The following is a 72,089-nucleotide window of genomic DNA, read 5'->3' on the forward strand; positions in this document are numbered from 1 at the left end:
GGATGTTTGGGGCAGAGAAGTGAATAGACATCCCTCCCATATGGTGACTTTTCTAGAAAAACTGAGGCTCTTGCACTTGGAGACCAAGTAGTGGGAGATTAGAAAGAAGCAGCATATGAATAGAGAACATGCAGTTATCAATAACGAACTTCGAGAGATCCTCCCACTCCTATTTGGACACTCACTCCGAGTTGACATTAGAAGTCGAATACATGCATTAGAATTACAAAGACAGGCACTACTGCTCATAAAGGAGACCACATGGAGATTGAAGAGTCGAGCTGTTTGGCTCCGAGAGGGGGACTGCAATGCAAAGTTCTTCCACAGATTCACAAATTTGAGGTGCCACACCAATTCTATATGGGAGATCTATGACACCAAACTCAAAATGATATTGGTTGGGCTACCATTAATTTTTTTCAACAAGCTTACTACCTAGAATTCTAGACAGCCACAAGGAACAACTTTGCGGGATACAACACTACCTCACCATGTTTGACGAAGATACAAATCATGGCCTATACAAATCTGTCTCTATGGAGGAAATTCATGAGGTCCTCAAATATTTCAAGGGGGATAAGAGCCCCGACAACAATGGATGGACAATCGAACTATTCATTCATTTTTTCAACCTCTTTCAGGCTGATTTGGTAAATTTGGTTGAAGAATCCCGGGTACTGAGACATGTTCATCCCCTTCCAAACTAAATGTATATTGCCTTGATCACTAAGAAGTGATCTAAAACTGAAACTATTATTTTCTATTCAAGGTATTAATTTCCATCAAATTATGTGTGCAAACTATTATTCATGTCTTACAATTGAAACAAAGTGTTTTTGGTAAATTTCTGAGTCTTATGTGTGAAGGAGGATTATTTAAATTTACTATTTATCATATAAAATCTTAAAAACACAGCAAGATAAATTCACATAATATAACATAGTAGCTAATAAGGTAGTTCACCCCTCCTGGGCTATATTTGCTAGGTCCAAGGCCCCCAAATGGGCATGTCCTTGCTCTTATTAGATGCTCAAAATGGTTATATAGTGATAAAAAAGCCTAAAAAGGAAAAATAAGTTGTGAAAATGAGTTCAGAACACAAAAATTAGTCAAGGATGACTTTTGTTTCACCTCCAATGGCTAACCATAGCCCAATACAACTCCAACACTCCCTAGGCCCTAATGGATCTCCAAGCTTCTTCACTGAATAAACCCCTGAAGATGAACCCTGTTGGCTCTAAAACCTATACCATTGGCTTTGGAATTCTCAGAATACCCAAAATAAAAAAAAATTCACTCCAAAAGGATCTCCCTAGTGAAAGTTATGACCTATAGAAGTTTTCTCCAGTTTTACCTAAAACAACTCCACTAACTTTGGCTTAACTGGAGCTAGCCTCGCTAAATTTGGCCAACACGGCTAAAATGGTGGATTCCACCAAGATGACCACCAACTGACCATAACTTCTGGTGGTAATGGTGCAAGTGAACACGTAACTGACCTTAACCGCCGAGTTTGGAGTTTATCCACTGCTTTAGCCTGTGGTTTTCGAGCTCTGGTCATATGGTTAGGGGCTGGCCCCTTTTCCACCCCAAGCTAACCTTAATCAAACTTTAAATATGACATGTGACCTTAGATGGTTAAGGACCGTCATGTAGGTGGGCCGGTCGGGCTTATGGGCTGGTAGCGTGAAGACCCACGATCGAATCCTGCAGAGTCACAAAATTTTTTGCACCATAAACATTGTAGACTTGGGGCCACGTGGCGGCCTCCGGGCAGGCCACGTGGTGTCCATTCATTGGTTAGTAGGGGATATCCTCTGGAATATTCCAAGGAATTTTCCTAGAATATTCCAAGGAATATTCTTGGGATATTCTTTTTTAAATATTTTTTTATTCAAGGTCAACCCAAGTCAAACTGATTTTTTTGAAGGAAATTGTAAACTTCAAACTTGAATAACTTTCACATACAGTGTCAGATTTGAGTGTTTTTCATGGCTCCATGATCGTTTCAACGAGGCTTATGCTATAGTTCTGTTTTCAACCAATTCTAAGCAATTCAAAATTTGAGCATTTTTTCCACTTAGGACATGATCACCTAATCACACCTCCAAAATGGAAAGCTTTTGGACCCCAAAAGCCTTCAATTACCTATAAAAAAGGTGAGGGTACAGCTCCCTCACCCTTTCCACCTCCATCCACTTTTCCTTAATCAATTTGCTACCTTTAATACCAACCCAAACATAATCAACATTTTCCCTTCTTGAAGTGCATGTCCTTCTGTCAAGGATATCACCGTCTTTCAGCTCATTCAAAAATTCTGGTGACAAATCATCTATGGATGGCAGCTGAATGTCACTTTCATGATCAACAATTAAAGGAGGTTCATACAAACGTAAATTTTCCACATTCACAATGGAATACATTTGCTTATATGAAGGAAAATCTAGTTGAAAAGAATTATTTCCAACTTGTCTAAGGATCTTGAATGGACCATAACGAATAGGCTTCAACTTTTTACCTTCTCCTTGCATTATTTCCTTACTAATGTGCAACCATACTCATCTCCTTCTTGAAATTTATGATCAAATCTATATTTATCATGTCTCTCCTTGTACTTGTCTTGACTATTTTCAAGTTGTTCTTGAACTTGTTGATGTATGAGCTGAATTCTTTCAATGAACATGCGAGCTTTGTCAATGTCACTATGCCCATCAATGGCAACATCCTTCTCAAGAATGAAATCTAATGGTGACTTAGGCAAATACCCAAAACATGCTTCAAAAGGTGAAGTATTTGTAGAAGAGTGCTTGGCCTAGTTGTAAGCATGTTGAATGTAATGCAAGTTCTCATCCCAAAGCTTGGGATGCTTGCTGCAATAACCTCTCAAAAGATGTACAATGGTTCTATTCACTACCTCTATTTGGCCAACTGTTTGTTGATGGATAGCAATACTCTTCTTCAACTTGGTGTCCATCATCTTCCATAGATTGGACCAAAAATTCCCAACAAACCTGGAATCCCTATCACTAACAATAGAAGTAGGCAAGCCATAATGAACCCATACATGTTGAAAATATAAATCAGAAATTTGTTCAGTAGTTATAGTTTTCTTACATGGCATAAGAATACACATCTTGTTGAATCTATCAACTACTACATAAAGATAATCATGTTGCTTTCTAGATAATGGTAGACCTCCTACAAAATCCATAGAAACACTTTCCCATGGTCTAGAAGGTACTGACAATGGCGTATATAATCCAAGCTTCCTATTGCTAGGCTTGCTTGTAGCACATAATGAACAACCTCTAATGAACCGTGAAACACTATCTACCATGCGAGGGCAATAACAATACCTCTATAAATGTGCCACCATTTTGCTTACCCCAAAATGTATAGCAATAAGAGAAGAATGAGCTTCTCTCATGATACTTAGTCTCTCTCTCGGTGGTCTACATAACTTGCTCATATGAAACAACAAATTATTATGCAAATGATAATCATTCTCCTCAACATGATTCCCTTCACTCAAGTTAGCATACACATCCTTAAAATCAACATCTAATGCATACTATTCTATGTAGCTCTCATGTAAAATAGAATCATTCTTAAGTAAAGTAGTAGCACTAATAATAGGCCTTGAAAGCATATCAACAACTTTATTGAAAATACCTTTCTTGTGCCTTATTACCAAGAGAAAATGTTGTAAGAAGGCCATCCATCTGAAATGTCATGACTACTGCAATTTACTTTGCGACTGCATGTGCTGTAAAGGCTAATGGTCGGTATGAACAACTGTTTCTTTACCCATCAAATAGTGTTTCCACTTTTTGACGCTTTGTACCAACGCATACAACTCCTTATCATAATCCGAATCTCGAATGGCTGTCTCAAGTCCGGTAATGCAAGAACTAGAGCTGAACTTATCTTTTCTTTCAAAGACTTGAAAGCTTTCTGTTGCTTGCCTCCCCATTGGAAAGCATGCTTCACACTTTTCACTGCATGCATAGGAGCTGCTATGGTAGAGAAGTTAGAAATAAACTTCCTCGAATACTGAGCTGCACCCAAAAAACTTCTTACCTTTGTAATGGATTTGGAAGTAGGCCAATTCACAATAGCTTCTACCTTAGAAGGATCAATTCTCAATAGCTTCTACCTTAGAAGGATCAATTTTCAAGTACTTTCTTAACATGCATGACATGCTCTTCTCTAGTCTTTCTGAAAATTAAGATGTCATCTAAGTAGACAATAACGAAATCATCAAGAAAAAGATGTAAGACATCATCCCTTACCCACATGAAAGTTGCAGGTGCATTGCATAAACCAAATGGCATAACAAGCCACTCAAAGAGTCCTTGTTTGGTTTTAAAAACTGTCTTCCAAATGTTACTTTCTTCAATTCTAACTTGATGATAACCACTACATAAGTCTAACTTAGTGAAATATTTAGCATCTTCCAGCTGATCTAACAAATCATCTATCCTCGGGAGTGCGTAACGATTCTTTACTGTTATTTTGTTCAATGCCTTGAAATCCACACACATGCTCCAAGTTCCATCTTTCTTTGAAATCAACACTATCGGTGACCCACATGGCGAAGTGCTTGGTCTTATGAAGCATTTTTCCAACAAGTCTTTAATTTACTTCTTTATTTCAGCATTCTCCATGATAGACATGAGGTACATGCCTATGATAGGAAGAGGACAATCTAGATGTAAATGGATTTCATGTTGAATCTCCCTTTTAGGAGGAAAAACTGTTCGTTCCTAAAACATCTCATGATGTGCATCAACTACATCATATAAATCTAATTTAGGCTTGGAATAAAAATTTTCAAATGACTCATGATTCACATCAACTTTAGGCTTGATCATAAGAAGTACAAAACTTTTACTTGAATTAACTAGCCTTTTTACCTGTCCTGCATTTACCATCGCTATATTTGCCTTCTTGCGATGTGCCCTGACAATGTACTCCTTGCCATATTTGAAAAGATGATATTTATTTTCATGGCAATGGAAGATTGCTTTCCTGTCAAATAAGTAAGGACTTCCCAAAACAATTCCTGATATATCAAGCGGTACTACATCAAGTTCAATTGTGTCAATAAAGTGTGCAATAATTGCAAAGTGCAATATGCACTTTCTTGAGACCAGTAAGTTTGCATCCTTGCATATCCGCCCAAGTGGATAAGGCTTTGGATGTGGAATGGTCTCAAGTTTAAGCTGTTTTACCAAGTCTTCTGATATGAGATTTTCTTGTGACCCACTGTCAAATAGTGTGTCAATTTTTGTATGTTTTGAGACTACCCTCACATGGAACAATTCAATTCTTTATTCCTCATTAGGAGCTTGTACATGACAGTTTGAAGTACTAGTACTTGCTTTAGTTTCAGTTTCCTTTCCCTTTATACTTTTCAAACCCATGGCTGCAATTCTTGTTTCATCACCTAAATTTTGAGGTGTAGTTGTAGTTTTCTTCTTTCCTTTGTTTTTGTTAAACTGATTTCTTTTTTCAGTTTAAAGTTTCCAACAATTTTTCTCTTCATGGCCTTCTTTTAAACAGTGTTTACATATCACTTTCTCACCCTCCTTTTTGATAGATGCATTCTTTTTTCCTTTTCCCTTGAAGGTTTTCTCTTTGTTTTTTCCCTTAAGAGGCTTGTTTCTACCCTCATCAAAAGTGTTTTTCCCTCTAGTCCCTAAATGCATAGCTTGTACACAAACTTCATCTAGACTAGTAGGATTGAACATAAGGATAGTATGTTTAAGGTAGTTGTGCAAACCACCTATATATTTCAGCAAAGTGTCTTGACTCTATAAGTCTACCCCTAATAAGAGTGCTCTTCTCCTAAACTCTTGGGTGTAGTCTTGAACATTTTGTCCCTTTAGCTGTCTAAAGTTTTGCCAGTTCCTTATATCCTTTTGTAAATAAGCAAGAGGATAAAATTGCTTCTTAATTGCGGAAATAAATTCATCCCATGTTAAAGTAATCTTACCATGTTTCTTAATTTCATCCTTGGTCTTGGCTTCCCACCAGACCAATGCTTCTCCATCCATTCTTAAAGAGGCTAATTGAATCTTAGTGTCGTCATCATGCAAGTTCTGAATCCTTAAATAAACTTCCAATCGTCTTATCCAGTTGTCAAGTTTCTCTACATTGACTTCACTGTTAAACATGGGTAATTCAAATTTAACGTCTAGCTTTAAAAATGGACTTTTTCAAGAAGATTTAGGCTTATGTGGTTGATTTACCGAGGTAGAGGATGACGATGTAGAGGAAGAGGATGATGATGGAGATGGTGGATCGCCATTTCCTCCATGTCCTCTCTTTGAATTATCATCACCTTTCTTTCCTCCTAAAGAGCCCTCTCCTTATTTCTGATGTTTAGACCCTTCTCCAACCAACCTATCATTCCTTTCCTGGTATAATATTCTTACCATCCCAGTCATGTCCAAAAAAGCTTTTCTGAATACCCATTCTTCTTCTCTTGGATCCATGTCTTCAAGAACTTCTCCTCCCCTTTCAGACATACTTGAAGCTTCTTCTAAGGTTATTGAGGGTGAATTATAAGGTGGAGATAATGGCACCCTAGCCCTCCTTGGTTGAGGATTATCTTGTGCTCTAACAAATTTTCCTTTCCCTCTTTGAAGCTTAAGCCTGGTAAGCATTAAAACTTACAAAACAATAAAAAATATCTTTGCACAAAACTAATACTTAAAACTGAGCTCTGATACCCACTGATCTAAAAATGAAACTACTTGTATTTGTTGTTCAACGTATTCATTTCCATTAAATTATATGTGCAAATTGTTATTCATGTCTTGCAATTGAAACAAAGTGTTTTTGGTAAATTTATGAGTCTTATGTGTGAAGGAGGATTATTTCAATTTACTATTTATCATATCAAATCTGAAAAACACAGCAAGATAAATTCATTTAATATAACATAGCAGCTAATAAGGCAGTTCACCCCTCCCGAGCTACATCTGCCGGGTCCAAGGCCCCAAATGGGCATGTCCTTGCTCTTATTAGATGCTCAAAATGGTTATACATTGATAACAAAAGCCTAAACAGGCAAAATACGATGTGAAAATGAGTTCAGAACATAGAAGACAATCAAGAATGACTTTTGTTTCACCTCCAATGGCTAACCATAACCCAATACAGCTCCAACACTCCCTAGGCCCTAATGGCTCTCCAAGCTTCTTCGCTGAAAAAACACCTGAATATGAGCTTTGTTGGCTCTGAAACGTATACCATTGCCTCTCGAATGCTTAGAATACCCCCCCAAAAAAAAAACTTTCCAAAAGGATCTCCTTAGTGAAAGTTATGACCTCTAGAAGTTTTCTCCAGTTTTACCTAAAAAAACTCCACTAAATTTGGCTTAACTGGAGTTAGCCGCGCTAAATTTGGCCAACACACCTAAAATGATGGACTCTGCCTAGCTGACTGCCAACTGACCGTAACTATCGGCAGTAATGGCGCATGTGAACACATAACTGACCTTAATCGTTGGGCTTGGAGTTTCTCTGCCAGTGTAGCCTGTGGTTTTCGAGCTTTGGTCATATGGTTAGGGGTTGGCCCCTTTTCCGCCCCAACCTAACCTTAATCAAACTTTAAATATGATATGCGAGCTTAGATGGTTAAGAGCCATTGTGTAGGTGGGCCAGTCAGGCTTATGGGCTGGTAGCACGAAGACCCGCGATCGAATCCTGCAGAGTCACGAAAAAATTTGCACCATAAACTTTGTAGACTTGGGGCCATGTGGCGGCCTCTGGGCAAGCCACATGGCGTCCATCCATTGGTCAGCAGGGGATATTCTGCGGAATATTCTAAGGAATATTTTGTGCAATATTCCCAGAATATTCTGAGGAGTATTCTTGGAATATTATTTTTTTAATATTTTTTATTCAAGGTCAACCCAAGTAATACTGATTTTTTTGAAGGAAATTGTAAACTTCAAACTTGAATAACTTTCACATACGGTGTCGAATTTGAGTTTTGTTCATGGCTACAGGATCGTTTCGATGAGGCCTATCCCATCATTCTGTTTTCAACCAATTCTGAGCAATTCAAAATTTGAGCATTTTTTGCACTTAGGACATGATCACCTGATCAAGAAGCCCATTTCTCATTCCTTCTCTAACTTCTACCCCATTTCTCTTTGTAATCTTGTTTATAAAATTTTCTCAAAGACCATTGCTAATCATTTGAGGCTCACTCTCTCCTCGTTCATCACCCCACAATAATTCAGTTTTTTGAAAAATCGACAAATACATGATGTCATTGCAATAGCACAGGAATGTCTACATTATATTCATTCTAAGAATCTTAATGCTACAATTATGAAAGTGGACCTTAAAAAAGCATTTGACTATCTGGATTGGGGTCATTTTGGTCTGGTCCTTCACAAAGTGGGTATTCAGTCCTCTGCTGCTAAGTGGATCATGGCTTGCGTATCAAATGTGCAATATGCAGTAATTATAAATGGATACTCGACGACATTCTTTAAGGCTGGGAGGGGACTCCGACAAGGTTGTTCACTTTCTCCCCTCCTCTTTATTCTGGCATTGGATGGTTTGAGTCTCCATATAACAAATGCAACTATTGATGGACATTTCCAACCACTCCACATCGGCAAGAACATACGGATCTCCCACAGCTTCTTCGTCGACCACATGCTCATCATGGGGATGCTCAACAGGTTTTCTTGGCTACATCTCTTTCACATTTTCATTCAATTCGGAAATTCTACTAGCCTTATGATGAATCAAAGTAAATCGGCTATTATACATGCTCATGGTAATAGGGATATTACTGATTATATTGCTAATCTCTTTAGGATTGCTTCTGAGAACATGTTTGGTGGGTTAAAATATCTTGGGTTTCACATTAAGGCATGTAAATATAGAGTTTTGGACTAGCAGTGGTTTGTTGACTGATTTTATAAGAAAATATTGGGTTGGGAATTCAAAATTCTTTCTATGGGCAGCTGCTTCACTCTTACTCGGGCTGTGATTACCCAGATGGGTGTGTACTGGGCACACTTATTCTATCTGCCTATCTCCATCATCAAGAAGTTAAACAAGATTATTGCCCACTTCATCTGGTCTCGCATGTGGAAGAGGCAAAAATTTCACCTCACTAAACTTGAACATATCTCCATGTTGAAGTAGCTCAATGGTTGGGGTATCCTGCGCTTAAAAAATTTTGGGCATGCCCTCCTACTTAAATCATTATGGTGCGGGATATTTGGAGTTGGCATCTGGAGTCAAATTATAAACCATAAATACCTGAAGGACATGGATTTTAAGATCTGGTTGCGCAGGGGGCGCATTGGCTGTAACTCTGGTTCGGCAGTATGGTGCAATTTTAAGAAGATAAATCATCTATTTATATCTATGCTTACATGGAGACTGGGCATGGGTCATCACATTACTATTGGACAGGACAATATCTGGGGACTTGAGGATATCGACACTCTCCCGGACCCTCTCATACACAACATAAATGATTTGGGCATTTTCTTTTGGCAACAAGTCATTATGACTTGGCATAACAATTGCCCCATCTAGAAGCAATCCACGGAGCTGGGACTACATGGACAGACCGCCGAGGAATGAGAATCGATTCGTATGCAAGTCCAGCTGACTCGGATCTGCAGAGACTCGGCTAGAGACTCGATCACATGGCGAGGCAAGATGAAGGTGAATAACATTATGGTGGTAGATGCATATCAAAGACTATGTTGTTTAGAAGCCAATCAAACTGAGGTATGCCGATTTTCAAAATTTTGGAGTTCTCACATTCCTACAAAAAAATCTCTTTTTATCTGGTTAGTTTGGAGGAACAAAAACTTGACATGGGAAAACCTACAAAAAAGAAGCTGGTCTGGACCTGGGTTTTGCATCTTATGTAGAAATGTGGAAGAGGATAATTGGCATATGTTCATCAACTGTCCCGAGGTTTCAAAAATCTGGAATATCCTGGATGTCTCATTTGGACTACAACGCTCACTGTTCTCTGACATTCCCGACTGCCTGGAATGGTGGAGTAAACAGCATAGAACAAGGTGCTTCATACCTCCTATTTTCCTTTGGGAGATCTGGAGGTGGAGGAACAACATAATTCTCAATGAATTCCGAGAAAGTTGGGCATCGGTGATGGAAAGAATTAGAAGCATAACTTCGGCTGATTTACATGTTGGCACATCCACTAAAATGTCCACAAAATCCAAATCTTGCTCAAAGATCATCTAACCTGCGGGGTTTTTTGATGCCGCATCACAACGCAGTATTTGTGGATGCAGATTCATAATCCTATACTCACCAGTGTTGACATATCATGTACACTGCGGGGGTAGGTAATGGCACCAAGACAAAAGTCGAGGCCATGGTGTTATGGGCACTCCTTTGGTTCATACATTTTCTGGATATTCCTTCTGTTCACATCTATGGTGTCTCAAAGGTCATCATAGACTATGTCGGAGGCAAGGCTATCATCTGCAAATACTCCCTACAAGGATGTCTACATCAGATCACTACACTCTGGAGTTCACTCCAACACTCCTCCATACAACATATCAGTAGGGATTTCAATACAGAGGCGGATAGTCTCTCAAAAAAAGGCATCATGGAAAAACTGGATGGACTCCACATAGAGATAAAGATGGATGAGACTTGGTTGGAGGCCGAGATTCTACCTTTACCAGGATAACTTCTAGATCAGACATTCTCCTTTCTTTTGATGACAAACTGATCTTCACTGTACTTTATGTTTTGTTCTAAAAGTAATGAAAAATACAAATGCGATACATATTGTCTATCATCTGCTAAACATACTATACTTAATTATTAAGATATATCTCACATCCCATAATTAGTATAGAATAGATTTTGTTTCTTGGATTGGATATAAAGATATTTTTGATGCATGATGCAGATTTACTCAAATATATATCTTTGTACTGCTACTGTTTAAGATACAATGCCATAAAAAATATGTAACTTACACATACGAAGATATCTTTTTTCATCTTAAAAAAAGAACTTTTATTGTGATTAGAATCCTCTACATTCACAATAAAATTGTATTTGTAAAACCACTATTCAAATGACCATTCGACCCGAAGCATTTATATAAAAGATGTGATTTAGAATTTCCCGTGCATTTGTAAAGCCACTATTGAAATGACCCTTTGACTTTCGAAGCTTTTATATAAAAGATGTGATTTAGAGTGTGACATAATACAAAATTAAATTATCTTTTTGACATCCGCTAACGAATTGGGTGGTAGAACAACCGAAAAACTGGCTGTTGTATTAATTGTGGCTTTCAGCTCATCTCATTTGTACTTGAAGTATGCCCTCATTCCTCCGGATCGATTTGTCCCGGGGAAGGAGAGTCCGCTCGACTGGTCTGTCCTTGCATGTGCAACTAATGATGTTGTGAGCGAAAGGATTCCTCGGCGAAACGACGCAACAAAAATGGCAGAAGGGATCGGAGATAAAATGAGAGGTAGATTAATTACGGTTGGATTTAGATCAGCGCTGTTGCTTTTGCTGATTGTAGCCCTGCTCATCTTCCTTCTCAACCGATGGGTATGATTAATTTTGATCTGAGATTTTTCACTTTATCAGAAGATTTTTCTATATGAAAATTCTATTATAACCATGAAGTGAACTTTGATCTCAACAGTCTGATCACCTATGGGAGGAACGAGCGATTGTGGACACCAATATGTTCCGGCCACTTTCGAATCAAAACGAGACAATGAACGCCCCCATCTGGCAGAGAATAGCGAAGACCCATGAATTGCTGAAGTGTTCGCCCAGCGCCATGTGTTCGCCATCGTGGCTTCAAGTTCTGAGGAACCCAAGTTATGACCATGAGGCCACCTCGTGCCCCTTTTATTTCAAGTGGATTCGCCGGGACATGAAGCCCTGGGTCAAGACTGGAATTACGTCGGATATGGTGGAAGCTGCAAAGAAATTTGCATATTTCAGGCTGACTATTGTTAATGGCAGGATGTATGTGGAATCGTATCGAAAGTCTTTTCAGACCAGAGATCTGTTTACAATATGGGGAATTGCACAGTTGCTGAAATTCTATCCCCAAATGGTTCCCGACTTGGACTTGATGTTCAATTGTGAAGACAAACCCGTTTTGAAACGAGCCCATTATAGTGATCCGGCCAAGTCTCCTCCACCACTGTTTCATTATTGCGGAACCGAAGATTCTTTTGATATTGCGTTTCCAGATTGGTCTTTCTGGGGATGGTAAGTTTGAATACCCCGCAGAGCACACTCCTAATGGGTATTCGGAAAAAAAGTTTTGGACAAGGTAGTTATTAGTTAGATGGTGTTGAATGGTATATATCCTGTATATAATAATAATAATCATTTAATTTTAAAGTCACTTTGAAATTAGATATCAAATTGGTATTTGAGATTTGTTTATTGGTCTAATTAGATATCAAATTGGTATTGGAGATGTGTTTGTTTATGAGACAACAGACTCATCTACGCAGTCATTTAATTACTAAATACTCTACTGTAACTGATTAATACTTGAGTTTATTTCCTGATACTGGAATTTAAGTAATTTCTACCTTCTTGCGAACCTGGGATGTAGAATTTGAAAGCAATTTTTACTTTCTTGCAGGGCTGAGATACGAAAACCAACCTGGGAAACATTAGTGAAGGAGATTGTGAACGGGAGCCGAGAAATAAAGTGGGAGGACAGACATCCAACGGCCTACTGGAAAGGGAATCCCACCCTGGCTGCTGTGAGGCGGGATCTTATGAAGTGCAAGAAGAAGCCCAACTGGAACGGTCGTCTTTATGCTCAGGTAGAACATCGAAGTGTCTGAATTCCCATCAGGTTTTGCATGGAATTTCAATATGTGATGTCTGTGATTATTGTATGTAGAATTGGGGTAAGGAGATGCGAGAAGGGTTTCCAGCCTCGAGATTGTCAAAGCAGTGTCATCATAGGTAATTACCTGTACTAAAATAATTAATTGAATTGGATAATTTTTTTATTTTTATTTTTAAATCAGAAGCAAGATATTTTTAATTTAAAAAAAAATGATTTTCAAATATTTTAATTTTTTAAAATCAGGGACAAGATATTTTTGATCTCTCTTTAAAAAAAAACTGATTTTTAAATTTTTTTATTTTAATTTTTAAATTAAGAAACAAAATAATTTTAACTTCTCATGAGAAAATAATTTAGAAATTCTTTCCCCTGGAAATATTTTAAATAAATCTAGTGAATCACTTAGTCCAATAAGTACCACAATATACTTTTCTCTTGCAATAACTGGAAAAACCTTCTTAATTTTACTTACTCACAACATTGACCCTAGGAAATGGAGATGAACTTATTTTTTCCAACCATTACAAAGATATAAATTCTTACTTTGAAATGTGTTATATAAATTTATATTTATGTTTATCTTTTTCATATTTTGATTTCTTAAGTTAAAGTTAATTATCTTTCTATAATATTTTGGTTTTCTTTTACATGAAAATTTGATTTTAATTTTAAATATATTATTATTAATAGTTTGTTAAGGCTTTCTTATGTAGTTACCACTTGAATTAAAAATAGTTTTGTCATTCCGGCTTGAGTTAAAAATGGTTTTGCTTAGAATTTGAAGTAATATTCCAAAATCTCCTCTTTCATCAATTACAACTAAACTTTATATAACTTTGTTTTCTCAAATACAACAATGCACTGAATAGTATATAGGGTAAAATATTATAAGTTAGCTTTAATTTTCAGATTATAAAGCATAAAATTATTGTGTATATGTTTTATTTTTCTCTATCACTTTTAAAATATATCAATGGGGAATTTCACATCCATATCAAATAATAAGAATAATTAAAACATTGAAAACAAGTTTTTAAATTTATATATTCAAAAATTTAATTATTTTGAAATCCATAATTAGCCATCTTCATCTATCTTTTTCTCAATATTATAATTCCTTTTAAACTTTTAATAAATCTCAAATATAAACTACTATCCTCCATCTATAAATAATAATATACAACATAAAATACTCTAGTCAATCCATAAACAATATTATAAAATACTATACAAAATTTTAAATTTATTATTAAATTTATAACAACACTTCTCACTTTTTATAGGAATTTCTAATTTTGATAGATTTTTTTAATTTAGTGCTTATGTAATTTAGATATAATCGCTACAAAATTATGTGACTTTTTTTTATTTAGTAAAATTTTCATTTAAACTTTTAATGAATCCTAAATATAAACTATTATCATCAATCTATAAACAATAATATAAAACATAAAATCCTCTCATCAATCCATAAACAATATTATAAAATGGCTACAAAATTATGTGACTTTTTTTTATTTAGTAAAATTTTCATTTAAACTTTTAATGAATCCTAAATATAAACTATTATCATCAATCTATAAACAATAATATAAAACATAAAATCCTCTCATCAATCCATAAACAATATTATAAAATAGTATACAATATCTTTAATTTATTATTAAATTTATATTATTTACTAACAATATTCATCACTTTTATAGGAATTTCTAATTTTCACAGATTTTGAATTTAATGCTTATGCAATTTAGATATAATGACTATTAAATTATATGGATATTTTTAATTTAGTAAATTTAATTGTTGAAAGTGTTAATTGTTGAAAGTGTTTAAAATAGAAATATATGGATATTTTTAATTTAGTAAATTTAATTGCTGAAAGTGTTTAAAATAAAAATAGAAATTTTAAAAAAGTCAACTATTTTTTTAAATGTATTTTTAATATATATTTTAATGAAATGAATTAATAAATGAATAATTAAAATATATATTTTAATGAAATAAGTTAATAAAAAAAATCAATTATTTATTTATTAATTTATTTTCAAATTTAATAATAATTATTAAAAATTATAATTTTATTGAATTATAAAATAATTATAATATTTTAATTTTATAATTTTTAATTTATTTAAACAATTAATCTAAATGTTAAAAAATATATATTAATTAAACCATTATATTACTATTATACATATATTTGAATTTATTCATACTTGTAAGTTTTAGTACCTCTAAAAAAGTATCTAAAAGCTAGATAAGTGGTAACAGAGCTAGATAAGTGTAACAGAACACCTAATTATAATCTAGATATTTTAGGGAATTGATTGTTTCTAAATATATAATAGGAAGAAGATTTTAATATATATTTTAATGAAATGAATTAATAATTAATTAATTAAAATATATATTTTAATGAAATAAATTAATAAAAAATCAACTATTTATTTCTTAATTTGTTTTGACATTTAATAATAATTATTAAAAATTATAATTTTATTGAATTATAAAATAATTATAATATTTTATTTTTGTTATTTTTAATTTATTTAAAAAATTAATTTAAATGTTAAAAAATATATATTAATTAAACCATTGTATTACTATTTTATATATATATATATCCGAATTTGTTCATATTTATAAATTTTACTAACTCAAAAAAAAAATTCTAAAAGCTAGATAAGTGGTAATAGAAATCTTAATTATATTCTAAATATTTTAGGGAGTTGAGAAGCTAGATAAGTGGTAATAGAAATCTTAATTATATTCTAAATATTTTAGGGAGTTGATTTTTTCTAAATATATAATAGGAAGAAGAAAAAAATATCTCTTTTATTTAAAGTTTGACAATAATTACTCCAAATTCATGTAATCTATATATATATATTAATTATTGCTTTTATTATAATGAATCAATGATATATTAAAATCATGTAAGCCAAAATTAAAATTAAATTTTCAAACTAACATTTCCCTCCATTCAAATTAGAATTCAAATTAGTAATAAGTTTAAAAGGAAACCAACCAAATGAGATCACACTAAAAAAAAAATCTATGAATCTGTTTTAATAAAAACAACCAAAAAAAACTCATCTCATCTTAAAATTTAAACAGGCCCAAAACCTAAATTCCATAGTATTCCAAACTACTAGTTCTTGAGAATATAGTACACCCATTATTACGAAGCAAATTACCCATTTCATGGACCTGTGTCCGTCCACGAGCAATCGTTGTGACAGTTCTGGCATTCACTTCCCTTGATATTTGGAATCTGGCCGGAATCTGCTAATCTGATTCGATATTTGGAGTCTAACCCAAATCCGCCGAACGGATGTTAACTTGGCCTAAATGTTCGGCAACCTGTAACAATTATAGTTTTGACCATTCATTTCGAAGATATTGCATTGAAAAAGAAGTTATTGGACAGATCATGGCAAATTTTAGTAATCTGATATTAAGTTCCATATTTAGAGGCTGACAAAAATCCGCTAAGCTGACATTCACATTTAATTCATCCGGTAAGAAATATACTGTTCACAACTCAATCTTCTAGATCTAGCATAGAGAGTATGTTAAGAACTATACTTTTGACAATTCAATCTTGTATATGTAGAATTTTCAAATATGGTAAATATAGTAATGTTATGGGAGAGTATAAGCTTGTAAGAGAATATATAATATAATTTTTTATTTTTTTCACATAAAGTATATAGTATTAAAGTTTTTTAATTTTTTTTGTTGTACATATTATTTAGTAGTTTTGAGGAAGTGGTTTAATGGTTAGGTGGAGAGGTTTGGTCTTTGTAGGTCATGTAGTCCAGTCTTGCATGCAGGACTATGTATGCATAAAAGATGCTCTAGGCACAATTTCTTTAACTGAAAAAATACTAGTATAAAGAGATCAAATTTCTTCAAATGCAAGCTTCTTAAGAGTAAAATATGTTGTTATTTTTTATTATTTAAATTGTATTTTTGAGTGCTAAATAGAATATATATAGGACCAAATAAACATTTTAACCGTAAAATTTTAAATTAATTAACATAGATCTTTAAATAGCTTATTTAAATCTCTTGTTGAAATATCTTTGAAAAGCACAAGATTTTTTTCTTTTTGCTTCTAATTACTTTACATTATATTAATTTTTTTAATTATAGCCAACATTATTTTTCTATTTAGAACATAATTTTTATTTTTTATTTTTATCATATGGAGGCTAGGTCTCCTTCATCCTTCATAAATAAAATAAAAGTTTGCGGAGATTTACACTTCACCAAGGGTTGTGGAGTAACTCTAAGTAAAACAGTAATTGTTGTTTTCACTCACCCACCAATATTTTCTCCATTATTTTCTTTCTTTTCCTCTGAGTTACACCCTCTCAACTCCTTGACTATGCAAAAAAAACCTTCTACATCCATATTTTTCAAAAGCATACATTTTTGACACATCAGTGCATCAATGAACAAAACATTAAGAGATAGGATGGGTGATTGTTCATATCTATCTATGTTGCGGAGTACATATTTCACTTGTGCAGTAAATATTTGATCATACTTAATTACCAACCCTACATTAAATTCACATTGGTTCTTAAATGCTTGACCTGTGTTGTGGAATGGTCTCATGTGTTCCCAAACGGGGAACTCGTACTCCTGCCCATCCTTCTCCTTGCAAACAAATCTGCAACCTGAAAAAATCCATCTGAGAAGTATGACTATTGTCAATGTGTTTAGTGCGGTGGTTGGGAGTAATTTTCCAACACTCCCCATTAATCACAACTACTGCCATTTAGAATTCCCAAACGAGATGAACAAAATTTTCATTTTCTAATCGCTTTGTGAAAATATCAGCGAGCTGTTCTTGTGACCTGTAGTGTTGCAACACAATTTCACCATTGTTAATTAACTCTCTAATAAAATGATATTTAACATCAATTTGCTTGGTCCTCTTGTGAAAAATAGAGTTCTTTGATAGTGAAATTGTGGAAGTGTTGTCACAGAAGATAGTTGTTGTTCCCTCTTGGTCATGGCATAGATCCCTCAACATATTTTTCATCCAAACTGTCTGACACGTTGTTGTTGTTGTGGTGACATATTCAACTTCTACTGTTGACAATGACAGTATTGGTTGCTTCTTGGAGGCCCATAAAATGACTCTAGAACCAAAATGAAAAATGTATCCTGATGTTCTCTTTCTTTCATTGACACTTCCTAACCAATCACTGTCAGTGTAACCAACCAGCATAAAATGGTTTGTTTCGGTGCAAAAAATACCATACTCTTTAGTCCCATTGACATACCTTAGAATCATTTTTGCTACTTGCCAATGCATCTCCTCGGGTGTCTACGTGAACCTCAACACCAAACTCACTATGTACATTATATCTAGCCTAGTGGCGGTTAAATACATCAAGTTGCCTACCATACTTTTGGATAATGTCAAATTGACATTATTGTTGAAATCTTCTTGGCTCAACTTCAACCCATGACACTTGGAGTTGGTGCGGGCTTGTTGTTCTGCATATTAAACCTCCCCAAAATGTCTGCTACATACTTTGCTTGAGAAATATAAAATTCCATTTTCTATTTGCTTCACTTCTATGCCAAAAAAATATCTTAACAGCACCAAGTCAGTTATTTCAAATTCACTTTTCATGACTTCTTTGAAGTGAGCAATGAGGAAATCGTCATTACCTGTAAAAATTAAATCATCTACATATAAGACAACAATAAGAATCTTACCTTCATTCTCTTTGATGTAGAGAGTAGGCTCTCCATCACATTTGTCGAAGCCATTTTCCAACAAGTAAGCATCTATCCTACTATGCCATGCATGCGGTGCTTGATTCAGCCCATAAATATCTTTCCTCAACCTATAAACCTTATCTTCTAGGCCTTATACCTCATAAACTAGTGGTTGTGCAACATATACTTCCTCTTTCAACACTCCATTCAAGAACATTGGTTTTACGTCCATTGATACACTTTCGATTTATGTTGTGCGATAATCAACACCATCGTACGCACTGTCTCCATCCTTGTGACTCGTGCAAATGTCTCTACATAATCTCTTCCATGTTGTTGTGTGTATCCTTTTACAGCGAGCCTCACTTTATGCCTTTCAATCCTCCCCTCAGTATTTCTCTTGGTCTTATAGGCCCACTTCACTCCAATGACTCTTTTCCTTGATGAAGGTTCACTAACTCCCATGTGTCATTCTTTTCTATTGCTTCTATTTCTTCCTCCATTGCTGCAACCCATTTTTCTTCTTTGACTGCATCTTCAAAATGGATTGGGTCATCTACATGACAAAATAATGCAAATAAGGAATTCAGACTAATGCTACTACCAACTTCATCTTGCTAATAAATTTCATTTAAATTTCAGAATTTTAGTCTTCTTATGCTTGCAGAAGATGGGTTTCACATGTCACTTAGTGTTTCTCTTGAAGTAGATGATGTTGTGGGTCTTTGTGGTGTGCTTGGAGAAGCACTTGATTGACTGTGTGATGTTGTCATATTATTTGTTGACGGTGTTACTTGATGTTTGTTTTTGTTGTGCTTGAATGGTGTTGAAGAAAGTGTAGCTAGGTTCGGTCTTCATAAATTTACTTTTGATATTTGTATTTATTCAAGAAAAGAAATATTATTTTTGTTATATTTATCAATGAGTTTCTTTCTCATTGAAATAGGTCTAGCATATGTTAAAGTGCTATAGGTGAGTCAAAGAGTCAAAAGAAAATGTTGAATACCTCAAGGGCATATTACACCATGTTTATATTTGTATAAGAGTCAAAGAATATCTCTCCAAGCAAAGTCAAAGTCCTGTCCATACAACGACATCAACAAAGAAGCAATTTCGATGCAAAAGAAGTGAAGTCAGCGTACTGTCCTCAAGTCAGCCTAAAGGAGGGACAATCCTCTGTATATATGATCTAGGTGGATATTGGTGGCCACCCACCTATTCCACTTGGACCCTCACCATTGTTTCTTTTAGTTTTTCAGTTTCCTTAATTGTAAAACAATTTACTATTTTTGGCATCTTTTTGGGTCTTAAACTTCCGAAGCTATTTTGATGCCCTAAGCGGCGTTTTTTTGGAAAAATTTGTTTGGTGATCATGCAAGTAATCACATCAGAAGTTTTAGTCCTCGGAGAGATCTTTCCAATGAGGTATCATACACGTCAAATGAAGATAATATGACCAAGTTACGACCCCGGGAAGTTGGTTTCCCAACTAACCCAAACGGGGCCCATAAACTCTTGGTGTTACATCTCCTTGGGTTAGGGTTTTGGTTCTTTAGGGTTTTCTCTTATTGCTCAATAATAAAAAGGACCTTTAGCCTCATTGTAACTCGCTACAAAGGCATGTAGTTGCCACATCTCTTCTCAGAGATAAGCTACCATCACCCGAGCTACCTTATTTCCATTATGTTTGTAAGCATATTTCAGTATTTTTCTATTAATGAAATGGTGTTTTTCTACTACATCTCTATGTTTATGAGTATATCTGTAAGTTGTTGCACTCCTGTTTAAGTTTGGACTAGTGGTATTAGAGCAGTATGCTCTTTCTCTGTTTTTCTGTGGATGTCCCCAAAGAGGTCAGGGTATAAGGAGTTAGGGCTCGATCTAGTTGAACCATTGCAGAATTAGCCTTGCAAAACCTGATGACCTCCCATGGAAGAAGAAAAGATAGATGAGGGGCCATGAGATCCTTTCAAAATGTTGCTCGAAGAAGCCCTTGAGTGATAGAGGGATGCGATGATGGATAACTTTTCCCAGGTCCTCTGACGGCTAACCACAGGTGATGCATCTTCATCCAACAACCACTCTGGAGGAACCACTCCTTTTAAGGTACAATTTAACTTCGACATTCCCATATTCGAAGGCCTCATAGATGCAGATGCCATAGATAAATGGTTAAATCTATTGGAAGGATATTTTCAGCTCATGACTTTTCCAATTTGGAAAAGATTACATTTGCACTTCTCGCAACCATCCCACACGTCAAGGATTGGTGGGGAACCTACTGTGAAAAAAAGGACGAGAGTTAACCCTCACTATTTTTAGCTATGCCCACTTGGAATTCTTTCCGAGACACCATCAAGGAACAATACTACCCTGCCGAAAGCTATGAAGATAAATATATAAAGTGGACCATGCTACAACAGGGAAGGGACCAAGATGTGTCAGAGTTCACAAATACTTTCCATACCCTTTGCACGAAGCGGGGTATCAAGGATACTAAGCAAAATTTGGTGTTCAAGTACCGTAGTTGTCTACACAAGTACATTTAGGACAAGATGGAGTTCCTAGAAATTTCCTCACTCGGCACAGTGTATCGGTACACTGTAAAGATTGAGCAAAAGTTTAAACAAAAGAAGTGGGACTTTGGATCTACGAATCTAAAGCAAGGAAAAGGCATCCCTAAACCATAGAACAAGGGACCAAGCCAAGGCAGGGCTACCCAGGACAACCTGTCGAAGTTGCAAGTAAAGAACAACACAACGAGGAAAAAGAAGGATACGGGAAAATGGTGTGAGTTCCATAAGAGCTCCACTCACAATACAAGCGAGTGTGGGGCGAAGAAGTCACTGGTAGCTGAGCTGAAGGCTTCTGAATCAGATGTAGTTTCCGACTTTGAATGAAAACTCAATAAGGGGATTGACAAAGGGGAGCAGATCATTGATGAGGAGCCCAGTGCCACCGTGGCCACCATAAAGATCCAAAAAATTGAGCCTGAAGATCCAGAGGAGGGGGAACATCTCTTCCACTCACAAATGTGGGTGAAGGGTTCTATGCTTGAGTTCATTGTTGACAATGGGAGCCAAAATAACCTGATTTTAGCAGAAGTCATGAAGTGGTTGGGCCTAAATACTAGAGCACATCCACAATTGTACACTACCTGGTGGTTTCACCAAGGACTATATCTTCACATCAGCCAGCAGTGTTGCCTTCCCTATAGCATCAAGCCCTTCATGGATGAGGTATTTGTGATGTTTCTCCTCTTGAAGTTTCTGATGTATTTTTAGGACAACGATACTCGTGGAAGCAACATGTTTTATATGAGTCTAGACCTCGCTGTGTGATTATTACTTTGGCTAATAAGTTGTACAGGATACCGGAGGTAGCCCCGCGTATCGCCATCTCTTTGATCAATGCAAATCAATGTAGTAAGATTATTTCCCAGACCAGGGAATTTGTTTTCCTTATGATTCGCCTCCAAGGCAAGAAGAAGGTTGTGGCCACGGCTTCCAGGCAGGGCTCCTCTCCATAGTAGCAATAGCTGGACAATGTCATGGAGGAGTACAAGGACATTTTCGCCTCACCCACAAGGGTACCTTTACGGTCAGGTCAAGCACTCCATCGATTTAACCTTGGGTGTGCCGCTCCCCAATGGACTGATCTATCGATGCTCTATTCTAGAGAACGATGAGATCATGAGGAAGATTCAGGAACTACTATAGAAAGGGCACATCAGGCCAAGCTCATCACCATGTTGGAGTTTGATTGAATTGGTATAGAAAAAGGACGGGTCCTGGAGGCTCTGTATTGACTATCAGGTGCTGAACAAGATCACTATCTAGAATAGGTACCCAATATCGTAGATTGATGACCTTCTGGACGAGCTCAAATTACAAGATCTGCAACAACCATTTGAAATTGAGACATATGCCTCTGACTATGTTAATGGTGCAGTTATTACTCAACATAGGCATACCGTGGCTTACCACAGTGAGACACTTTTAGACACAGTCTGAAAGTACCCCACTTATGGCAAAGAAATGTATTCCATTGTGTAGGCCTACCATCAATGGAAGCATTACATTCTGGGGAAGGAAACGATCATCCACACAAACCACCAGCCTCTATAGTTCATACAAACACAAGGGAAGTTGCAAAATAATCGTCATCAGAAATGGTCCACCTATCTGCAACAGTTCCATTTTAACATTAAGTATAATAAAGGCAACACCAATAATGTAGTTGATTGCCTCAACCGACCACTGACCACCGGTCATGGCGCTAATCACTGTGACTCCTGAGCGCACAAGACATTCGAGTGGCTGCATATTTACAAAAGTGATCCAGAATTCAGCAGCATATACTAGACACTCCTGGAAGGGAAGAAAGTTATAAATTTTCACCTTCAAGATGCACCATTATGCCACTTAGGACACATATGTGTTCCTTCAAGTGAGTGTGCCAATATGCTTTGGGAGGTGCACTATAGTCGGGTTGTTCGACATTTCAGAGTAGAGAAAACCGTGGTGGTATTACAAAAGTATTTTTATTGGCTGAAACTTCGTCAAGATGTTGTGAAGTACATTAGATCCCGCACCACCTGCGCCATTTCCAAACCAACCATCAAGAAGAAAGGCCTGTATACTCCTCTACCTACTCATAGTCGGCCTTGGGAATCTGTTTCCATGGATTACATGTTGGACCATCATTTTACTAAGCACAACAATGATTGCGTTTTTGTGGTCATCGATAGATTCTCTAAGAAGGCCATCATGGCAGCCTGCAAGAAGAGTATCACAACAGAGGCAACTGCTAACCTCTTCTTTGAGAGAGTGTGGGTACACTTTGGGATCCTAGAGTCCATTTTCTTAGATCGGGACAACAGATTCCTGAGTGCATTTTGGTCATGTCTTTGGTCAATGCTGGATACAAAACTCACTAAGTCCATGAATTTCCATCCTCAAATTGACGACCAAATAGAGGGTGTGAACAAGATGATCGTACACATTCTGTGCATGTACAACTTGAAGCATCCATGCACATGGCATGAAAGTCTCCCCTATGTCCAACGGAGATACACTAGAGCTCTCCGGAGCTCAATAGGCCACAACCCCATCTAGGTAGGGCTAAGATTTCAGCCATTATGCCCCATTGATGTGGGCATACCCTTTGTAGAGACTCGGGTAGATTCGGCTCACATGCAGTCCGAAGGTGAAAGGGCTAATAACTTCATTGAGTGCATTCAACACATTCACCAATATGTCCATGATATATTGAACAGATCAAATGCTAAGTACAGACAGCACCATGATTAGCATCGAGTTCCACACAAATTCCAAGTAGGCGACAAAGTTTGGCTACATTTGTAGAAGGAGCGGCTTACTGGACCCACCGCAAGCTTCACCCACTTCGATATGGGCCATACATTGTCATCAAGGCCATCAGGGACAATGCCTTTGAGCTAAGCATCCCACTGTTCCTTGGTCTGCATTCAGTGTTCAATGGATATCGCCTTCGACCATACTTTCCACCATTGTTGGACACATCTGACATTGCAGAACAGCTTACACCAATAGAGCTCAACCTAGACTGCATGGAACATGCCACAATTGATCAGATCATGGACACACAAATCAAGAACACTCGTCAATAGAGGATACAACTATATCAAGTTGTCAAAGTAGGCCAACTCCTTCACCAAGGAAATGGCTCACTAAGGAACAAGTTCAACAGAAGTTTCCTCATATCATGGAGGAACTCAACGCAATGGGGAACATTGCTTCTTAAGAGCAAAGGATTGATCAAGGTAGATGTTGGTGGCCACTAGCCTATTCCACTTGGACCCTCACTGTTATGAAACCAGCTCAAGAAAAGATAGAAAATATAGATCAACGCCTTAGAATTCAGCCTCTTCAAGGGGACAACCTCCTTTACATTACATAAATGAACAATTCTTAGATGATTCAAATGAAAAAACCTCTTTTCTATATAGGAGTCTAAGGAGTCACAATATAATCCAGCCGACCTAACAATAATAATATAAAGCCACAAAAATAACAATAGAGGGATTCTATGGGGCACAGAAATAACAATATGGGGGTAATAGGGGCACAACAATATAAATAAGGGGTATAACTACAATAGTAATGGGGTAATCACTAGTATTATAGGGACCCAACATGCCCCTCTCCTTCAAAAAACCGTTGTCCTCAACTCTTGAGTAGTTCTGGATACTTCTGCATAAAATTCTCATCCTCCCATGTGGAATCTTCAATGGATAAGTTCTTCCACTTGATAAGATACTTTGAAATTGATCGATTTCGTAGTGTCGAGTTCTTGTTTCTGTGACTACTTCCAGTTCCAATATAATTTTTCCTTCCTCGTCAAGTTCTGGCAATATTGTTTGAACTAGGAGCTTGTCGCCTATAACCTTCTTTAAACATGAAACACGAAAAACTAGGTGCAATCGAGAAGCTACAGGAAGCTCCAATTTGTATGCCATAGTACCAAGCTTTTGCAACACCTTGTACGGACCATAATACTTTGGTGATAATTTATTATCCTTCTTAGATTTCTTTAGGGACATTTGCTTATATGGTTGTAGCCGTAGGAATATCCAATCACCTACATCAAAACTTCTTTCACTGCGATGTTGATCTGCCTGTTGTTTCATTCTATTTTGTGCCAACAAGAGGTTATCCTTTAAGAGTTGGAGGACTTGTTGTTGATGTTCGATGTGATGTTCCACTACCTAAACCTTAGAATTTTCTCTTAAATATGATGTGATGGATGGTGGTTGATAACCATAAAGTGCCATAAATGGGGTCATTTTTGTTGCTGTATGGAAGGAAGTGTTATACCACCATTCAGCTAGAGGCAACCATTTGACCCATTGTGTCTGTTTATCAGATACAAAGCAACAAATATATCCTTCCAAACATTTGTTTACTATCTCAGTTTGCCCATCAGATTGAGGATGACAAGACGAGCTATGAGCTAACTGAGTACCAAGACAAGAAAATAATGTTGTCCAAAAATTTCCAGTGAAAATGGGATCTCTGTCACTTACAATAATCTTTGGGTTTCCATGTAGCTTTTGAATTTTTTCCATAAATGCAGTAGAAACTGTACTGGCTTTAAATGGATGTGATAATGCACAAAAGTGTGCATACTTGGTAAGTCTATCAACTACCACCATGATGACACTTTTTCCCTTAGACTTGGGTAAACCTGTGATAAAATCCATTGAAACCTCCTCCCAACGTTGGCTTAGAATGGATAAAGGTTGTAGTAAACCCGTTGTCTTAATTGTTTCAACTTTATTTTGTTGGAAAACCAAACATTCCGCCACAAACTTTTGAATATCTGATTTAAGGCCATCCAAAAAAAATTCCTTCTTAACCCTGTGGTAAGTTTTTAAAAATCCTGAGTGCCCTCCTAAGGGAGAAGTGTGCAATTCCATAAGAATCTTTTGTTTTAGCTGGGAATTCTTACAGAGGTATAAGCGATCTTTGTACCATAACGAATCATTTTTCCAGCTAAATGTATCAGACGTACTGGAATCTTGTTGTAGCTTTCGAATAAGTGCCCACACTTCTTCATCATTCTTCCATTCCTCCCTTGCTTCATTTATCCAATCTGGTTGGATAATAGAAATGGCACACAACAATGCTTCCACATCCTCATCCTTTCTTGAGAGTGCATCTGCCACCACATTTTGCTTCCCTTTTTTGTAGATGATTTCAAAGTCATAACCCAACATCTTTGTGACCCACTTTTGTTGCTCTTCAGAGGATAATCTTTGTTCTAAAAAGTATTTAAGGCTATCATGATCCGTTTTTACCTTGAAGTGTCTTCCCATTAGGTAGGGTCGCCATTTCTTAAGTGCATGGAGTATTGCCAACATTTCCTTCTCATAAATAGCTTTGCTTAAAAACTTTCCCTTGATTGGACGACTTTCAAAAGCAATGGGTCTTTCATCTTGCATTAGAACAACACCAATTCCATTTCCTGAAGCATCACATTCCACAATAAAGGTTTTTGTGAAGTCCGGTGTAGCTAAGACTGGTGCTTGGCACATTGCCTCTTTAAGATGTTCAAAGGCCTTTGTTGCTTCCGGAGTCCATGAAAATGCATCTTTCTTCAATAATGTTGTTAGAGGTGCTGCTATTCTCCCATAATTCTTAACAAACTTGCGATAATACCCTGTCAACCCAAGAAATCCTCGCAGATGCTTTATGGATGTGGGGATTTTCCATTCCTTAATGGCTTTAATTTTGCTAGGGTCTACCTTAACTCCTTCATGAGATACAATATGACCCAAATATTCCACCTCCTGGACTCCAAAGAAACATTTGGATCTTTTTGCATATAATTGTTTCTCCTCCAATAGTTGTAGCACCCTGTCAACATGTTCAACATGATCCTTCCAAGACTTGCTGTAGATTAGTATATCATCAAAAAATACTAACACAAATTTTCTAAGGAATGGTTTGAAAATTGAATTCATCAAACCTTGAAATGTTGAAGGTGCATTGGTAAGGCCAAAAGGCATGACCAAAAATTCATAATGACCCTCATGAGTTCTAAATGCTGTTTTTGGAATGTCTTCAATCTTCATTCTGATTTGATGATATCTCAAACGAAGATCCAACTTGGTGAAGTAAATTGATCCATGCAATTCATCCAGTAATTCATCAATGACAGGAATGGGGAACTTATCTTTAATAGTGAGCTTGTTGAGCTCCCTATAATCCGGACACATGCGCCATGATCCATCCTTCTTGTGCACCAATACTACTGGAGCAGAGAAAGAACTTTGACTCGGTTGAATTATACCAGCCTCTAGCATTTCTGCAACCATACGTTCAATTTCACTTTTTTGGACATAGGGATATCTGTACGGCCTGATGTTTGGAGGAACACTTCCTGGAATCAGATGAATAGCATGATCATGATCACGCATAGGTGGGAGACCTTTGGGAGTCTCAAATACCTTGGAATGATTGTCCAAGACTTTTTGGAGATCTGGAGAAATAGATGATTCTGATGTGGAAACATCTAGCGAACATAATTGTGCAATTACACCTCTTTGCTCCTTTTTTAGAAGCTTTGTCATACCATTAGAGCTGATTATCTTTCCTGGTTTCCCTGCAATACCCCTTAATTCAACTTCCTTTCCTTCCATAGAAAATTTGATGAAAAGTTCTTGAAAATTAAAAGCTATTGTACCCAAGGATTGTAGCCATTGGACTCCTAGTACAACATCAGCACCTCCCATTGGAATGGAAAGCATTGGGCTAGTCAATACATATTCTCCCATGGATAGCTTGATATTATGGCACCTTCCAGAGCAATTTATTGTTCCTCCATTTGCAATCATCACTTGACACTCTGGTGCTGGATATAGGAAGCAATTCAATTCTTTTGCTACCTTACAATGAATAAAATTGTGGGTGCTTCTTGAATCAATCAACACTATTACCTTTTTCTTCTTGATTTGTCCTTCTATCTTGATGGTTTGAGGAGTGGTAATTCCCGCCAATGCATTACAAGATATGGTCGGATTTAATTGTTCTTCATCTAGGCTTTGTTCCTGGAGTATATCCTCTTCTTTTGACCTTTCTTGCTCCTTTTCTTCTTCCTCTTCACAATCTATGTAGAATAATTTCTTCTCAGCACACTTATGACCTTTAGTGTATTTGCTATCACAACTGTAACAAAGCCCTTTTTCTCTTTTTTCTTCCAATTGTTGTGGTGTCAACCTTATAGGTTGTGGAAGACTAGGGGCAACAACACTTCCATCTTTATAGTTGTGAGTGGTATGCTTCCTGGTTGCCATAATTTTGCTTTCCATTTTTCTTGCTAACCTGAATGCCTTCTCTAATGAATCAGGTTCCCAAAGGCGAACATCATGTTGGATATTATCCTTTAAAGACCCTATGAACACATCAATCCTATGCTCCTCTGGAATATCTTTTACCCTTATGTTCAATTTTTGGAACTCCTCAATGTGCTCCATTACTGAACCCTTTTGTTTGAGACTTATCAATTGGCTAAAAAAAGTGTTGCTTTTTGTATCCTCATAATGTGCTATCAATTCTTCCGTAAAAATTTCCCAAGTGATAAATTGTTTACGAGAGAAAAGCCATTGATACCATAAAAAATGATTTGGTTCCAAATATACAGTTGCCATACGTACCTTTTGTGTGTTTTGCACATTATTGAGATCGAAGAATTGCTCCATCTGTAATATCCATGTGGCAGGATCCTTGCCATCAAACTTCCTCATATCGATTTTTGGAATATGGTGAGTCTTCGATCCAACATTAGCATCTATGGAATCATGATTAACATTTCTTTTATTCTCATCATGAGTTTCCTTTAGTACCCTTTCATCCTTAGTGCCCATTTCTTGTAGCAACTTATTCATATTTATCTTGAATTCGTCCATGTCTGTCTTCAAATCTGTCTTCAAATCTACCATGTCTCTCTTCAAATCTGTGTTCGAATGATCCATCCTAGCTTCCATGCCCTTTATCTTAGATTCCATGCCATTTACCTTAGCTTCTGTTAGCTTTTGTGAGCGTGACATTAGTTGCACTTGTTCTTGTAATTTTGATATATCATATAGCATTTCTTCCTCTTCTTCATGAGTCATGCTAGAGCTTTCAGGTTCCTTACTAGGTGTTTGCATTTTCTTTCCTCGGGGCATCAGTTACCGATAATAATGCTTTACTATGCCCTTTGAATTCCTTCAAACCAAGCTTATGCAAAAATTAAAAAGAAACTACACACATTTTTTCACTTTGTAGAAGCCTGATATTGAATCTGATGTATCTTTGTAATTTCGGATCATTCAGTTCTGAAATTTTGACCTGTAGTAGCCTTCTAAGTCCTCTTTCCAATGCCACAAGTCTGACCCAAATTGGTTTCTCCAAGGAAGAGTTATGCGAAATCTCCCACAGTGACTTGCTTATAGACTAGTTCAGTAGAGAAAACTTGTACGACGTGCCATGAGTCATTGTTTCGACCTATGGATCTGAAAAATGCATACAAGAAACTACAATCCGTCATCTTTCTGTACCTTCTTACGAAATTTCAATCCGATCCTCAGAGAGAAAGTTATGACAATTTTCCCCAGGTCACTTGTTTTGAATGTAATTCAGGAGTCTGCAAAAAGACCAACTTCCTCAGATCATATCTCCGAAAATATTGCGCGAAAAGCTCTGAAATTTAGACCCAAGGTTCAGCACGATTTCTTCTCAAATGGGTTTTTTTTTGCGACTTCTGAAATGTCACAGGAAAAAAGTTGTAGAGAAAATTCCATGATGACTTGTTTGGAGTAGCGAAACCCTAGAATCCAAAGCTCTGATACCAAATGCTATGAAACCAACTCAAGAAAAGATAGAAAAGATAGATCAACGCCTTAGAATTCAGCCTCTTCGAGGGGGCAACCTCCTTTACATTACATAAATGAACAATTCTTGGATGATTCAAATGAAAAAACCTCCTTTCTATATATAGGATTCTAAGGAGTCACAATATAATCTAGCCGACCTAACAATAATAATATAAAGCCACAAAAATAACAATAGAGGGATTCTATGGGGCACAGAAATAACAATATGGGGGTAATAGGGGCACAACAATAGAAATAAGGGGTATAACTACAATAGTAATGGGGTAATCACTAGTATTATAGGGACCCAACACTCACCATTGTTTCTTTCAGTTTTTCAGTTTCCTTAATTGTAGCACAATTTACTATTTTTCATAGCTTTTCATGTCCTAAAATTTCGGAGCCACTTTGAGGCCCTAAACGATTTTTTTTTTGGCAAAATTCCTCTAGGAATGACACATGCAATCATGTTGGTAGTTGCAGTTACCAAAGAGATCTTTCCAATGAGGTATCATATGCATCAAATGGAGATAATACGACCCTCGGAAGTTGGCTACCCAACTAACCTCAACGGGGCCCATAAACTCTTGGTGTTACATCTCCTCGAGTTAGGGTTTTGGTTGTTTAGGGTTTTCACTTATTGTTCAATAATAAAAAGGCCCTTAAGCCTTATTGTAACGTAGAGCAGAGGCATGTACCCGCCACATCTCTTCTCACAGATAAGCTACATGGCCCGAGCCATCTTATTTCCATTCTGTTTGTAAGCATAGTTCAATATTTTTTTATTAATGAAATGAAGTGTTTTTCTTCTGCATCTCTATGTTTATGAGTATATTTGTAAGTTGTTGCACTCTTGTTTAAGTTCAGATCAAAATAGAATTTTTCCACTCCTCTAATGAAAAGCATTGATACCTCTAAAGTTATCGAGCAAGAGAAGCCAAGAAAAGGTGGAAGAAGTTGAGAAAATGAGCCTCTAGTGTAGCGAAGAAACAAGAGACAAAATTGAGTGGTAAAGGGTTATTCCAAGTGTGAATTATAGTCACATATGTGAGAAAAGGAAGGGTAACTTGCGGTCATTAGAATAGCCACATCACAATTACATATATCTCTTGTTTGGGCTAGAAAATTAGGCCTACAAGGCCTCCTACTCAAGCAAAGAAGAGACACTCACAAGCAAAAGGTAAAGGAGTCAAAACATAAGTGAAACCTCCCACACTTGAAAGAAACTAGGGATGTAGTGTTGTCACAACAAGTCTGCAACTACTGATCAAGAAGAAGCTCGATTGGACAAGAGAAGGAAGGTGTCTTCATAGGAGAAGGATCTCACTAATTATCAAAGATTAGTATCTCTTCTAGAGCTCACATAAACAAGGTCTATCCCCAGTTGTCGTAGGAAGAAGGAGGACGAAGTGTCGAGGAATGAAGTGCTAGAAGAAGAAGAATGAAGTGCTGCAAAACAAAGTGTAGGAAGGAGTAAGGATTTGACTTGTGCTTGGAGGATATTCTTGTCAAGGGTCTAGGGTTTGGCATTGATCATTAATAAGGTTCAATAAGAGAAATTTATGAAATGGTTTTCCTCTCTAAGAGAGAGGTTTTACCGTGGCAGAGAGCCAACATATTGTGTTCTTGTTCTTATGTTTTTGGTAGTAGTTTCATGAAGTAAACACACATTCATTATTAAGAAGAGAAGAAGATTAATCTAACAAGATAAATTGGTAAAAGAGCTTCACAAATTGTTATCAAGTCTAGAAGAATCCTACTATATCTAATTTCCCTAGATTCTTCAACTTGGTTTCATAGCTTAGCTGACACATCAAGAAAAGGGCATCTCAAGAACGATGATCAGGAAACGACTACAAGAATACTATAAAACAAAAGGATAAGACTTTTTTATAAAGGAACCTACAAGAAGAGAAAATAAAGGGGGGACCTACATCAAGACACACCAAATCGAAAAGGAAAATCACTACAAGCCATGTCATCAATCATTCAATCAAGTCCATTTGAAGAAAGCAACTTGAAGAACATCAAGATCTAAGGAAGGCAAGCCATCAAGTCTTCAGGAAGAAAGAAATTCCACTACATCTCAAACTCTATCGAGTCAGTATATGTCCCCTTTTGATTATACATCAATGTCTTTTTGCAAGGAAATAAATAAATTGGTTGGGACCACTAACTTCCTTGCGTGGAAGAAGAGGACTAATTTACTTCTCAAGGAGAATGAACTTCTAGAACACATCAAAGGTAATATCCCTATCCCCGCTAAGGAAAAAACTCAAGACTTAGTGAAGTACAATAAGGATGAGACATGAACTCGAAGGATTCTAATAGAATCCATCAAAGACTCTCTCATTCCTTATGTCTCCAAACTTGAAAAATCAAAAGAAATCTATGACCAACTAATAATGTTATTCTCGATAAGCACAGTTGGAGAAGTGATATCTCTTCGAAATGATTTTTATAAGATGAAGATATCAAAGGAAGGAATAACTCCATATTTCATGAAGATCTATGAGATGAGGGATAAACTTCCAAAGCTGTGAGAAGCCATGTCTGATAGTTAAATGACAACTGTAGTACTCAATGCCCTACCTGAGGATTCAGGCAATTTCAAATCAAGCATATATGCCAAGAAGGAAGCTACCCCACTAAGTGAATTATGGTCCCTATGCAAGATATAAGAAGCTAGACTCAAAGCAAAAGAGGATGTGGGATTAAAGGAGCAAGCATTTGCAACCATGGCCAAGAAAAAGGGAAAATTTGGTCCACGAAGAACAAACAATAGAGATATCTCCAAAATCAAATTCCTTGGATGCCAATAATATGGAAACTACAAAAGGAATTGTCCAAAACTTAAAAAGGAAAACAAAAAAAAAAGAAAAAGGGGAGAATCTCACATGACTCAAGATGTGAAAGAAGAAGAAAAGAAGTAAAAGAAGGAAGATCCTCTCAATCTCTACTATGACTAAGTCTACTTCTTTACTTAAATTCTTCTTTCAAAGTTTTGAGTAGTATAGAAGAATGTAGGAATAGACTAAACATGCATGGCTATAAACATCTTCTAGAATGTAGAAGCATGATGTACAGAGAGTTCAAAATACTCATGTAGAAGGAGCATTTAGAAATAGAACAAAATGCACGGTTAGAAATATCTTCTAGAATATATGAGAATAGTGTACATATAGCTCAAGATATTGATCAAGAAGGAGCATATCTATTATAAGACCTAATCCATGATAAAACAATAAGTGCTCATGATTGTAAATCCTAGAAGGCCACCATCATCAAAAGAAATATACATTTGTAGGATGAGGATCTACAAGATCATATGAAAAGAATCTTCAAAAGAATGTTCATAAATAAGAGAAGATGTGACAAGAAGAATTTCATTCATGGAATACAAGGAAGAATGATGTGCAAACAAGAATGGATGAAGCAAATAAGAGCTACATCAATCAAGAAGGACCATAAAATGAAGTCAAGATGACTAAATCATAATCAAGATGAGGTATGCATGCACTAAAAGGTAAATTCATGTCAGCTTATACATTATTAAAGTCATGGGAATAGATCTAAGACATGATCAAGCACAAAAATATCTCTTTCACCAAAGACATACTCAAGAGAATGTACAAGTCAACAAGAGAAGTGCTTACATAAGGAGCATAAGGTTGTTGAATACTCTATAAAGCAAGTGAAGAAGAAAGTACTCTCCTAAGGAGTACAAGATTTCTAACTAAAAGACATGTGAAGAAGAAATGTTGAATAGTTCCAGTAATCAGGAAAAGAAGAAAGTTCTCTCATGGGGAAGTATAAGGTTATTATCTAAACAACTAAAGAAGTAGCAAATGAAGAAAGAGATCAAGCATGTGAAGAACACCATGGTCATAAGGAATCACTATCTGACAACATCCATTAAAGACATCTCCCAAAAGAAGGCATGACAACTCTAACAAAGGAAGAAAAAGATCAACAGACCCTTGACACCTATGAAGGGCTTGGAGATAATAAGGTGTAGATAGTTGATTCAACTCTACGAATATGTCATGATGAAGAGGCCATCCAACAAAATCACTATCTAATTTTGATGCAAGTCAGGATGAAGTCATGAAGGGCTACCAAATCGAAGCATGGAAACAAGAAAGTACAAATAAGCTTCTATGTGATAAGTACACTAAAACCATAGACAGATGACAAACAAGTAGCCAAATGTTGAAATAATGTGACACTCATCTAAAAGGACACTTTCCACAAAGAATTAATGACATGAAAATCCAAGAAGGAAAGTGATCGATGGTTGGTGTCCTACCAAGAAGAAGTTATAAGAAATAATTCATGACATCAAAGAAGGACATCAAGCAGTTGAAGGTCCTAAGAAGCAGAAGTTGTTGATGAATGGACAAGTCCCTAGCTAAGAGGGAGTTATAAAACGTTCCCAATTACAAAGGAACTTGGACAAGTACCTTGTCAGAGGATACTTGGGCATATCTTCCTCAATTGAGAGGAAGAAATAGACACAACATTCTTGTCTTCACTTGGGAAGAATAATGGGAGAATTGGGTAATCATATGGCATCTGATACTCTTTGAGGATGTGTAGGGCATCCAAGACAAGAGTAGGAAAGAGGACCAATATTATTTGAGGGTTGGGAACCCAAGACAAGAGTAGTCCTAGAAGGTCATACTCAGTGAACACCGAGGTGGGTATGTACCTTGAGATACAATGACTAAGGTGTCTATAATTCATTAGTCTCGCGAACATTATGCTCTGATCTTATGAGAGATAGAGTTGTTAGTCAAGGCCTTGCTATGAAAAATGTTGGTTACTATGATGCTGTAACAAATGGATTTCCAAACAAGTTTCTATTATGTGAATTCTTCAATATTGAAAAATATCCAAAGACCTTGTAATGATTTATGAATAGCTCCCTAGTTAAGAGAGAGTGTTGAAGAAAGTGTAACTAGGTTTGGTCTTCATAAATGTACTTTTGAAATTTGTATTAATTCATTCAAGAAATATTATTTTTGTTCTATTTATCAATGAGTTTCTTGCTCATTGAAATAGGTATACCACATGTTAAAGTGTTAGAGGTGAGTCAAAGAGTCAAGACAAAATGTTGAAGACCTTAAGGGCATGTTACACCATGTATATATTTGTATAAGAGTAAGAGAATACCTCTCCAAGCAAAGTCCAAGTCCTCTCCATACAATGACATCATCAAAGAAGTAATTTTGATGCAAAAGAAGTGAAGTCAGCCTACTTTCCATTGATCCATAAGAAGCTTCAATAAGAGAAATTTACGAAATTGTTTTCCTCCCTAAGAGAGAGAGGTTTTTCCCTGGCAGAGAACCAACATCTTGTGTTCTTGTTCTTATATTTTTGGTAGCAGTTTGATGAAGTAAACACACATGCATTAATAAGAAGGGGAGAAGATTAAGCTAACAAGATAAATTGATAAAAGGGATTCACAAATTGTTATCAAGTCTAGAAGAAACGTACTATATCTAGCTGCCCTACATTCTTCAACAAATAGGAGTAGAGGGAGTCACTATTGAGGAATTACTTGATGTAGTCAATTCCTCTTTGTCTTCATGTGGTATACATCTTTTCACCTTGATTGTCTTCTCTAAACTTCCATCCCATTCTTCCTCTTCTATGAACTGCACATCTATGTTGATTATGACCTTCTTGGGTGATGGATTCTAGAGCTTGTAAGCCTTGGATTCATCACTATATCCAAAAAATATGCATTTATCCCCCTTGCTATCCAACTTCTTCCTTAACTCATCCAAACACTCTCATGTGAGTGACACCATACTTTCTTCCACTCCATGCCTCTTCAGGAACTACTTTCCTGACACTTTTGGTTAGACACCTATTCATGATATATGTTGCACAAGCGACAACTTTATCCCAATAATGTTGGGTCCCTATAATACTAGTGATTACCCCATTACTATTGTAGTTATACCCCTTATTTATATTGTTGTGCCCCTATTACCCACATATTGTTATTTCTGTGCCCCATAGAATCCCTCTATTATTATTTTTGTGGCTTTATATTATTATTGTTAGGTCGGCTGGATTATATTGTGACTCCTTAGACTCCTATATATAGAAAGGAGGTTTTGTCATTTGTATCATCCAAGAATTGTTCATTTATGTAATGTAAAGGAGGTTTCCCCCTCGAAGAGGCTGAATTCTAAGGCGTTGATATTTCTTTTCTATCTTTTCTTGAGCTGGTTTCATAACATTTGGTATCAGAGCTTTGGATTCTAGGGTTTCGCTGCTCCAAACAGGTCATCATGGAATTTTCGCTATAACTTTTTTTCTGTGATGTTTCAGAAGTTGCAAAAAAAACCCATTTGAGAAGAAATCGCGCTGAAGCTTGGGTCCGAATTTCAGAGTTTTTCACGTGATATTTTCTGAGATATGATCTGAGGAAGTTGGTCTTTTTGCAGACTCCTGAATTACACGCAAAACAGGTGACCTGGGGAAAATCGTCATAACTTTCTTTCTGAGCATCGGATTGAAATTTCGTAAGAAGGTACAGAAAGAGGACGGACTGAAGTTTTCTTTTATATATTTTTTAGAGTCAAAGGTTGAAACAGTGACACGTGGCACGTCATACAAGTTCGCTCTACTGAACTAGTCTATAATCAAGTCACTGTGGGAGATTTCGCATAACTCTTCCTTGGAGAATCCAATTTGGGTCAGACTTGTGGCATTGGAAAGAGGACACAGAGGGCTACTACAGGTCACAAATTCAGAACTAGATGATCAGAAAGTACAGAGATACATCAGAGGCAATATCGAGCTCCTACAAAGTGAAAAAAGGTGTGTAGATTTTCTTTAATTTTTGCTTAAGCTTGGTTTGAAAATTTATTTTGAAGGAATTCAAAGGGCATATTAGAGAATTATTATCAGTAACTGATGCCCCGAGGAAAGAAAATGCAAACACCTAGTAAGGAACCTGAAAGCTCTAGCATGACTCATGAAGAAGAAGAAGAAATGCTACATGATATATCAAAATTACAAGAACAAGTGCAACAAGTGTCACTTGCACAAAAAGCAACAGAATCTAAAATGGATGGTTTAATGAAAGATGTAGAAGCTAAGATGGATGGTTTAAAGAAAGGTGTAGAAGCTAAGATGGATGGCATGGAAGCTAAGGTGAATGGCATGAACGCTAAAATTGATGGCATGGATGATAAGATGGATAAGTTGCTACAAGAAATGGTCACTAAGGGTGAAAGAGTACTAAAGGAAACTCATGATGAGAACAAAAGAAATGTTAATCATGATTCCATAGACTCTAATGTTGGATCGAAGACTCACCATGTTCCAAAAATCGATATGAGGAAGTTTGATGGCAAGGATCCCGCCACATGGATATTACAGATGGAGCAATTCTTCGATCTCAATAATGTGCAAAACACACAAAAGGTACGTATGGCAACTTTATATTTGGAACCAAATCAGTTTGTATGGTATCAATGGCTTTGTTCTCGTAAACAATTTATCACTTGGGCAATTTTTACGGAAGAATTGATAGCACATTATGAGGATACAAAAAGCAACACTTTTTTTAGCCAATTGATAAGTCTCAAACAAAAGGGTTCAATAATGGAGCACATTGAGGAGTTCCAAAAATTGAACATAAGGGTAAAAGATATTCCAGAGGAGCATAGGATTGATGTGTTCATAGGGTCTTTAAAGGATAATATCCAACATGATGTGCGCCTTTGGGAACCTGATTCATTAGAGAAGGCATTCAGGTTAGCAAGAAAAATGGAAAGCAAAATTATGGCAACTAGGAAGCATACCATTCACAACTATAAAGACGGAAGTGTTGTTGCCCATAGTCTTCCACAACCTACAAGGTTGACACCACAACAATTGGAAGAAAAAAGAGCAAAAGGGCTTTGTTACAATTGTGATAGCAAATACACAAAAGGTCATAAGTGTGCTGAGAAGAAATTATTCTACATAGATTGTGAAGAGGAAGAAGAAAAGGAGCAAGAAAGGTCAAAAGAAGAGGATATATTCCAGGAACAAAGCCTAGATGAAGAACAAATAAATCCGACCATATCTTGTAATGCATTGGCGGGAATTACCACTCCTCAAACCATCAAGATAGAAGGACAAATCAAGAAGAAAAAGGTAATAGTGTTGATTGATTCAGGAAGCACCCACAATTTTATTCATTGTAGGGTAGCAAAAGAATTGAATTGCTTCCTATATCCAGCACCAGAGTGTCAAGTGATGATTGCAAATGGAGGAACAATAAATTGTTCTGGAAAGTGCCATAATATCAAGCTATCCATGGGAGAATATGTATTGACTAGCCCAATGCTTTCCATTCCAATGGGAGGTGCTGATGTTGTACTAGGAGTCCAATGGCTACAATCCTTGGGTACAATAGCTTTTAATTTTCAAGAACTTTTCATGAAATTTTCTGTGGAAGGAAAGGAAGTTGAATTAAGGGGTATTGCAGGGAAACCAGGAAAGATAATCAGCTCTAATGGCATGACAAAGCTTCTAAAAAAGGAGCAAAGAGGTGTAATTGCACAATTATGTTCGCTAGATGTTTCCACATTGGAATCATCTATTTCTCCAGATCTCCAAAAAGTCCTGGACAATCATTCCAAGGTATTTGAGACTCCCAAAGGTCTCCCACCTATGCGTGATCATGATCATGCTATTCATCTGATTCCAGGAAGTGTTCCTCCAAACATCAGGCCGTACAGATATCCATATGTCCAAAAAAGTGAAATTGAACGTATGGTTGCAGAAATGCTAGAGGCTGGTATAATTCAACCGAGTCAAAGTTCTTTCTCAGCTCCAGTAGTATTGGTGCACAAGAAGGATGGATCATGGCGCATGTGTCCAGATTATAGGGAGCTCAACAAGCTCACTATTAAAGATAAGTTCCCCATTCCTGTCATTGATGAATTACTGGATGAATTGCATGGATCAATTTACTTCACCAAGTTGGATCTTCGTTCGGGATATCATCAAATCAGAATGAAGATTGAAGACATTCCGAAAACGGCATTTAGAACTCATGAGGGTCATTATGAATTTTTGGTCATGCCTTTTGGCCTTACCAATGCACCTTCAACATTTCAAGGTTTGATGAATTCAATTTTCAAACCATTCCTTAGAAAATTTGTGTTAGTATTTTTTGATGATATACTAATCTACAGCAAGTCTTGGAAGGATCATGTTGAACATGTTGACAAGGTGCTACAACTATTGGAGGAGAAACAATTATATGCAAAAAGATCCAAATGTTTCTTTGGAGTCCAGGAGGTGGAATATTTGGGTCATATTGTATCTCATGAAGGAGTTAAGGTAGACCCTAGCAAAATTAAAGCCATTAAGGAATGGAAAATCCCCACATCCATAAAGCATCTGCGAGGATTTCTTGGGTTGACAGGGTATTATCGCAAGTTTGTTAAGAATTATGGGAGAATAGCAGCACCTCTAACAACATTATTGAAGAAAGATTCATTTTCATGGACTTCGGAAGCAACAAAGGCCTTTGAACATCTTAAAGAGGCAATGTGCCAAGCACCGGTCTTAGCTACACCGGACTTCACAAAAACCTTTATTGTGGAATGTGATGCTTCAGGAAATGGAATTGGTGCTGTTCTAATGCAAGATGAAAGACCCATTGCTTTTGAAAGTCGTCCAATCAAGGGAAAGTTTTTAAGCAAAGCTATTTATGAGAAGGAAATGTTGGCAATACTCCATGCACTTAAGAAATGGCGACCCTACCTAATGGGAAGACACTTCAAGGTAAAAACGGATCATGATAGCCTTAAATACTTTTTAGAACAAAGATTATCCTCTGAAGAGCAACAAAAGTGGGTCACAAAGATGTTGGGTTATGACTTTGAAATCATCTACAAAAAAGGGAAGCAAAATGTGGTGGCAGATGCACTCTCAAGAAAGGATGAGGATATGGAAGCATTGTTGTGTGCCATTTCTATTATCCAACCAGATTGGATAAACGAAGCAAGGAGGAATGGAAGAATGACGAAGAAGTGTGGGCACTTATTCGAAAGCTACAACAAGATTCCAGTACTTCTGATACATTTAGCTGGAAAAATGATTCGTTATGGTACAAAGATCGCTTATACCTCTGTAAGAATTCCCAGCTAAAACAAAAGATTCTTATGGAATTGCACACTTCTCCCTTAGGAGGGCACTCAGGATTTTTAAAAACTTACCACAGGGTTAAGAAGGAATTTTTTTGGGATGGCCTTAAATCAGATATTCAAAAGTTTGTGGCGGAATGTTTGGTTTGCCAACAAAATAAAGTTGAAACAATTAAGACACCGGGTCTATTACAACCTTTATCCATTCCAAGCCAACGTTGGGAGGAGGTTTCAATGGATTTTATCACAGGTTTACCCAAGTCTGAGGGAAAGAGTGTCATCATGGTGGTAGTTGACAGACTTACCAAGTATGCACACTTTTGTGCATTATCACATCCATTTAAAGCCAGTACAGTTTCTACTGCATTTATGGAAACAGTTCAAAAGCTACATGGAAACCCAAAGATTATTGTAAGTGACAGAGATCCCATTTTCACTGGAAATTTTTGGACAGAATTATTTTCTTGTCTTGGTACTCAGTTAGCTCATAGCTCATCTTATCATCCTCAATCTGATGGGCAAACTGAGATAGTAAACAAATGTTTGGAAGGATATCTTCGTTGCTTTGTATCTGATAAACAAACACAATGGGTCAAATGGTTGCCTCTGGCTGAATGGTGGTATAACACTTCCTTCCATACAGCAACAAAAATGACCCCATTTATGGCACTTTATGGGTATCAACCACCATCAATCACATCATATTTAAGAGAAAATTCTAAGGTTCAGGCAGTGGAACATCACATCGAACATCAACAACAAGTCCTCCAACTCTTAAAGGATAACCTCGTGTTGGCACAAAATAGAATGAAACAACAGGCAGATCAACATCGCAGTGAAAGAAGTTTTGATGTAGGTGATTGGGTATTCCTACGGCTACAACCATATAAGCAAATGTCCCTAAAGCAAGCTAAGAAGGATAATAAATTATCACCAAAGTATTATGGTCCGTACAAGGTGTTGGAAAAGATTGGTACTATGGCATACAAATTGGAGCTTCCTGCAGCTTCTCGATTGCACCCAGTTTTCCATGTTTCATGTTTAAAGAAGGTTATAGGTGACAAGCTCCCAGTTCAAACAATATTGCCAGAACTTGACGAGGAAGGAAAAATTATATTGGAACCGGAAGCAGTCACAGAAACAAGAACTCGACAGCTACGAAATCGATCAATTTCAGAGTATCTTATCAAGTGGAAGAACTTATCCGCTGAAGATTCCACATGGGAGGATGAGAATTTTATGCAGAAGTATCCAGAACTGCTCAAGCGTTGAGGACAACACTTTTTTGAAGGAGAGGGGCATGTTGGGTCCCTATAATACTAGTGATTACCCCATTACTATTGTAGTTATACCCCTTATTTATATTGTTGTGCCCCTATTACCCACATATTGTTATTTCTGTGCCCCATAGAATCCCTCTATTATTATTTTTGTGGCTTTATATTATTATTGTTAGGTCGGCTGGATTATATTGTGACTCCTTAGACTCCTATATATAGAAAGGAGGTTTTGTCATTTGTATCATCCAAGAATTGTTCATTTATGTAATGTAAAGGAGGTTGCCCCCTCGAAGAGGCTGAATTCTAAGGCGTTGATCTTTCTTTTCTATCTTTTCTTGAGCTGGTTTCATAACAAATAATCATTTGGCAAATGTTTTGCCTTCAACATACTCCTTTCCATTTCCATAATGGTCCTATTCTTCCTTTCTGCAACATCATTTTGCTAAGGTGTATACCTTGTTGTAAATTTCTTGTGAATTCCAGGCTCCTTGTAAAAACAAAGGAATTCATTTGAGATGTATTTACCACCTTTATTAGTCCTCAAGACATTTATGTAGTGTCCACATTGCTTCGCAGCAAGAGATTTGTATTGGCGATAGAGTTCAAACACTTCACTTTTCTATTTTAGGAAGTAGACCCATGTCTTCCACAGGGGCTTCACTTAGTGAATCTCTGACATATCACGTGTGTTCAGGAATATTAAACAATACCCTTAATTTCACTATATATTGGAAAATACTTCTAAAAATAACATTATTTAACCCCCTACCAATATAAACCCAATACACCTTCCCAATTTAAAAAACCCCTACTTTCACTAGATATTGTAGGTATCCATTTTTACATTATCATTTTTTATACCTGTCAATATAAAAACCTTTTCCCCCTATATATCCCCCAATATATTATGTAATTTTTTCCTCAATATATATCCCCCAATATGAATGCACGTGGTATGGTATCTTTCCCCTAGTGAATCCGTCGTGATGTCTTCCTTGTGTAGTCATATATGAAGGCTAAGAAATAGTAACTACCACCAATTGATGGTGATTGCATTGGTCCACATAAATCTGAATGGACAATCTCCAAAGGTGCCTCTTCCTTTATTGACTTTCCTATTGGAAATGTCTTTCTATGTTGTTTTCCCAAGATGAATCCTTCACATATGTTTTCTGGTTTTTCTATGAGTGGAAATTCCTTCACCATGCCTTTCCTATGTAGCAAATTCAAACCAAAAAAAGTTGAGATGATCAAATCTCAAATGCCATGACCAATTTTCATCTTTGACCTCTACCTGAAATTTTACTTGCGTGACAACTGCAATTTTTCTTTCATCCTCTTGTGAGTTCATTGATAATTGTTCTTGTGCACCTTCTTCCTTCAAGTCTGATTTTATCTTTAGGGGAAACATACAATTGCTTCTCATCTGAAATTTTTCAATCAGTTGCCTACTTGGAGGCTTATCCAAATTTGTGCACTCATCATTTTTGAAAAAGACAGTGTATCCCATTTGCATGAGTTGTCCAATGCTTATGGGGTTGTTTTTCAAACCAGAGACAAAATAAACATCTGAAATATACTTCTTCTCCCCCTTCTTTGTTAGAATATTACTCTACCTTTTCCCATGACATAGATTTTTCTATCAGTCCCTAATGTCACTTCAAATTTCACACTTTCATCTAGATTGGAAAACATTTTTGTGTTCCCTGTCATGTGGTTGCTACAACCTGAATCTAGAAACCATACATCACTTTGTTTTTCTTATGCTACATGACAAGCTAAAATCATGCTATCATGGTTATGATTTTCCTTGTGAAATTTACACTTGGTTTGTCACTTATGTCATAGTGCTTATTTATACATTCATTTGCATAATGACCATACTTCTTACAGTAATGCCATTGAACTTGAGATTTATCATACATTTGACCTTCTGCTTGATTCTCGCTTGGGCCTTGACTTGAATTTTGATTGCTACCCCTTCCATTTGAGCTTGAAGGGTAGCCTCTTCCACCTCTGTGTGGGTTCTTCCTCTTCCTCTAGCATTTGATCTTCCTTTGTCTCTACCTTGACCAAATGAGACTTGTGTCTTGAAGGCATGCTCCAATGAGGAGCTTGTTGTTCTATTCAGTTTATCTTCAAGAGAAACCAGTGACGCATGAAGCTCATCCACTGAAAATTGTGAGAGATACTTTGTCTCTTCTATGGCCACAATAATGGTATCAAATGATTCAAATCTTGCTGGCAGGCTTCTTAAAACTTTCTCAACTATTCTCCTCTCCTCTAGTGTCTCACCATGACACCTGATTTGAGTAACGGTGCAATCACGTGTAAAAAGTGATTCTACATTCTTAGACTCTTTCATGCAACTTGTCTCAAAGTCTCTCCTTAGCATTTGTAGCTTTCATGTATTCACTTTCGTCATGCTTTGGTAGTTTGTCTAGAGGGTGTCCCATTCTTGCTTGGACTTTGTTGCTGTTGCAATCCTTGGGAAAATACTTTCATGAACTACTTGAAAGATATAGAAGAGGGTTTTTGCTTCCTTCTTGTTTTTGTCCCTCAACAAATCCATTTCTGGCATTATATGCTCCTACATTTGCTGGTTCTTGAAAACCATTCTCCACCAAATACGAAATGTCTTGAGAAGAAAATAGAGCCTTCATGGTTCTTCGTTGTTATAGCCAAGTAGTCATAATTTTTTCCATTAAACTAATGTATGTGAGGATTACTCAAACTTGTGCTTGATGCTGCCATTTCTGAGTGTATTTCACTTTTGGTATAAACACTAGTTTTTACACTAATCAAGTTCATGTTTAAAATTTTACAAGGGCACAGGAGAGGAGTCTCCCCACAACAAGCAACAAAATCACAACTTGTCAGGGGCTTAATTAACAATTAAATTTAACTCACAAAAAACAAAGTAAAACCTAGTAAAATCTTAAAGCAAGATAATAAGTCTTTGGATTATATTTCTAAGGCATGAAATACATACATATGGAGTTTGGGACTCCTTCACAAGCGAAATAAAAGTAAGTTTACTGTGATTTACACTTCACTAGGGGTTGGTGAGTAACACTCACTAAAACACAGTGGTTGTTGTTTTCGCTTGCCTACCAAAATTTTCTCCACCATTTTCTCTCTTTTCCTCCTAGTTACACCCTTTCAACTCCTCGACTATGCAAAAATACTCTTACATTCATATTTTTCAAAAACATACATGTTAACATATTAATACATGTTGACATATTAATGCATGAATGAACAAAACATTAAGATACAAGATGGACTATTGTTCATATCTATGTGAGTACATAGGAGTAAATATTTTACGATACTTAATTATCAACCCTACTATAAATTCACATTCGTTCTTAAATGATTGATGTGAGTTGTGAAATGGTGGGATGTGTTGTCTAATAGGAAAGTTTTACTCCTGTAGAACTTCTGTCCTTCAGCGTGCAAACAAATCCGCAGCCTGCAAAAATCCATCTGTTTAACCACGTGGTTGGGATTACATCTGTTTAACCATGTAGTTGGGATTAATTTTCCAAACATATTATTTTATTTTATTTTATGTTTTTGTCTTTTTAGTTTGCCCTCTTCACCTTGTCTTCGCTTAACATTACAAATTCTCACTGTCTTAGCTAAGCGTTACAAATTCTCAAAATTACACAAATATTTTGATAGCTATTTTGATGGCTTCGCTTAACATTACAAATTCTCACTGTCTTAGCTAAGCGTTACAAATTCTCAAAATTACACAAATATTTTGATAGCTATTTTGATTGCCATTTAATTTATACACTAGTTGTAGAGCTATTGCTTTACTTGACAAAAGAGCGTGACAGAGGAGAATTGCTGCATTGAATCCGTCAGACTCTCTCTATATTCAGAATTAATCTCTTACATAGTTTTGGCAGATCTTAAAGCCGCTTCAAAACCCCACTAGATTTGCAAAGCTATCGGGTAAAAGGCATTTTCAGGCACGGTTATCCTGGAAGGTTGTCTATTTGAGGATGGAGCCTTGACAGGCTTTGTCAGAAGCCCAGTATTAGTAGTAGGATTATTAGTACACAAAATCATTTGTCTATTTTGGATATGAATTGATATCTCTATTAGGCATAAAATCAAAAAGCCTATTCCATGATATATACCATATTGCTAGGTTAAGGTTACTTCATGATATATCTATTGCGAAGGTTAGAAAAACCATAAACTTTTATTAAAGTTTTGTGATTGCGATATAAATACAAAGTGGCGAAAACTAATTTGTATGTGACAGATTCAAGATATACATCGAAGGGAAAGCCTGGTCGGTTAGTCTCAAGAACATTTTGGCATGTGATTCGCCAACTCTGTTGATAACACCACAATACTATGAATTCTTTCTGAGAGGCCTCATTCCACAGCACCATTACTGGCCTATAAGAGCCGATAAAAAGTGTGACTCCATCAAGTTTGCTGTTAACTGGGGAAACAATCATCCTAACGACGTAAGTTATATACTGAATCCCTGCCATTCAAACAAGGTAATGTCTACTTCAAACAGCAAACCTAATTTTGGTTTTGTGCAGGCAAAGAACATTGGAAGGGCAGCCAGAGAATTTATTCTGAACGAATTAAACATGTCCAATGTATACAGCTACATGTTCCATGTTCTAAACGAGTATTCGAAGCTTTTGAAATACAAGCCATCTGTTCCGGAAAAGGCTGCGGAGTACTGTTCGGACACAATTGTTTGCTTTGCCAAGAATGAAGCAGAGAGAGAGTATATGAATGATTCAATGATCGCTACTCCCAGTTCTTCCCCGCCATGCAAACTGGGAGACGAAGAGCAAGATGAGAGAGATATTAAAGAATTCCTGAAAAGGAAAGCCAAGGCCATGGATGATGTTAAGCAGTTGGAAGACAAATGGGCGAGAAGCCTCCGACCCTAGTAAGCTTCCGTGTTTATTTTTTAATAACACCTTCCGCTAGAAATAGATTTCTATCAGCATTACTGATAAAGTTCTAATCGGCATTGGGTACAATCTCTAACAAATTTGTATATTAAATTAAAAAAATATATATAGTGGTCAATGAAAACGTAATTCATTAGTTTGCATAAAAGAAATAAATTAGAGGAAGTAGGTATAGACTATGCCTTAAAATGAATGTTTTTGCTTAGTTAATCCTCGTTTTTTCTATGTAAAGATATAGGATAAGGCCCAAGATTTAATGTAAAGATACAGGTTAAGGCTCAAGATTTAATGTAAAGATACAAGTTAAGGTTCAAGATTTGATGGCATCTAACAAGTGTGAAACTTTGCTCTTTTATGGATAAGTCGTGAATAATTGCAAAAGATATGTATTTTTTTGAATTACAATAATGAGATAACTTGATTAGTGAACAGTGACTTTCCATTATTAATTTCACAACTAAATTATGATATGTTTCCTTACTATTTTAAGAAAAAAAAATAAACCGAAATTAAGAAAAATAAAAACACCTCAATTAAATATAACCCAAAACATAATACTTATTAAACGTAAAGAATAATTTTTTAGTAATTAAAAATGCCTGTTGATGACAGGCATACAATATAAATAATATATAATAAAATATAATGATTCATCCAGTTATGTTATGTTGTTTTTTTTGTTTAGAGAAAATTGTCTCCATTGTTTTATGTAATGGGGAATATTGTTTAATTGTTCACTCAAAAATCTATTTTTTTTTTCTTTACAATGAGCTTTTATGAACAACTTTATAGTTAGTAGTTGGATTATTCTTATTGTTCATGTGGAGAATATTCATCTAAAAGAGGTTAAAACTTAGGATATCGTCTATAAAATGAAAAACAACAATTTCATTCTCCAAATGTGGTGGGTCATAAATAATCTATATGTTCATCATTGTACACTATCTTAATTTAGAAAGTCTTCTAATCATAACCTCTTACAAATGAGTGTCAATTAAATGATATTCAAATAAAATATGATCCTATATTTTGAATTATTGTTTTTCCAAAAAACAACTTTTCTTAAAAACTTAAAAATTACTTATGTTTAATAATAACATTCCTAGTAACCTATTAATATAAACAAATACTTAAAATTTTCATCTTAAAATTTAAATAAACTATACACTAACACTAAAATTTGGTTATTGAAATGACCCAATTTCTCTCTCAAATTTTATAAATATAGTGTGATTAGAACCCTTTACATACGCAATAACATTAAAAACAAACTATTGAAGTAACCCTTTTTACCATCTCAACATTTATTTTATATATAATGTGATTAGATCCTTTACATTCACAATAACATTGAAAACCAACTATTAAAGTAACCTTTTGACTATTTCAACTTTTATTTTATATATAATGTGATTAGAATTCTTTACCTTCTCAATAACCTTAAAAACCACTATTGAAATGACCCTTTGACTATCGCAAATTTTATATAAAAGATGTGATTTAGAGTTTCCTTTGCAACTTTTATATAAAAGATGTGATTTAGAGTTTCCTCTGCTTTAGGTGTGACATAATGAAAAATTAACTTATTTTCTTGACATCCGATCACTAATTGGGTGGTAATGTGGTAGAACAACTAAAAAATTGGCCATTGCATTCATTGTGGCATTCAAACCATCTCATTTGTACTTGAAGTATTCCCTCTTTCCTACGGATTGATTTCTCCCAGGGAAGGAGAGTCCACTCGACTGTTTTGTCCTTGCATGTGCAACTAATGATGTTGTGAGCTAAAATATTCCTCGGTGAAACAATCCACAAAAATGGTAGAAAGGATCGGATATAAAATGTGAGGCAGATCAATTACTGTTGCCTTTGCTGATTGTAGCCTTTCCCATCTTCCTTCTCAAGTGATGGGTACGATTAACTTCGATCTAAAATTTTTCACTTAATCAGAAGATTTTTTTATATGAAAATTGAACTTTTATCTAACAGTCTGATAATCTATGGGAAGAATGAGTGATGGTGGACACCAATATGTTCCAGCCACTTTCGAATCAAAATGTGACAATGAATGCCCCCATCTGGCAGAGAATAACGAACACCCATGAATTGATGAAGTGTTTTCCCAGTGCCATGTGTTCGCCATCGTGGCTTCAAGTTCTAAGGAACCCAAATTATGACCATGAGGCCTAGAACCCAAGTTATGACCATGAGGCCACCTCGTGCCCCTTTTATTTCAAGTGGATTCACCAGGACATGAAGCCCTGGGACAAGACTGGAATTACATCAGATATGGTGGAAGCTACAAAGAAATTTGCATATTTTAGGCTAACTATTGTTAATGGAAAGATGTAAGTGGAATCGTATCGAAACTCTTATCAGACCAGAGATCTATTTACAATATGGGGAATTACACAGTTGCTGAAATTCTATCCCCAAATGGTTCCCTGCTTGTTACAAATCCATTTGGGCACATCACTCCCATCTTATAGATCAGTGCTTTAGGGCCCATGAAACCCTAATTCAGTTGTTACATGCCCTAAAGAAGTCAACCATCAGAATGCCTAGCTTCCCAAGAAGTTCTATGACTAAAATCATCCAAAAATTGTCTCTAAGAGGATCAAAGCAGGTAGATACACTACCAGGGTGCACTACAGTGCAGCCTAGTACACTACCAGGGTGCACTGCGGTGCATCCCAGTACACTACCAGGGTGCACTAGGTGAATTTGAGCGAAATTTGCATAGGGGTTTGGAATATTCTTATCTGTAGGATGCCTCTAGAAGTTTCCTAAGGCTATCCACTCCTTTGGGCTCAAAATTAGATGAGGGAGGGAGTTAAGGAACATCAATCCCTTTATCCCTTCCTCCATGGAACTAAATCCTAAGTTTGGGAGGGCATTCATTATCACCATTTATGGCATAACTTCCTTCATTCACCTATAAAATGACAACTCATCTAAGTGATCAGGGGATGGAAATAATTGAATTATAGGGAGATGTTGTTATATGAGACTTGAGTTGGTTTCAAGTATTGTAATGATGTCAACATGTCTTGATTTTTACGAGGAGAGGATGGGATTGAACTGGAGGAGTGACACTGAATCAAGAAAATTGGGTTGTAACTCTTCTTTTTATTAATAAAGTGTTGAAAGCATTTTCCATATGTTTGCACTATTCATTGATGCTTTCATATGTGTATTATGTACCTGATTCCATTCTATGTTTAATCAATAGGTCATTATCATATGCTTTGATCGATTTTTGTCTTCTGTTTGTGTGCAGGTACTTTTCAAGCAGATTATGGAAAGGAGCAACAAAATTGGTCAAGGGAGATAAGGAGTAAGCAAAAGCTTCAAGTAGGCTTCGTTACTATCTTATTTAATCTATTAGTTATAGAAAAAGTAGAGAATGCTTTGCAATGTTGTTCTAGACTTAGCTATTAGTTTTGGGGTTTAAGCGTTTATTCGTAGACACGAAAACTTCCCAAAACAAATTAGAGACTCCACTGGGGATCGATTATCCATCCTAGTAGCTAATCCACCTCCTTAGACACCTTGACATACTTTACTTGTTGTAATTCAACCTTTTGCATTGAATTTTGGTCAAAATTTGAGATTAGATGACTCTTAAGTGGCCTCATAGGAATCATCACAGGCTAGCCTTAGAGATAGTGTGTTGTAATGCACCCTCCAGTTAGATATAGTGCACTGCAGCGCAGTTACTCCCTCTTTGGCCTGCGCTGATCTTCCTAGGGTCATATTCCCACCATTGGAATTAATTTTTTTTCCAAAATTCTTGTGATTGCTTGTTTACTGATTGTAAATGGATGTCATGTCTCAGAAAATAGGTTTTCATCTCCTTAGCTTGCCCTACTTAGACTAGGATTGATAAATGTTTCTTATGTATTTACTTTGTCATTTTCAATCTATAGTCGAAAGTTAGTTTTTGGTTGATTGATCTTTGTTGAAAGAAAGTGTCGTGAAATCTTCTTTTCCTTCGAAAATTGAATTGTCGTAGAGTCTTCATTCATGAAAGATCGATTGATTGAATGTGTGCATATGATTAGTATTTTCATTGAAAGTATCGTAATTCCTCATTTATTTGAAAACGAAAGTGTCATAAAGTCTTCCTTTCCTTGAAAAGAAATTGTTGCAAAATCATCATTTTTATGAAAAGAGTTTATTGATCGATTGTGCATTAGTTTTCCTTTTTGTTCATTCACATTAGGGGAAATTGAAAAGAAATACATTCATTTTGCATTATACATATTGTAGTTTGTGAATGCTTGAAAGGGATAGCTAGGGAAATTGAATTAGATGTGCTCTTTGCACTTTGTCAAAAATCACATTGCTCTATCCCTACTAGCTAAGGATTTTCATTGTTAAATTGAATGGAAAGAATGCTTATCATATTAGTTGCATTTTAGGAATTGAAAACATACATCACGTGGTGAACCTTGAAAGGCAAATTCTAAAGAAGATCAACATAAAATTTATCTGAATTTACCTAATGGAGCATTGTCACCTAACGAAAAAAATTTAAAGGTCTATTCTAGAGACGTGTTCTGGCATTGAAAAACAAAGCAACTGTTGTTAACTTGTCTGCAATACATCCCGAGTGTGATACCTCATTCTACGTACATGAGTATATCATAGCTCATCCACGTACCTTCGGGTATATAGGGTGTTGTTACAGTACGTAAAGTATATGGGAATGCTCTCACTATGTGGTTTTGCATTAGACAACGCTTATACGGATTGGGCCTCCATGTACCTTCTAGTATATATGGGATGAAAACTCTAGGTTGTTGTCCATCCTTAGGTAACCAGGACAGCCACCTTGTACACTGTGATACACTGAACACAACATTCAGGGAGATTGTCTACCCGTACTTCTTGGTTCGCTAGGAGGTATTCTGCAGTTCATAGCTGCTTGGTAAACCTTTTGCCTAGATTATCCCTCTTTTGGTTTGTTATGTTACTTTGATTAAAATAAATATAATTGACCGTGGATAACATCCTTCACGCTTGCTCCTTAGTTGATCTTAGGTTGAAACATATGGGGAGAAATCTGGTGTCCACCGATCGAGGAATTTCTTTTGATGGGAATCCTAGTCCTTTTCCTTCTTTCGGAAATATTGGTGCTCCTTTTATGGTGACATTGTCCCTTCCGAGACTTACCATTGGCTTTCACGTATGGTTTTTTTCAAACTCCTTGGTTCAAAATGTCGTGATTTCTCTACAATCGAGTACACCTCTAACTGGACAAAATCAACCTCCAGTTGATCCTAAAGTTGACCCTTTGCCTTCTTGCTCAGATGTTTTTTCCTCTCCGCCTGGTGAAAGTATTGGTACTAGTAACCAGGTGGCTAAGAAGAAGAAAAGGGAAGAAGGAGAAGAAGAAGAAGAAGAAGAAGCAAATTCAGCAGAGGGGCAACCAAGCAACCATTGCTTTGAATGCAACAACTGATGAGAAATCATTCGTCAAGCCTCACAAAGTTTGATATCCATGCAAACTTTCTGCGGGAGACCATCTTCTTTGAAATTGTCCTGATATTCCTCAGATCTTAAAAGAATGGTCTTCCCGTTCACATCATCCTGTGTCATCAACTTCTCGAGATCATGTTGGTGACACACCATCAACTAGTGGCCCTATAGTTCATGGAAAGAAGGGTAGAGTTAAGTTTTAATGTAGGTTATGTGAAGGGAAACACCCCATTCACCTTTGTCACTATCTAGATGAAGCCAAAAAGGTGTTGGATAACTATCCTGCTTCACCGCAACAACTTCCATCTAGTTATAGGAGACTCTCTCTTAATCCTTCACTAGTTGATGAATTGACTAACTCAAATCAACCGTCGGTCAAACCCACTCTCTCTGAAAGTGAATCCTATGAGTCTGTACCTGAACCATATCAACAGGTCGAGGTAACATTTGAGCTGATTTCACCTTCAGCTAATCATACCTTTCCTGAAGAGAGTGAATATGATACCACTCAGGTTCTTTTTGTTTCTTTGGATTCAAATGAGCTTGGGGGCAGTCCTCTTGTTCCATCAATATAGGAGGAAAATCATCCCACTCTCGTAACTCAAGGGGTTAATTCTCCCGTTTCTATGGTACCCCCTCCAAGTAGTCTAGTCACTTCCTTTGGTTGGAATCGATTGGTAGGATTTCACCTTCCTTCCTATGTGCCTTTCTAGATCATAGTAAAATTTTGTAATATGATTGTATCTGGCACCATTATAGATGAAGGTGCATCAGTGAGTATCCTTTCCTCAGCTGCTTGGCAAGCGCTTGGTTCGCCATCGCTTGTGCCTATTACACATAATCTTTTGGGTTTTAACAGAGGAACTAGTCAACCATTAGGGATCATCGCTGAGTTACGTATTAACTTGGGAGGAAAAATAGTTTATCTGAATGTGATGGTAGTCCCAGGCCCTCTATATTACAACTTACTACTTGGTCGTGACTATGTTTATGACATGGGAGCTATTGTTTCAACACTCTTTCGAGTGATTTGTTTCCCGCATGAATGCAGAATTATCACCATTGACCAGCTTTCATTTCCCGATCCAAATATGGATTCCAGTCAACCACCTTCCCTAAATGGTCCTTTTGTACCAATGGTATCATCCCCACCACGGGTTAATTATGCAACAACTAGTTCCATGCCCACATCAACTGACGATCAATTCAGTGATGTTGTACATAATGGAGTAGGGGCATTAGAGCCAGATCTCTCCTTCATGTCCTTTTATGAGTTGTGATCGAAGTACGAGGTTGGTTCTTTTATTGTGTCAACCTATTTAAAAAAATGAAACAGTTCCCATGAGGATAGTTCCTTGTCTTGTGTCAACCTCATTAAAAAATGAAACTAAGGAGTATGAGGATAGTTCTTTTACTCTGTCAACCTCGTCAAGAAATGAAACATGTCCATGACCATAGTTCCTTGTCTTGTGTCAAGCTCATTAAAAAAATGAAACAAGGTCCCAAGTTCCAAGTCGAGTCTTTGAGTAGATCTCATAAAATCCCAATCGAGTCTTTTACTTGATCTCGTAAATGAACCTTCATTCCATACACCTGATAGCCACGAGTAGTTTACTTAGGTGAATGTAATGAAGCTTGGGGGTCATGCACCTAATGGTAAAGTTAATTTTCCTTGTAGGTTATGTCAAGGGAATCACCCCATTCACCTTTCTCCCTATCTCGACGAAGCCAAAAAGGTGTTGGATAAATGTCCCGCTTCACCGCAACAATTTCCATCTGGTTACAGGAGACTCTCCCTTTCATGATGGTGGGGGTATGTAAACTAATCTCAAGCATAGTTCTTTGTTTCAAGGTTGTGTAAAAATGAAACTGAATCCAAGCATAGTTTTTCATTTCAAGCTTGTGTAAACATGAAACTGAATCCAAGCATAGTTTTGTATGGTTCAAGCATGTGTAAAAATGAACCCATTTCCATTTTAACCCTTGTGATTTCCATTCTCTCAGTCTTTTCTATCAACTGAGCCTTGGTTGTTTCATTCCATCACCATCATCTCTTTGGCCGATCATATGCTTTCACTTGGTTGTTTTACCTTTCTTGAGGAATAGTTGCAATGAGTGGTCTTATTAGCCAACCTCTTCACATAAATTAGCATGTTTTGAGAAGTTCCAACATCACTTGAACCAGTTGCTACCCTAGACACCAATCGTTCCTCAAAATAGAGTCCTCTTTAAGATCTTTTTAGATTCTATAAACATGAAAAGATTTCCAAGCACTTGTCATTTCCAGCTCGTTAATGGATTGGAATTGATATCTACTCAGTATAAGTTTAACCCTTTTTTTGGCTAAGATATATTAACTACGAAAAATGAATATATTGATCGAACATGATCAATAGGTTCTCTCTCGTATTGTTTTATGCTTTTTTAGACTTAAGAGACAAATCTACGAAAAAGAACTATTGGAGTTTCCTTTTCATCCATTTTCAAACTCTCTAAACATGAAAAGGACTGAGTTATATTTGTCATTAAACTCGTTAAAAACGTCAAATGGTGTCAAACTTTTCCATCTAGACAAGACCGAGTTTCACCTTCACTAGACACGTTAAAACATCAAATAGCGATGGATTCACCCGAAGGGTGGAATTATACAACAAGCATATGTTATCCTCCTCAAGCTTGATAAAAATAAAGACGTACTGGCCAGCAATGACTAGGGAAAATTGGAAAAAAGGGAAAACACTTTATGGTAGCAAGTCACTCTTGAAAATGACACTTTCACCTCATCACTGTGACTATGTGGTTTGGGTCATTCATCTTGATGGTTATCACACTGTTGGTATATCATACCATCCATTACTTTGTTTTGAGTCAATGCTACCAATTCATCTTAGTGTCATCGGCATGTTCAAGAGAAGTCATTTAGTTCAAACTTCATCCTTTGCAATATCATAAACCTTCATTTTCATGACCGCCATTCCTAAACCTTCTGTCGTCAGTTTATTTTTATCTCCGAAATCATTTACCTCGTTTTGTGTCATTGATGTGGGATACATCAAGGCCCTCCTACGGTGAGTCGCTTCTTGTCGACATAAGCACATTATCCAAGAAGTTGACTTAGAAACACCCCTTCAGTACCTTGAGGTTTGCATACATTAATGGCAGGTTTCTCGCTTCCGGTGATAGGTTGACATCAGTGGCCTTTGACCGAAAGATTTTGTATGGTGTTTGACATCAAATCATTTATTCGCACCACGCAAAATGTACTGTAGTACCTTGAGGGTCATTATCATTATCAGTGATTCCTCTCGCGTCTGTTAATGGCTTACATCATTGGTTGGTAATCATAAGATGTCTTTCCATGTTCAACTTTAGATCATCTATTCACATGGTTAGACTTGTACTTGAGCAGAAGATTGAGTGAGATTGAAGACCTCAGATCTAGTTTCATCCATCCGGTCTGCGATATTTTCAGGAGTACTAAATCAAATATACAATGGCCTTACATTCATGGTCATCTATTCATGGGTATATATCTGTAGATGACTACATTTGTACATGTAATGAAATTTTATAAGCTGAGCATGGGTATGCCTTCCCTCAGCAAGTTCATGAGAAAAAATCCAATTATCATGATATATGTATTGTAATTGATGCAGGTCACCTTCCGCTTCGAAACCTCCTCTCCACATAATAAAGAATTTCACTTGACATATATATTTTCGACTTCATGCTTTAGGGGGAAACTATTATAGATCCATTTGGGCACATCACTCCCATCTTATAGATTAGTTCTTTAGGGCCCATCAAACCCTAATTCAGTTGTTACATGCCCTAAAGAAGTCAACCATCAGTATGCCTAACTTCCCAAGAAGTTCTATGACTGAAATCATCCAAAAATTGTCTCTAAGAGGATCAGTGCAGGTAGATACAATACTAGGGTGCGCTGCAGTGTAGCCCAGTACATTACCAGGGTGCACTGTAGTGTAGCCCAGTACACTACTAGGTTGCGTTGGGTGAATTTGAGCGAAATTTGCATTGGGGTTTGGAATATTCTTATCCATAGGATGAATCTAGAAGTTTCCTAAGGCTATCCACTCCTTTGGGCTCAAAATTGGATGAGGGAGGGAGTTAAGGAACATCAATCCATTTATCCCTTCCTCTATGGAACTAAATCCTAAGTTTGGGAGGGAATTCATTATCACCATTTATGGCATAACTTCTTTCATTCACCTTGACCACTCATCTAAGTGATTAGGGGCTGGAAATCATTGAATTATAGGGAGATGTTGTTAGGATGAGACTTGAGTTGGTTTCATGTATTGTAATGATGTCAAATTGTCTTGGTTTTTATGAGGAGAGGATGGGATTAAACTGGAGGAGTGACACTGAATCAAGCAAATTGGGTTGTAACTCTTCTTTTTACTAATAAAGTGTTCAAATCATTTTCCATGTGTTTGTATTGTTCATTGATGCATTCATATGTGTATTATGTACTTGATTCCATTCTATGTTTAATCAATAGGTCATTATGTTATGCTTTGATCAGCTTTTGTCTTCTATCTATGTGCAGGTACTTTTCAAGCGAATTAAGTACGGGAAGGAGTGTCAAAATTGGTCAAGGGAGATAAGGAGTAAGCAAAAGCTTCAGGTAGGCTTCGTTACAGTCTTATTTAATATATTGGTTATAGAAAAAGTAGAGAATACTTTGCACTATTGTTCTAGACTTAGCTTCTAGTCTAGGGGTTTAAGCGTTTATCTAGTAGACACTAAAACTTCCCAAAACACTACTTTGTCTTGATGTTCAATCGTGAAGACATACCCACATTCCTACGAGCTGATTATAGAAATCCAGCCAAGCCTCTTCTGCCACTGTTTCATTATTGCGGGAGTAAGGATTCTTTTCATATTGTGTTTCCAAATTGGTCTTGTTGGGGATTGTAAGTTTGAATACCTCTTTGAGTTTTAGCAGAGTTCTAATCGGTATTTGGAAAAAAGGTTTTGGAAAAGGTCATTTTATTTATTAGTTAGACGATGTGGAATTGTATATATTTGACATATAATAATAATTATTATTATTATCCAATTTTAAGGTCACTATAATGCTAGACACCAAATTGGTGTATGAGTGTAACATACCCTTAAGTTTTTTTTAATTATTTTATTACCATGGAAAGCATCCTTATGTCATACCCTTACCTTTAAGAAAATGCTTACACCTTTGATCTCAATTAATCATTTAAGTTTTCTCTTTTGTAAGGTTTATAGGACCTCCTTTACTGATATATTCATCTCTTTTTGTCACATACCTCCTGGACCTAATTTGACAATTACCTACTAGGTTCTCATTCCTTAACCTTACTTCGATTAAAGTTAGATTCAATTGTCGTCACAAGTATAATTATTCCATCATTACATGAACAAATATTATGCATGCATCTATACTCATATTCTTCAAAATTCGACAACATCAAAGTAATGAACCATACCCCCTGGGCACAATACTACAAAATCCTTTTGTGCTTTACTAGATCCATGATGTAGTCTTTTACATTCAATTACAAGACTTACATTTCAAATCAACTCTTAAGAATAAATTACAACTTGGAGAAAATAATAAATCATGGCATGCAACCAATAAGATTCTTTGATGACTCAACACAAAAATTAATGGAATGTTATCCTGAATTTACTATAGCGAGCATGGCCATGAATCATGATCATAGTCCTACTCGCATAGTCAAAGTATTACTGACATATATTTTATGCAATATGAATAAAAGGTTAAACGAGCCTCAGTGGATGCAACTCCCATGATTCCTATTGCATAACATAGATAACCTGAGCCATAGGTTATACCATTTCAAGCCTTAAAACACAATTATTATGCATACATCATTCTCTCATGCATAAATATTCACCACCTTAAAATTAGACATATCCTATAATTTTAGAGAGGTACTAAATTTAATTGTGATTCAATTTAGATTCAATAGTTATCCCATGCATCCATATATAATAATCTCATAAATAAGGTTAGTATAGGTAATTTTTCTCAGGCATAGTGGTCGCATGCAGATTCCACCATTTGTAACCCGTGTCATATAAATCCTTGACCCAAGTATTAATAACTACCTGCTATACTCCCATGACTAAATCTAGACTTGGATGCAATAAGTGTCACATGCATAAGAATGCAATCATCCTCATAAATAAAGATAACACATACAACCATACACCTATGCTGAGCAATTCAACACCGTAAAAATTAAGGAGTAAACATAGATTACATCCCATGCAAGTGGTTCAGACAAAATAAATTGGAAAGACGGTAACTTGGAGAATCAAGCACTGCCACCTAACCTAGAACTGTCTTAGCCAAGAGTTCTTGCAATGGATCCACTGGTCCTATTGATCTCCTCAATGGGTATCTAATACCCTCTTTCATGAAATGGTTTCCATTAGCAGCCTCTCACTTTTATGGATCTTTTTTATCCATTTGCCTAGTTTTTTCCTGGAAAAGCTCGCCTTTATCTCGTGTGAGGCTTTTTCTCTCTCCCACAAGGCTTTTATGTTTTTCTTAACTTAGCATATTTCTTCAGCTAAGTAGCTTAATGGATATTTATCTCCAATCCATTAAGCTTATCTAGAATTGGATCTAGAAGTCTTACCATGAAAGAATTATCCCTTCCCATTCACCAATGGGATTTGGAAAGAATCTCATCTCTTGGTGTCTCGCTTTTCCAAGTGATTAAATTATTTTATTTATTTCATAATAAAGTATTTACTTTTCTTGTTACAGATCAGACCTAGTTTTTCTTGGCTTAGGTTGGAAAAATTTTACATAAAATGGAGGGGTGTTACATACTCCCCCCCTTAAATTTACACTATCCTCGGTGTATTACTACATCTTACAATATTATTTCCTCATTCATAGGTAATTGTCTCTAAATTTATAGGCTCCCATGGCCTTGCCATCTGATGTAGATCTTTTGATATATATCAGTTACAAAGGAGCACATCTCCTTCCATCGCTACCTATAACATTTGTTTCAATCAATTTTGTGAAAGATTTTAGATGCAGAAACTCAAATTTGTTTACCACAGTTAATATCATAACTTGATATATAGTACTGTTATTTGGGTAACTATGGGTTATGTTGCCCATTATTTAAATATGATTCTTCACGTTCCTTGTATTTTAAGAAATGCATGTTCTTCCCTTGCATTCTTCCAAAGCCTTTGTGTTCTTGCCAAACACTTGCTTCCTGCAATTTCCATACATTAGTCACAACAAGTCGACTAGAAAATTTGACTAATCACATGTATAAAATATCATATCAGGTTAGCTCAACATAACCATCAAAATCATACCCCATATGTAACCATATGTCATATGTATACTAAGGCCGAAGCAAAACCTGGATACTTATCCTTAGTTTCCCGTACTAATTCTTAGTTTCCACTTTTATCCTACCTCTATACACACACTGGATTGGTTGCCTTACCAGAAAATCACCGAGTGTCTTCATGCACACCTGCATGTAGTGTGCATTACACAAACAAAACTATACATGTCATATATTATCATGCAATAAATGTATCCATACTAGTACCATATGTATTTCTTGTACACAGTACCACTTGTACAACTTGTACATCATACCAATGTCCATAGCATCACCAGCATGATGTATGCTTAATCGACATGTCTTCAAACATGTTAGTATTATGCTAACAATTTCTTCAACTATTCATCTTACCTTTAGGAAAGTCCAATAAATCCATGTTTGGTTTGTTGATTGGGGAATAAGGAATTCTGCAACCAAAGTATAACTAAATTTTTTTATGTCAAAGTATTCAAGTGCTTTTACTTAGCTATTCCTTTCCATGTATCTTGTGGTTGCAGGAAATTCTCAACAAAGGATAACATAGATGCATAATACAACTTTAAAAAACTAATAACTTTAAGTTTTGGGATTCAATTTGTCCTATAGACAAGGTTTTAACAACAGAATATGACTTCCTCTTAAACATAAAGAATACCATGGACTATGATACTTAGTCTATCATAGATATTTGAAGTATAATAACAACTTTAACTTTCTCTTTAACTAAGAAAACGATCGTTTCGTATTTAAAAGTACTCCACACTTAACTAATCATGTCATATGACTTACTGTTTCCCTTTTCACACTTCTTCCAACATCTTGTTGTCCATGAATAATTCAGTGTAGGTCTAAACCCATTGAATAAATAGTATTAAAATACATACATTTTCCACACATGAGTTACAAATGAAAGTTACAATGTTTTCAATTCCACCCCTTCCAAGTTTTTAGCCACTATGTGTACCAGGGTGTGATCCTAAGGTATTTACATGTTAAGACCTCATTCTAACATAAGCCACCCCTAAAAACAAAGAGAATATAACTCATTTATCAATTATCAAATTTATTAAAATGAATTTCCGTGTTGTTTATGAAATACTTGTTATGTTGTCCTATTCAGAACCAGACAACACTAGTAATGCAATTAGACAGATAGACTTCTTCAAGATTTTGGATAGGAAATAGTGTTAAAATATGCATTTCATATCATACGGTTGTCCATTTACTAGATACCCAATATCTTTGGTGCACAACAATCCTTATTATTGGTGTCACTTTTGCCATAATGTTCTTAATTTAGAAACAAGTTGTCGCATGATTTGTTATCCTCTTTCTTCCTCATTTATAACATTTTATATGTTCCATTTCACTTGATGCATTCATTTACTACCAACACAAAATCACTTGATTATCATAAGTTGTATTAATGTGAAACCTTTTTGGTTTACCAAAGATTGGTTTATTAATTCGGACCAGTCGTGTTATGAATCTATTGTACAATTCCTATTAGCCATTAGGCTGCTTGGAATTTCTCTAATGCATCAAGCACCACCACATATAACCTACAAGTATACTTTATTTATATAAAGTAAGAACACACCAGTGATCATTTTTACCTTATCACTTTGTAAGATCTTCAATCATTCTACTAGAAGCATCTTTTTGAAAGGTTCTTATTCGTGACATATTGACAGAAGCCCATCTATATCTGGATGGATATGTACATTAAGGTTGTAGAGTCATGGTTGCACACTTTAATTTTAAATTTTTTATATATTAGAATTTTAGTGAGCCTGTGCTCTTAATCTTAATAATGTCTTTCTCCTATTAGCCATGAAGCACCAGGGGTTGCTTTTACACTCCCATTATGTATTTACACTAGAGGTACTTTTGGTGTCAGTCCTACTGAATTTCTTATGAAGGTCATACAATTATGAATATATGATGTCTTCCTGTATACAGTAAGTTGTATTGCATGTGGGCCTACTCTTAAAACTTTGACCCTAGTTCAGTCTAGATTTGAACTTCTTATTAGTTACAATTATTTAGGTATAATTTTACTCAAGAACCTTTAGTTCCAAACTATGCATATGTTACTGAATATAATAAACTGGTAAGGTTAAGTTCCCTTCAATAGAATTTTCCCCAACGACAAAATTACATTCCAATATGGATTGCATCATTACATATAAATGCACTAATCAAAATATTAAATTGAAAGACAATTTGTACAAATCCATAGTCTTATACAACGACATGTCCTTCATGAGCTTAACGAATTTTCATGGGAACCTTTACGAATCGATATCCTTATTTAAAACCTTTGAATTTATTTTAGGATGGAACCCACTTAATTTATCTACAATTTAAATCAATGTTGATAGTATGTCACGGACCTCTTACCTGATTATTTATATATTTTTATTTTTAATTTTTCCTCATGTTGTCCATGATCTATAGAAAGAAATCACTTGACATTTTATCTCATAAATTTTCAATATATATATATATATATATATATATATATATATATATATATATATATATATATGCATAAACTTATTCCATTAAGTTATTTCGTTGCCTAGAGTATCTTTACATGCATTAATTTACATTTTATTAAGCTATGTCCTTGCATAGAAATCATACAACTCATAATATATTCATTATTCCTCCTACAACTGGTTATATGATTTACTCCTCTTATGTGGAGACATTTAGTATTTGAATCTTCTCTTTCCTCAATTATATATATATATATTCTTACAGATACATTACATGTTATGAAAATTTAATATCTCATTAATACGATGGCTATAACATCCCACTTCTTATGCAATAACCGTACTTTGCAATTATTTCCAAATTGTTTATTTCTCTTGCTCTACTATCCATATTTATAACTCTGCAACTATAAATTTTAAATCTTGGTATAAAGTCTTTTTGCCCTCATAATAGCATTCAACAATAGCTTAAGTTTTGAAAACTTTCACACATATAATAAGTAGAATTTTAAATCTTCATATCATTCGATAGTAAGCACAATAAATAGTAACCAATTGAGGTTTGACATTTTCTATTTATTCAAATTAATCAACATGTTAATTTGTGGTTATATTTTTGTATTACTCTTTACTCCATCACAATTCATCTAGAGCACATGATATGCTTAACAAGTTGAAGGTTGATTGAACCTTCAAACAAAGTCAATTCGATTTGCAATTGGAATAAAATTATAGGAAAATAGTATTTTGAGTTTTGATGGTTAAGAATAGCCTCATTATGTAAGAAAAATTTCTTTGGTTGTCTAATGAAGATTTTTTTTATAAAACACCATCCATATGTAATAGATCAAGCTTGTTTAAAGGAATTTTATTTCATATGATCATCATCTGCCATAGCTGAAGACCTTTGGTTTTGTCAATTTGATAGAAGTGGAAGTTTTATCTATCATAAATTATAACCCCTACCACCATCTTATCAATCCCAAATTTACTTTTTCCAATTTACATGAGATGTGTGCACAAAAAAATTTGGGTTCCACTTTAAAATCACATTTCTTGCCAACCAACTAGCATATGGCTTAACAACTAATGTTTCTGGTCAACAATAAATGGTGCAGGGAGGAATAACCACATTGAGTATATGGTAATTGAATCGACACCATAACGTAGCCACGAGAATCAAATCCTTGGCCTGCTACTAATGAAGCATAATCTAAATGAGAATAACAAGGAACATGAAGAATCTACAACACGTTGAAAATGCCATGGGCATTAAAGAATGACTCTTCTTCAATTGAATAGAGATATATGCCCTTCCTGCACCTAATCTATGATACCAATACATATGGAATTAATCATTGTTTTTCTACTAAATTCTGACAATCCAGAAAGCTATTTGAAAACACACTGGGACTTTGTTGGTCTGATTCTAGGAACATATATAATAGGTAAAAATTGCTACCAAAATTTTCTTGGTTTGCCACAAAATATTTCCGGATTCCATGAGTACATAGAATTAACCACAACATTTAGCTAAGGACGTGAAACTTTTACTAAAACCCTGAACCAAAATAGCTAGGGCAGATTTCTGCTGAATTCTACAAATTATTATCTAAAACCGAGACCCAGAAACATACCCCCGATATCACTTCTAAAACCCGTGTGCTAAATTTCTAATGGTCACTCTTCATAACAAGTTATTCCATGTCAAACTTTAGTCATTTTATTCCATGTCCCTACTATTGAATTCCTTGAGATGTTTTTACAAAGACTCTATTTTAGTAGTTTCAATTACACATCGTAGAAGATAGAAATCTTCCAAGGGAAAATAAAATTGATTTAAATAAAAGAGAAAATACGAGAGAATAAAATAATCTTAAGCGTTTGGAACACTAGATCTCCACATTACTCGGGTGATTTATGATAATGAAGATCCTCACAGAATCCTTTCAGGCTTGAGCAGATTAGCATCTTCAATGGTCAATGTTTCTCAAATATGATGATGATGATGATGGTTAACGTCCACTGAGACTAAATTGGTCTATCGGACCTACAATTTTCTTAGTTTTTAATTATTTGGCTCCTCGTCTTTCTTGGCGAGATTGGTGTTGTAGCTTTCTTTTTTTTCTCTACGGTCTTCTAATTTCCTTTATTTTGCATCTCCTTCATCTCTTCTGATTCTTGGGACAATTCTGAAGATGTAATCTGGGTGCATATGAGGATTTAGATCCATTAGATAAAGGTTTTTGGATTTTGACTAAACCCTCTACGCTTATTCTTCTTTGCCTTGCATTTCACAGAGTGGCCCAAGTCAACTCACTGTGAGTGTAGATATCGATAATTCTTTTAAAATTAAAAAAAGGAGCGAGAAGTAATTTCTTGCTGATGGGACTAAAGATAGGCTTTATTCCGATAATTCTGCCAAGAGAGAAACATTCAAAACACTCAAGCAATCACCAAGTACATTATCAAATTAAGAAAATCTAGAAAACCTTATCTAAGAAGGACGTGGTTATGGGATGATAATAAGGATAACCTTATCCATAGTAGAATTTTAAGGCATATCAATCCAGATGATCATTATCCATAGAGGTTGGTACACGTAAAAAATTAAACCTCAGCCGCCACTCAAATTGGTAAGGTGCGCCTTGTATTTTAGCACTTACTACTACAACGTAACGTGCCTTAAATCCCAAAAGCGCGGGATTCTGGAAAAGTTCCAGCATTAAAGCATTGCTCGTATTTAATTCTCTTGATTCAAGGAATCAAATTAATGCATTCAACTGGATCCTTTTTTTACGTAAAAAAAAAAATATTGAATTCTATATCTATAAAAAGATACGGAAAGCTTCCCTCATACAATTTTTTTGGATTATACAATCATGACAACACCTTATAACTATAATATCCCCTCTAACCACCTCACTAAACATCGACTAATCAATAAAAAAATAGTAATCAAAGTCTATTAATATAATTGATGGATTCCTTATGGAAAGTGGGTGTGCAATGCAATTCACGGGCCATTACAAACTAGTTGACGTGTGATGCATAACATTTTTCTTATTGTATAAAACATTACACACATAGGATGTATGCTTAGACAAATTTTTTCATGCATGGCACATTTCTTCAAAACTTGTGCCTATGCTGGTGCCAAGTATGGTTGGGAATACATTGTCAGAGACGATGACCAATGTTACTTTTTGTTTTGGAGTAGAAAATCCAACAGGTTATTTTTTTCCAAACCTCTATCAATAGTATACTTTTTTTTTGTCTTTCAATGCCTTTTCATGATCACCATGTATCATAGTATTACCCCCATACATGATCTCCCGCACAAACATTCACGCGGGGACCGGTAACGACTTTGTTTTCTGCCACAAAGGCTTATAGGCCCTCTAGTGTGATTAACAAAAGAGGATAGCACTTTTCTCTATCCCTCCATGGACATCGTAATTTTGATTGTTTAAATCAACACCAGAAAATAATACTTATTAAATTTTGATTTGGTTATTAAGACACTTCTTTTAATTGTAATGTGTAAAACTTAAATTTACACATTCATAGTCTATTTAACTTTTTTTTTAAATAATTACCAATCTTAACAGTAAGGGAGTTGCCCAAAGAGGCTAATCCCATGCCTTGAAGCCTTGAAGCCAAGATTCTATATGAGTTGAAGCTCAACTACTTCTATATAGGAGTTTACACCTTAGAGCCATAAATCATTTTATTTGACATGGATGGAAAAGCACATGGAATTTGTCTATTGGAAATTATTGACTAACGGCCATTTTGAACACTAGATGAGGGCACTTTTGATAGCATATTGTTGCAAAACAATGCTAGGTCGAATATGTAGGAGAAAATCACGTCATCCATAAGAATATTTGTTACAACATGAAATATTGCAACCTTAGTCACGATATATAGTTGTCATAAAAACATCAAACTACTTTTCAAAATCCATAACTTTTACAACCTTAGTTCAAAGTTACCTTCAATTTCAAAAGAAAACCTCCTCCAATAGTTCATTTTCATATTTCACTTCAAAGCTTATGAATTCTAATGCCTCAAGGCACTACTCTAGAACTCATTAGAGAAGAACCTAATAACTCATTTATACCATAGAGAGGTGGATTGGCCCATAGCCCAAAATGCTTGAACTTAGAGCTCTGATTCCATTTGTCACATACCTCCTGGGCCTAATTTGATAATTACCTACTAGACTCCCAATCCTTAACTTTACTTTGACTAAATTTATATTCAATATTTGTCACAAGTGTAATTATTCCGTCATTCAATGATCAAATATTATTCATGCAACTATACTCATATTCTTCAAAATTCGACAACATCAAAGTAATGAACCATACCACCTAGGCACAACACTACATAATCCTCTTGTGCTTTATTGGATCCATGATGTGGGCTTTGACATTCAATTACAAGACTTAAATTTCAAATCGACCCTTAAGCATAAATTACAACATGGAGAAAAGAATAAATCATGGCATGAAACCAATAAGATTCTTTGATGACTCAACACAAACATAATGGAATGTTATCATGAATTTATTGTAGCTAGCATGGCCATGAATCATGATCATAGTCCTACTGGCATAGTCAAATTATTATTGACATATATTTTACACAATATGAATAAATGGTTAAATGAGTGTTAGTGGACGCAACTCCCATGATGCCTAATGCATAACATAGATAACTTGAACCATAGGTTATACCATTTGGTGGGCCCCAGTATTGTAGCAATAATGCTACAACTCGTGGAACTCCCTTCTTTAATTTTATCAACCCGGTAGTTCGTAACAAACTTGGAAGCGACGGTGCTCTATGCACAAGTACTAGCTCTTGGCGCAGCTGTCACTTCGTCAGTTGGCACAAGTCCGCTAAGGGCTCAAGCCAACTTCTATGAGCTCTTAGAAGAATCTTTTTAATCGATGGACGAAAGCTAACTCAAAGGAAGCTAATCTACTTGCGGAAAGAAACTGAAAGCCAAAAAGAAATACAAACCCTAGCAAACCCTAGCAAACCCTAATTCTACCAACTAGTCCTACTGATGCAAAAATGAGAATGCAAACTACGAGAAGAGATGCCATTACTTCTAGGAAGGTAAAATGCATGTGTCTAAGTTATCACTATCTGAAGAAAACATCTTTTTGTATTTTTGATTAAGTTATTAGAATTATCATGCATGTGCTTTTAACTGGCTTTTCACTGTGCAGGGGTGGATCAAGGAGGAGAAATGCTTGGAAAAGGTTAGGATGGTACAGAGAGGGTCTAAGGGATACCTGACATTCTCTCTGAGAGTTTCACAAAGTCTGGATGACATGCAACCGTGTTTATGAACTTCTACAGGAAGTCTGCAGGGGTTTCTACAGGAAGTTCTGTAATTCTTCTACAGGATGTTTCGTGATTGGGTTTTTGACTGGTAGGTGAGTGGGAAAGAATGCATGAATGGGTAGGGAGGTAGGGTAGGGGCCTGGAATGACCCAATGACTGAGGGATGAGGTGATGAGAGGGTGTGGAAGTCTAGCTTGCATCAAAGAAGGTTTAGGCAATGGAAAGGCAAGAAGGTAGGGTTACGTGGCAAAAGAGGAGATGGGAGATGAGGAAACAGACTTGGTGATGGAGGAGCTGATCTGGACGAGGCTCAGATGAACGAGGAGGTGATGAAGGTGCCCTGCATAGTGTTTACCTGATCAAACCAACTACGTCTTGCATACAATCAAAATATTAGATGAATTATCTAACAATTTAATGAGATCAGTGAACAGCAACCTTATTCATGACAAAAATCACGTACAGCATGTGAACAAAACATTATCAAAGAGATATAAACGCATGACTAACTCCTACCAATCCATCCTAAACATAAAAAGCTACTTTAACCAACAAAAACAACCAAAATAACAAAGAAAGATCTAAAGAGCAGATTTTATTTTAAGAACGCAACAAACACACATAAAGATAAACAAAGGAGGTACTGGGCGCTTGAGATGGGCCCAACCCCAAGAGCTACAGCCTCCCAAGAGAGATTTAGAGCTGGTGCAAAGCTGAATTCATTTTTATTAATCAAGAATGAAGAGTTACATCAAAATTGTCCACAAGGAGAGATTGAGAATGAGCTGAAAGCAAAGCTAATCTATTGCATACAAATCGAATTACAAAATGACTACAACAAGGCTATGAAATGACTAACTACTAGCTACTATCTACTGGCTAACTAGCTAACATCCACTGGCTACACTGGCTAACCAAAATGAGGCCCTAAGCCTTCTTATTTATACAAATTGAGGACCCAACAGTCCTCCTAAACTTTAGGGACTCGGCTGCCCAAAACTTGGAGTTAACAACAGTCCTACTTGACTTGCTTGGCTGCCGTTGTGCTGATTGATTTGGTGGCCCTTGAACTCCGAGCTGATGGTGGAGAATTCGAGGTAAGGGCCCATAAATGAAGGGGACACCTTCCTACAAATCCTCTAGCTTGTTCTCCCACGAATTTGGCTGCCAAGTGCTCATTAAGACCTTCAATTTTGTCTCCAAGTTGACTAAAAAGGCTACACAAAGCACCCATTAGATTTGTTGGCATAATGACTAACCAAATTCACTCTATTAACATAAATATAATCAAAACATGCAATAAACTAATGAGAATGGTGGATTAAGTCAAATTAGGAGGTTGAATGAGCCCAAATAATTGTCCATTTTTGGGGCTCATCATCACCCCCCTACTGAAAGTGTTGCTCATCCTCTGAGCAACCAATCTCTCTCCTCATCTTTGATAGCCATGGTGGCTTCTTTGGCTAACATCTCGGCTGATTCCTCCTTTGGCTTCCCTCTTTTCACACTTCCTGTAGAAACAGTTCACTAGCTTCCTGTAGAAACAGTCCTCTGTCTTCCTGTAGAAACAGTCCTGTAGCTAAGTTCTGGCTTCCTGTAGAAACAAACAGCACCACTATATCCTGCTCGGCTGTGGGTGATTTTCCTTTCAGCTTGGCTGTGGCTATCCTAGACTCAAGCCTGTAATATCCCATCCCGGGGTAAAGCACAAACCATTTCGGGATAGAGCACATAGCCACAATCAAAACTACTCAAGAATCTGTTAAGTGGGGAACAATAAAACCTCATCTTGCTGCAATCAGCCCATACTGTAATTCCTTTGCGCTATTTGCAAGACTTGTTAGCTTCAGTGTTTTATTCTCTGTAGATATGTGAGGAACTGTTGTCATTAGCCATCCTTATTGCATCTGGAAGCAGTAGGTTCTGGTTATTGTATATCCTCCCCTCATCCATTCTATCAACGGCTTTGAGTCCTCAAAGAATCGCATATCGTCCACCTGCCTCTCCTTTGCGACTGCCAAAAGAACAAAGACGACCCTAACCTCTTTCCAGTTATTCGTGTCAATTAGATGATGAACAAAGTTCAAATCCTTGCTTAAAACTTGAGCAATGGCAACAGTCCCTATTGTTGCTTCCACCTCAGAAATGACTCTCCACCAATTTTTGAGCCAACCCTTATAAGCATTCTCATTGTAGCTCCTATTTTCCTTTACCCTGGCACCAAAACTTGATGCTTGGGCTGAATAGCATGACCACAGACAACCGTATTAACTCTCAATCAGTAAGGCAGCTCTTTGATAATTTCCCCTTAGAATATGATAGACCAAGCCATCTGCCACCAAAGACAGGTACCAATCTTCATAACTTTTCGACTGACAGCTACACTTTGTTTGAGTCCATCTGTTCATTTTTCACTTGCAATCTTGAACATTTCCTAATGCCAATCACAACACATGCCAACGATAGGTACCAACATTGCAAGTTTGGACTAAAGTCTACAGCTTACTTTAGTCCATCTGTAATTTTCAGGCACCACTAATCTCAAATTTTTCAAATGACCTTGATACCTTGCAACAAGCTTTAAAATGCCATCACTTAAAGGATGTCCCATATCTATGTTTGAAAGAATAATCTTTGTCATCTATTGAAGTATATGATACAAAATCTCTGCGTCATCTGACCCTTTTGGAAAATATATTCCTGCTTTATTCATGGGTAAAAGCATAATTACTAGAAAAACTCAGCAGAAATTAATTACTTTCTTCCTGGTCATCTAGCAAAAATTTGACAACAAAATTGGCAGTCAATTGTTTCATTTACGGCTCTGCATGTGTTTCAAGGAAAATAAGAACTTTATGTCAACAATTTTTAGTTATAGACACTGCTGAATTCATTTCTGTTATCAACATTCTACTGCTCTGTTTTGAATTCATGATCATATTGTAGAGATGGCGTCTTTCCTCAACAATTAATTCTCCCCATGTTCCATATTGGTCTAGGATAAATTCAAATTATTTTGAAGAAAATCTCATACAACTCCTAAGAGATGAAAGAACCTACCAAAGGTATTCTTACTCTTTGATTTCCATATCGTTCAATGAAGCAGGGGGCTTTCTCCAAGAAGGATTCAACTGAATCACTTCAAAATATACAGCTCTGTCCCATGATCAATTCCCTGGTGAAGACTCACCAATGAAGAAGCAGAACATTTCAAGTCAGAGAATAATGTTCTATCTGGAAAAACTTCGTAATCTCGAGCTCTTTTCCTTGCTTTCATTCAAGTGCTTCTTGTGCTCAAGACTTCGCACTCTATCCCTGTTTAGTCTGTCCAAACTCTGCCGTGGAGAAGCAATCCATTTGTTCCTGGGCTGTAGTTGTTTTGCAGCAACCTTGACTTCATTTCTTCAAGCTTCAAACTGGATGAGTGGGAGAATTTTGAACAAGCCAAAAAAATCAGCGAAGGATGATAGGTTAACTGATTGTGGGAGAAGAGGATGCATCTTCAGTTGAACAGGTTGCAAGTGCGAGTTGAATAACAGTCCATGAATTTCAGCTGAGCGCTCATTAATTTCCGCGTGATTTTTGGTGGAGTGAGGTGGAAAAATGTGTGCTGGACCATATGAACTGCTGTGCTATCATGAACTCTTCTATTTGTTAATTAATTGATGCCCTGTGCACTAAAGTTCAACAAATCTACCACTAACTGTGTTTTTCAAATTTTCCATGAATGACCATACACGTATGCTGCGTGATTTTTCCTTGAGCGCTAGAGAACTGGGTGTCTTGCTACATTCATGGCTTATTTTCACCATTCCATTCGTTCATGCAATGCTTAGACTAGATTCATGCAATAGATGAACAAGGTGTAGTCACGTACCTGAAGTCAAACGGCTGCTTGTGAAGCTTTTTGCTGCTGCATGCTCATGTTCTGCTGCTGCATGCCTGGATCCTTTGATTGCATGAGGGCTTGGCTGATGATTTTTGATTGCTTTTCCTTGTGCAGGTGTCCTTTGGCTGGATCTGAGCTGCATGCCATTGTTTCCACGTTCAGATCTGCACCTTCAAGCTGCTGCTGCTGCATGGTCACAAAACCAGAACTTGTTTTCGCCATTTCTCCCAAACGGCAAAGCGGATCGATCTGAAACTTTCTGAGCATGTTTCTATCATCATTATTCATCTCCCATAGCAAAATCGTGATCAATGGATGCACGGATTTCAAGAAAAATGGAAAATGGCTGAAGATTTCAGAGCTTGATTTCTCGGAAACCGTGCATCGGAATCAGCTGAAACTGCTTGGATAGGTTACCATCACTCACATGCATATCCCCATGAAACAGGTTTTGAAACGGATGCACGGATATGGAGAAAATGCAAAAATGGCTGATGGTGATGGAGGCTGATTTCTTGGAAACCGTGCACCAGAATTGCATGAAACTGCTCAGGCATGTTTCCATCAACCTTGTACAATTCCCCATCAAACGGTTTGTCAAATGGATGCATGGTTCTCAAGTTATGGCAAAAACAAATTTTGTTATATGTCTTTTTGCTTCAAGGCACTTTGCATGTGTTTGCATGGAAGGGAAAACTGAGCTTGGGTTGTGATGCAGGTATGGAGATGATGGAGGAGGAGTTGGAAGATTGCATGAGGACTTCTGAACCCTTGAGGAAGCTACCATGTTCGCCAAACCACTTTTTGAAATCCATGTCTAGTTTCCCACAATTTCTACAGGAAGTTCCTGCAGAAGCACAATGAGAAGCACAAGGAGGTGGAAAAAATGATGGAGAAAGGGAAGGGATGGACACACAAGTGCTTGTAGGCCTAATCAACAGATTCCCACCATTAGATTCACTTTTGAAATTGGATTTGTCTCGTCCATAGGTTCTACAAGATGTTTCCTGTAGAAATACAGAGCT

General features: G+C 36.3%; 1 protein-coding gene across 1 annotated transcript; it reads left to right on the top strand.

The window, feature by feature from the left end:
• The first annotated feature begins 11,706 nt into the window (after positions 1–11,706).
• LOC149196775 (uncharacterized) lies at positions 11,707–46,411 on the top strand. The gene is made up of 5 exons (XM_089408427.1): positions 11,707–12,281; positions 12,667–12,853; positions 12,934–12,998; positions 45,757–45,967; positions 46,049–46,411. Exons 1-5 carry the CDS (start codon positions 11,743–11,745, stop codon positions 46,409–46,411), a joined length of 1,365 nt encoding a protein of 454 aa, XP_089264553.1. The 5' UTR covers positions 11,707–11,742.
• Positions 46,412–72,089: the final 25,678 nt, after the last annotated feature.

The sequence above is a fragment of the Pinus tabuliformis genome, chromosome 2_2 (genome assembly GCF_031772625.1).
Source record: "Pinus tabuliformis cultivar Carrire ecotype Pingquan chromosome 2_2, CPIR1, whole genome shotgun sequence".
Lineage (NCBI taxonomy): Eukaryota > Viridiplantae > Streptophyta > Pinopsida > Pinales > Pinaceae > Pinus > Pinus tabuliformis.

Bases quoted from the DNA above. Each gene is read 5' to 3' on its own strand.
- LOC149196775 (XM_089408427.1), top strand. From the start codon at position 11,743: ATGTTCCGGCCACTTTCGAATCAAAACGAGACAATGAACGCCCCCATC. The intron at 12,854-12,933 runs GTAGAACATCGA...TATTGTATGTAG, and splicing joins ACGGTCGTCTTTATGCTCAG to AATTGGGGTAAGGAGATGCG. The intron at 12,999-45,756 runs GTAATTACCTGT...TGTATGTGACAG, and splicing joins TCAAAGCAGTGTCATCATAG to ATTCAAGATATACATCGAAG.